This window comes from Mytilus edulis, chromosome 1 (genome assembly GCF_963676685.1).
Source record: "Mytilus edulis chromosome 1, xbMytEdul2.2, whole genome shotgun sequence".
Classification (NCBI taxonomy): domain Eukaryota; kingdom Metazoa; phylum Mollusca; class Bivalvia; order Mytilida; family Mytilidae; genus Mytilus; species Mytilus edulis.
Window position 1 is genome coordinate 60,036,297 of NC_092344.1, and position 61,035 is coordinate 60,097,331.

Below are 61,035 nucleotides of genomic sequence, written 5' to 3' on the forward strand. Positions count from 1 at the left end.
GCCATATTCTGTGAGATGTCGATAATTTGAAAGAATATTTCGTTTGTCTACATGATTTATTTTCTTATGCTTAATTTGTTCAGTACGGCATATATTTTGTCTTATATCTTACAGTATATCCTATTTTATTTTAGAAAATGAACAATGTCGATCTCTTGCAAGAAATTTAAGCGTGCGTGACTTTGCAACATATAGACTCTTATAAATAATATCACATAACTCTTTCAAATCCTGCAATCAAAATTCTCTAAAGAAATTATAAGATATATTTCATTAAGAAAAATTTATCTTTCACCTTTCTTTTTTTAAAAGATAATAGATTAAAAATGTTTAGATGGAAATTAATGCATAATATTTTAGCTATTAACCATAATTTGTATCGCTGGAAGGTAGTTAATAGTGAAAACTGTGAACTATGTTCTAAATCTGATAGCTATAATCATTTTTTCTTTGAATGCACATGGGTAAAAAATTATTGGACATTTCTACACAAAATATTTATGTATCTTAATATTGGGCAACATGTTTTTTGTCTACAAAATCTTGTAGTAGGGTACAAAATTGAAGATGTGGATTATCATGTACTTAATCATATTATAACAATTGTTTGCTTTGTGATTTATAAATGTTTTTATTTATCCGAAAAGAGAACCAAATATGTGAATATGATGTCAGTCCTAAAAAACGAAATTGATACACAAATTTTATATCATCCGGAAAATTCCTTTTTGAGAAAATTTCAAAGAAAAATTTTAGAAAATTGATTCTTTGGCTGTCATATTTATAGTTGATTGACCTACATTTTTGAGAATCACAAAAATGTCATTGAAATAAAAAGAAGACAAATTTCTAACGAAATTGCCTTTTACTTTTTTTGTTTGATTATCATATATAGTATATCATTCAATGTTTAGCGTACTTGAAAGATAAGACACTATCTAAAAACTACCATAATTCAATTATACTGACCTCTTAATCCGATCGAAACCATGCTCTTTCACTTTCGATTAATCCAAAACTAAAAGCTAAACAAAAGACGGTCAAAGTTCCGTTTTTCTTTTCATTGTGAAGTAAAGTACATGTTGTAGACAGCTATTACTCTGTTAATTGTAACTAACACGCAATACTACATGTATGTAAAATTATAAAAAGTTTACCAATAAAATCCCCTGGTTTTATTGGTAATTAACCATACAGGGCAGAACCTTAATGCCATTGTTGTAACATTAAGGAGATTTGTTAACAACTATTATTATAGTAAAATAAAGTATCTGAAGTTGTAAAAAAAAAAAAAAAAAAAAGAAATTAGAGAAACATAATATTTTTGTAACTTGCAACTCCTCCTTCAACTCAACTCGACTTTCGTAACTCGCAACTCGACTTTCATAACTCGCAACTCGACTTTCGTAACTCGACTTTCTTAACCTGCAACTCGACTTTTGTAACTCGCATCTCGGGTCTTTTTAACTCGCAACTTGCAACTCGACACTAAGAAACACTCCGATTTTTTAACTATTCCCCCTAAAATTTTTACATTATAGAAATCGATTTTGTTCTCACTTTTACATCAAATTGAAGAATTTTAAGATTAATATCAGCAATATCATGAATGAGTTCGAAAATCAGTACCGATTGATTATTCTTGAAGTGTTGTCCTTCGGAAATGTCGCTAAAAGATAATCAAAGATACCAGGTTTATAATTTGATACGTCAGATGCGCGTTACTGGTTAAAACGGGAATTCAATAGTTTAGTGCTCTGAAGCCTACATTAATTATCGGAGTGTGATGGCATTTATCAGAAGACATCGAAAATCAGCACCAATGTAATTTGTTCGGGGAATAACATCATTAGAAAATGAAATGCATTCGTGACTAAATTTCTCTTAAAAGAATAATAGTATTTATGTTAAAGTTTTAGTACATTTTTTTTACATTAACAATACTCAGATGAGTTAGAAAATTAGGACAGAATGTCATTTGGACATGGAAATAATATACAAAATCAACATTGTAGGTGCTTTTCAATCCATATCAGCGCTGACTCAATATTTATGTGGGAGTTACATCCCTTTAAAGTGTCCAATTTTGGTTTGTCTGTCTCACGCTTTACTGCTTTCATCGTTTTCTGGAACAGTCTCCCAACTGCTTCCATTAGTATTCTGAAGTTGTTCTTCCTGTTGATAGACAGTGAAATTCGATATTTTGGGCCTTTCGATAACATCTTCCTGAGTTGTTTTTTGTTTATCCAGCCATGTTGGATCTATATGACCATTCCGGATTTTAAGATGTTACAGAATTTGGAGTTGAAGACATTTTATGAAACTATAAATGATGTGTTTTATGAATTGCAGTAAGTTTTTATAACATTTAATTCATCTACTACCAATTTGTGACAAGTTCTTAAATTAAGAAAAGAGCGATCGAACAGCAACTACATTTTAGATATACATATTCAAGTAGTACCTTTGTTAATCAAAATTTCTGATATATTACTATTTATGAATAAATGTGAAAAGGTAATACATAAAATTTAAGCAGTTGATAATTTTTATCAATGGTGAATTTTCATTTAAGATAGCACTATAAATTCATCTTCAGTGTGTTTCCTAGACAATTATAACTCGCAGAATAACACAACAACAAATAACTTTACACACATAAATGTAGTTTAAAAATAAACTTAGTGTCCAATGCTTTAAGTGATACTCTTGGAAATGGCATGTAGCAAAGTACTCAAAAACGTTCTAGCGATTTTACAGCGCCCTCAAAAGTCTAAGGAATAACAGTCATCCATCCACCGATTTTTACTAGTATTAAATTTCGACTTGGCAGCACTTTTAAACATTAATCACATAAGACACCGTACAATTCATCTATGCTAATGCTTGTTTATGTTTTAACAAATTCGCACACGTAAGGTTGATTTGCGTTACAAGTACCATCACCCCAAGCATATCCAAAGTCCCTCCAGTATATAAGACAAAGCTCTGTAGTCGGCTTGTTTGGTTGAGATGAGTCCATGTCACTATATGTCATAGGTTGCGCAGGATTACTGATCCATTGAAAACTTCCATTCTTGTTGAAATTGTAACCTCCTAGCCAGTAGCCATTGACTGAAACAAAATATATAAGGAATAAAAGTTTATAAAACCACTGATTCATAGCCCAATTGCTTTCTATTAGATATCGTGTCTTAAGTTCAAATAAAGTGACAGTCATTTCTTGTCAAAACTATACCTTACCCTGAAATTGTGCATAACAATTCAACATACCTTTAATTGCAAATTAGGCGCACTGGTCCCCGGAAGTTTAGTAGTAAACAAACAGGTACTTTTGATCTGAATAACAGGGCAAAAATACCCTTCTATCTTAACTTCAAATAGGTTTTTACGTTACATAAAAAAATGAAAAGCGTAGAAAAGATAAAGTTCCTTGTATTTTCTACTTTATTTCGATACAAAAGTGATAGTTAAATCCTGCTCTACGCGCATTCGTGATTTAATGATTTGTTCGGTTGAACGTTGAATATTTTTCTGTATTTTGATTCTTGCAGTCATTTTTCTATAATTAATGTAACATTTCTAGAATTATATAAAACATATTCAGCAATATTGTTAATTTTTCTGTTGTTTATCACATATCAAGATAGCACGTTTAAAAGTATCTGATTTTCACAATATGAAAGTGCCAATAAACCAAGTGTGCAAGGATTTCTAATGGCTAACGGCTTTTTTATTAAGTTGCTGAGGCCGTGGGACAACCGAGCAATCTGGGATAACTGCAAATTGTATTTGTCAATTTAAAAATTGAATTGCTTGGGAGGATGAAACTAATATAAAAGTAATGTTGAGAATATGAATTCATTGTACAATGGCATTAAACTTATTATTTTAAAGTTTGAGATTTACCAATATTTGGCTTGGAGCATCACTAAAGAGGCATAAATTGACAAAACTAAGGCGGATTTGGTGCGGTACAAATGTGTACGTTAATGCTTTTATTAGCGTAATGGTTTAACTTTTACTACAGCAGAAATATTTCAAAGTTATAAAATTACGTATATATGTTGCATAGGATTCAATACACTTTTGATACAATAGACTGTTTTTATCCTGTAGTACCGGTTATTAGATATGCTTGTATTTCTTAAAAATCTTTTATGTGATTTGATTGTATTTACAAACACAACAGTAAACAGATTTATATCACAATAAATATTTGGTATCATACATCATTTGATGTAAACACAATGAATATGAAATCGTTGTTAAACTTAATATGTGCTGGTGTTATGAATTATTGTTGGGAAAAAGACAGACATTTCATAAAACTATATGTTTGGTAAAAAACCCAGACATTATTATGTTGCATTTACTAACAAGCCCAAATACAAACGGTGTGATGAGTTGGATAGCAGGTCGCGGTTTGAAACACATCTTATGTCTAACGCAAAAATTCAATAAAACTTCTGTAGAGAAAAACAATGACAAATATCAGCTTTGTCATTATATACCACCATCATTACGATAACTTTATGCTAGAAATTATAAATCTACATATGTTGTTCACTCGTCAAATTTGCATATCGAATGATAACCCGTATTGCCTGATTTTATCGCCAAATGTGAAGTTTGTCTTGAATTTGTCAAGTCTTATGATTATGCCCGCGTCACACTGTCCCGATTTTTACGCCGATGGCAACACGATTATGGAAATTTTCAAAATCGGGACTGATCGTATCCAGATCGGGTTATTCGTAGTGCCATCTTTAACCATCTTTAATCATCGGCCACTCTTTCTAGTCTTCGGAACAACTTCGGGAAGGGTTTTACATTTTTTAACATGTTAAAAAATTCCCGAAGGTGCGTCCGATGTTGAGGGTGCGTATTGAGTTCGTATCACCGTACTCACCATCGTAATGTCACCGATAATGCATCTTTGAACATCGTATTGCATTCGTTTTTCCATCGTTTTCATCGGGCAGTTTTGACATTACGATGTCTACACGAATGAATCACGAAGCTACCCTAAGGTCTTACGATGGCAACACGACTTCGTGAAGACCTCGTAATCCCGTCGTGTTGCCATCGAATAAAAGTACGGGCGGCAACAAGATGGAACTAAGACGGCAATAAATCCAGCTATAGCTAAATGTAAGTTAATTTTCGAGCTAAAATTCATTTAAAGTGCCATGCGCGATATGCACTGGTCAGTCTAATACGACAGTTAAGAAAGACGTTCACAAAACATGGAGCTCCTGCTCGACTCATTCTCCTCCCTCTTCCTCTTCCTCTCCCTGATTTTGGTGGCATTATATGCAGAGACTCAGAGTCAATTTTTACCCTTCAAGCCCACGGTCTTCCGTCTTATGATTAAACCAGAAATTAAATGTACAATATAATATATATTCAATATTGATTAAACAAATTAAAACGCGTGATGCCTTCGGCATATAATTTAAATGCATCGTAAGCTGTACACGACGTGTTTTAGACATCGTATGGCCATCGCGCCATCATCGTAATCCAACGTGCAGCCTTCGTAATCCATCGTGTAGCCTTCGTGATCCATCGTGTAGGCTTCGGCTGAGATATGAAGCTTAAATACCCGTCTTCGGTTAACCTTCGTATGTCCATCTTTTGCTATCGTATATAATTTCGGCACCATCGTATAGACTTCGTTATTCATCGTACTTGCTTCGGTCACTTTTGGGTATTTTAACGAGATCTGGATCAACTTCGTACGAACTTACAGTTTTCGCATTCGGGTGTCCATCGTATATGCCCGCGTCACACTGTCCCGATTTTTATATACGATGGACACCCGAATACGAAAATTGTAAGTTCGTACGAAGTTGGTCCCGATCTCGTTAAAATACCCAAAAGTGACCGAAGCAAGTACGATGAATAACGAAGTCTATACGAAGGTGCCGTAAGTATATACGATAACAAAAGATGGACATACGAAGGTTAACCGAAGACGGTATTTAAGCTTCATATCTCAGCCGAAGCCTACAAGATGGATCACGAAGGCTACACGATGGATTACGATGATGGCGCGATGGCCATACGATGTCTAAAAGACGTCCGTGTACAGCTTACGATGCATTTAAATTATTTGCCGAAGGCATCACGCGTTTTAAATTATTTGATCAGTATTGAATATATATCATATTGTACATTTAATTTTTTGTTTAATCATAAGACGGAAGATCGTGGGTATTTCCAGTTACTGAATAATTTGGTTGATTTCTAAAAAATAGTTTATGTATCAAATATGCGTATTCAATGTACCATTTTCTGCATATGTCATATACAAATATAGTGTCCATATTTGTCCCCAATATGTTACATACGAGGGGATGCCACGCTCGGCATTGCCTTGTTCAGGAACATATATATTAAATATTAGTATTAGATATACTGTTCCCAGCCTTGTTTGAACTGTAAAATGTGTGCACTAGTCTGAATAATCACCCATAATTATGCCCATGTTTACTGATCTATCTTAAAGGTAAGGTAATGGGTTCGTTGATCCCTTTTATTCAAAAAGAGCTCTTTCCAGGAGAATATCATAATAATATAGACTAAAGGAAGGATGTGGGGAAAGCAACTAATGCGGCAAAATATGACATATAGAAATAAAACAAAATGTTTATGGAGTTAACAACTCAGACGATACATAAAAAATCAGAATAATGAAGAAAAAGTTGGTTTCCCTATATACGTGTACCTGCAGTGTTGGTATACGAGGCGCGTTTATGATTTTTATTATGTTATTTGAAATGAAAAATTGACAAAAAACAATATTTTATTTGTAAAAGTAAATCCTGAGCCTGTAATACCTGCTCTTCTTGTTCCATTTGAATTAATAGAAACAACGCTGTCGCCTTTCTTATTCTTATAAAATCATATGATATGAGGTCCATGTTTTGTGAACGTCTTTCTTAACTGTCGTATTAGACTGACCAGTGCATATCGCGCATGGCACTTTTAATGTATTTAAGCGCGAAAATTAACTTGCATTTAGCTGGATTTATTGCCGCCGTAGTTCCATCTTGTCACCTTCGTACTTTTATTCGATGGCATCACGACGGGATTACGAGGTCTTAACGAAGTCGTGTTGCCATCGTAAGACCTTCGGTTAGCTTCGTGATTCATTCGTGTAGACATCGTAATGTCAAAACTGCCCGATGGAAACGATGGAAACACGAATGCAATACGATGTTCAAAGATGCATTCACGGTGACATTACGATGGTGAGGATGGTGATACGAACTCAATACGAACCCTAAACATCGGAAGCACCTTCGGGGATTTTTTAACATGTTAAAAAATTTAGAACCCTTCCCGAAGTTGTCCCCGAAGGCTAGAAAAAGTGGCCGATGGTTCTACGATGGTTAAAGATGGCACTACGAATAGCCCGATCTGGATACGATCAGTCTCGATTTTGAAAATTTCCATAATCGTGTTGCCATCGGCGTAAAAATCGGGACAGTGTGACGCGGGCAATATAAAAATCGGGTCAGTGTGACGCGGGCATTACACAATCTTTTTTTTTCGAGGGAATTAAAAATGATGGACTATAATTTAATTCAATGAAGTACTCAATATGTATATAGTAGAACAATATTCATCCCCAAGTGTGTTGGATTTGCAAACTTTAACTTGTACGTACTGAACGCATAGCGGTGTTATTTTACATGTATGCAATGGGACATCTTCGCTATAGAAGAAGCTTAGACAATATCGTAGCCGTAGCCTGATGAAAATAACAACGGGGTTATTTCTCCTCATATCTTAGTCACAAATAAAAATGTACTTAAATCATTAAAGTCGGGGTTCTTTTACAAAAAAAAACAAGAAAAGAGAATTGAAGTTAAATTTATAACCATGGAATTTAAAAACGACCGCGATCAGTACAACCCATTTTAGAGAAAGTTACAGGACTATTACATTTTTATTCATTTGAGACAGACTTCATACAGGACCGTCTTCTGAAGAATGAAAGAAAAATATCATTTTCCTTTAACTTTAAGTTCCGCCATGAAGATGATGTTTTCTCACTGAACAATTGAAAGTTTGATGACTGTGTTGAACGCATTTATCCAATTGAACTTGACAACAAGGGTCAATTGAAAACAAAACTTTGCAAAAAAATGAGATGATCTCAATTTCCGAATTGTAAACTTTCCATTTCTGTGTAACAAAATTCGAGCAGCACCTGCATATCTATACTACTAAAATAACGAGATTCAATTTGTAAGCCGGTATGACGTAAAAACGACGAAGTAAAGAATTCAACCTTATATATACCTAAATTAGGACAATGTGGTAAAAATACACCATTTCAGGTCCTTTTGTTTTCCACCTAATTAATATTACCGATAATTAACAAGTTCCTGGTCGAATCCAATACCGATAGCAATAGTACTTTTTACTTGTTACATAATCTGTACGTTTCGCCTCTGTCAGGTGCACCACCAAACGGTGTATTTGGGATTCGCACCCCGGTCATAATCACACCTGAACTTCGTCATTATAAAGGGATTGACACTACTAAATTCAATCATTGATCAACAAATGTATCTACAAGTAGTTTCCGGTTGTAGTAGGAAAATCAGGACGGATTCGAACAGAAAGATTTTGAAAGCAGATAAAACTGTGCACCTTATAATCAACATCACTTTATCAAATAACAATACGAATACTAAAATTCCAGGCTGAAATAAGGCGTAGTTATATATTTTAATTTAGTCACGGACCTGCGATGTCGCAGTGTGTTCTAGTATAGTATATATCCCAGTTGATATGTTTTTTCCAGAGCTTTTGTGTCATACCACAATGTACTTGAAAGAGGGTTGCTGCTTTTAAGGAAGCTATTAAACCAAGTTTTCTAAGTGGTAAATATAAGATCATTCCTATTAAATAGATACCGATTTATACGTTCCAGTTGTCGTAATCACAATCCCATCCTCTATTCCCCGAAAATGACATCACTGAATGAGACTTATTACCGAACTAGTCGTTTTTCATTTATATTATGACGTTGTCAGCCTATCTTTGGTCCATGAGTTGGAATGTCACTTTAGTATCTTCCGCCTTACTTTTATAAGATAGTGCCTGGAATTTTAAACTGGAACCCACAGCCCACAGTATGACATTGGTGCAAGTTTTTTTTTCAGATTTCTTATGGCAATCCATGGTTGAACTTTTCTAATCAGCTGTGGAGGCTCATACGGTCTCTGAGCTTAAAGACAACAATGGTGGAAAACAATCGCTAAAAGGAAAATTTGTATTTCATTTCTTTCTACAGATTTGTGGTAGCTCATACTGTTTCAGAGATATAAATGGATAGGAAAGGGCGAGTTTCAAATACCCGTCAATTTAAAAAGATTTAGATGCAGATTTCCCACATTCAATTCATTTTGAGGAAATAATGCTATATTTTATTATCAACGAATATGTAGCTCTTACGTTCTTTTCAAAACAACGCTGCAGTATTGACGTACTATTTCAAGCAACCGTTGTATTTTTAAAACACAAAATTAAAATAAAACGGATTGAATATAATACAGGTAACAATTTATCAATGAATTAAGCATTCAATCATTTGACTGAACACTTATCAATAAAGAATAATTTTAAGTATCAATCAATCATCAATTAATAATGGAATACACTTCTATGATCTTAACTTACTTCCTGTATTCACAACTATGATCTCTACTTACTTCCTGTATTCACAACTATGATCTTTACTTACTTCCTGTATTCACATTTATGATCTTTACTAATTTCTTGTATTCACAACTATGGTCTTTACTTACTTCCTGTATTCACCACTATGGTATTTACATACTTCCTGTATTCACAACGATGATCTCTACTTACTTCCTGTATTCACAACTATGATCTTTACTTACTTCCTGTATTCACAACTATGATCTTCACTTAATTCCTGTATTCACAACTACGATCTTTACTTACTTCCTGTATTCACAACTATAATCTTTACTAAATTTCTGTATTCACAACTATGATCTTTATTTACTTCCTGTATTCACAATTATCATCTTTACTTACTTCTTGTATTCACATCTATGATCTTTACTTAATTCCTGTATTCACAACTATGATCTTTACTAACTTCCAGTATCCACAACTATGCTCTTTACCTAATTCCAGTATTGACAACTATGATCTTTACTTACTTTTTGTATTCACAACTATCATCTTTACTTACTTTCTGTATTCCCATCTATGATCTTTACTTACTTCCTGTATTCACAACGATGATCTTTACTTACGTCCTGTATTCATCGTATTGAGTTCAGCTTTAATGAAATTGTTTTCCTCGGTCGTTTCAGCCTCAAGGAATTTACCTCCCAAGCACACACAGCTTATCTGTTGTAAAAAAAAAATATTTTCCCCATTATAACGATTAAACGGACATAAAATAGTCTGCCTTACTGATAATCTCTAAACGGGTCTAGACTGGGGGTGAGTGAGAATTAGACATATTGTTTACACAGTTGTGAATACATAGAGACCTGGCATATGTTCACCGCAATATGTCTTTCAAAACAATACCATTGGCGTCCGAACACGGAGCCTTGTTCTCAATACGGACTCATATATATCTTCTAGAAGAAGGGATGCACCGCTTCACGTTCCCTACCTCACGAGTCAATTTAGTATAATGACGATAGCCAACTCAAACCTGTTTAAGTCATGTAATCTCTATTATTCGTCTTGGATTTTTCCTTTGACAAATTAACTTTTGGGCATGATTTGTTCCAAAAATGACACTACAATATCTAGGATTCAAACCTCGGACCAATGTCCCAGCCAGCCACCGCTCTACAAACTGAGGTAAAGTAACACTAGTCCAGCGGGGCCAACGGAGGGAAGTTCTTTATCTACGATGACAATGGAAGCATCGCTACACTTCCTCAATCTCAAGAGTCATTATAACCCTAACCAATGCTAAACTCATATATTTTTTCAGTAAGAGCGCAAAATGTAACCGTACCAGCCGGAAAAAGAACCAACGATACTGGAACAGATGGATAAACATTTTATCGTAGGTAACGGAAGGCAGTTATAAATATATACCAAGTCAAAGGGAGAACTAATACTCTGGATTTCCTTAAGTTTTAACAAGCGATTTTTGTTAATAAAACCTTGCATCTAGTTGCAGTATATTTTTCAAATTTCGCAACACCTTTCGGAATTTTGGACCTTTTATGCTATGCAGCTTAAAACTTTATATGGCCTTCTAAGTTTTTTTATTCGAGTGTCAATGATGAGTCTTTCATAGACGAAACGCTCGTGTTCAAAATAATACGCCTTTTTACGAATTATGTAATACCGTCCTTAATTTAAAACACTGCTCTCGATTTACGATGACTTTGTCTTGACCTTTCGATGGCAATGTCACCCAGAAGGCGGGTTCATCCAAACTGTGCACATATACCCCATTTGATATTTTCTGTCAATTTTCCTCCGTTACATTGGTTTTTTGTATTGTTATTTTTCAATAAGTGTTCGAGTGCAGTTCTATAACTACTGACACATCAACCATCCCTATACATAAAACTGAGGTGTAAAACATACAGACTCATATTTTTTCAGAACATTTATGCTGTTCTTTTCTTAATCTATACACACTTGAGATTATGTTACGGGAGATTGTTCATGTTGTTGAATTGAAGTCATGCATGCAGTTGTACTAATTTTTGTGTCAGTATTTGTGATCAAGAGAGAAGACTAAACTTTTTGTATAAATTGCAATTATTTCAAGAAATGTAATGCGATAAATACAGATGTTTTCACTGTCAAGATAATCCTAAACATTGATATCAGGTCTGCGATAATATATTGATACAAAAGAACTAGGAAACAGGTTAAATATCCCAGGAATATCATTTGTTATAAAAGTAGATTCCTTAAAAAAATCCGTCTAATTTTATGTTTGTGTAAAATATTTATGTGATTATTTCGCTAAACCATAAAAGTGATTTTTACATGGTATTGAAAAAATTAAACTTCTTTTAAGTTACCTTTCAACAAATAAGTTGTTGAAGTATACAAATAAAGGCAACAGTAGTATACCGCTGTTCAAAACTCATAAATCCAGGGACAAAAAACAAAATCGGGGTAACAAACTAAAACCGAGGGAAACGCATTAAATATAAGAGGAGAACAACGACATAACACCGAAACGTAACACACACAGAAACGGACCAAGCATCAGACAAAACACCACGAGAATAACAAATATAACATGAAAACCAAATACATGAATTTGGGATAGACAAGTACCGTGCCACGTCTGATCTCAATATCTCAAGATAAGAGAAAACACAAACGACTCAACGTTAAAATGCAACACACACAGAAACGAACAATAATATAACAATGGCCATCTTCCTGACTTGGTACAGGACACTTTTAAAGGGGAATAAAAGTGGTGGGTTGAACCTTGTTTTGTGGCATGCCAAACCTCGCACTTTAATGGCAAAGTTAAATATAACATTGAAATGACAACATAATATTACAGGACTACATTACAAATAAATAGGAGAACATATTAGACAAAGAAAAACATGATTAATAGATAACAAAAAGCATCAGGTTTAAAATTCAATACGCCAAAAACGCGCCTTGTCCACACAGGACTTACAAGTGACGCCCAGATATCAAAGATCGAAAGTGAAAAAAGTACAAAGTTGTACAGCACAGGAGATAAAAAGTTGAAAAGGTTTCGCCAAATACGGCATTGTTTTTATGCCCGGGATAAGAACATTCTTATTATATAGAACAATTCATGCTATTGCAAGCAGTAAATTTTATCAAATGAATATGAAAGAGATATACATAAAGAAACTGAAGTATTAACTAATTACAGAAAACTAAACCCGAATACATAACGCCCAGATATAAAAGATCGAAAGTGAAAAAGGTACAAAGTTGTACAGCACTGAAGATCAAAAGTTGAAAAGGTTTTGCCAAATACGGCATTGTTTTTATGCCCGGGATAAGAACATCCTTATTATATAGAACAATTCATGCTATTGCAAACAGTAAATTTTAACAAATGAATATGAAAGAGATATACATAATGAAACTGAAGTATTAACTAATTACAGAAAACTAAACCCGAATACATAATGCTATTAAAGTTTAACACAGAATAGACACACCCGAATCAGTCCAGGCGTCAACGTAATTACAAAAATGTGACGTCACATACGATGGCGAAAAGGTACAAACGTTATGCCACATTTGAATTTATGAAATTTAGAAACAGCATGACGTCACATATGAAAAACTATCAAAGTGAGATAGAATTAGGATTGATTTAAGATTATATCAGAACTAAATACTGATAATTAATTTAAACAAAATGCATATTGCAATACTTATTAATAGCAATTAACTGTAATATATATATGTCCAGTTTGTTATGAATCCAACTTCAAACGTAAATAATCGTACAAAATTTAATATAATTAATAAAGGCGGTGATTAATTTTTCTATCCGTAACACCTAAATATAATAAAAAGACGTCAACACATTTGACAAAATCCGATGAGAATTACAAATATAACATTAAACATGTAAACTAAATACATGAATTTGGGATAAACAAGTACAGAAACACGTCTTATAGTAATGCGAATTCACATTCAGCAAAACAGTCACAATCGGGAATAAGTCACGTTTGGTAATTAAAAGATTAGACGACATAATGACAAACCACAACAGTTATCAAGGCTTAGGATTAGGGACTCGAATTGCATATTTCAAAATAGTATAAACTTTTGGTTCATTTTGTGTTTTTTATGCTTTATTTTTCACAATTCAAATTATACACCTAACAATAAAGTATTTGATATTGTTTCATTGTAACTAAGGACAAACATATCTAAATATATGATAACCTGTAATATATTATTTAAAGTATAATGGCGAGACTTACCTTAGCGCCATTCCAGGGTTTATAATCCTCAGAGAATTTGTAAGATGACGTCCCATAGCTTATGCAACCAGTGCATGGTGCTTCTGAAATTAAATGAACATTTTGTATGATTGCTGAGACAGGGACATAAAAGTCTTGGATTTGCGGGATAAGACTATTATGACCATTTTCACGCAGTCGTGTACCCTTTCCACAAAATCAAAGTATCACAGCATCACATATGTTTTGAGATTTCAAAGACTATTGTGATGTAGTTATCTTAAAACATGTTATCTGGTTAACAATATTGCAATGTGACCCAAAACTGCAATTTTTATTTATTATTGAAAATATTGAGCGTTGTAACATTGTGTATTCTGACGGATCTACAAAACTATAAAATAACAAAAGGAAAATTCAAAATGGAAAGTACTTTGGCGAAATCAAAAGCTCAAATACATCACACGAATGAAAAACAACTGTCATATACCTGACGTGGTACAGGCATTTCCTTATGTAGAAAATGGTGGATTAAACCTGATTTTACAGCTAGCTAAACCTCTCACTTGTATAACAGACGCATAAAATTCCATCATATTGACAACAATGTGTGCACAATCCAAAAAGATATAATAGGTAAAAATGTCAAAAATAGGGGTACAGCAGTCAACATTGTGTTATAATCATAATCACTATAAAACAAACAGATATGTCAACAAAGAAAAACAAAAAGGCATACATTATTGTAAAATGCTTTATTCATACAATGTCCACTAGGTTTCATTATCTTTTCTATATTACACTCTGATAGAAACAAAAAGAGAGGAAATTGGATATACATATTTGGTATATGAAAATACATTTTTTGTGGGGTTGCAAAAATGCAAAACCGACTTATAGATTGGTGTTATCGGTCAGTCAGGCGACAGAGGAAATGTTGATACATATAGATTCGTACATTGATACCAGTGGGTTATCGAATTTATCCAATCGAGATCGTTAAATTATCAATTTTAATGTTCGAGCCTCGGCGATAAATCCAATAATCCACGAGTAATTATGTAAGAATCTGTTTCTCTAATGGTTAAACAATAAATTTCCTTTGTTAAACGAGAAAAACCTGCGAGTGCTTTTCACATTCCACGAAGTTGTCAATTTCATTAACAACTAATAGCATATTTTGATGTATCCAGTTAGCTAAAAAGGTTATGACCCTTAAAATCATCAAATCATCTTTTCACCGGCAACCACATGTTGATTAAATTTTTTTATACAATGGGTTCGGAAAGGGATAAAATTCCATAGAATTAGAGAAATATATTTTCTAATCAGCTACTACAGTTTTCAACCTAAGTCCCCGAATCTTCACAGAAAAATACCACACTCATAGAAGTCAGATATGAAGGAACTTTTAACGATTCTCCGTCATCTCACCAATCTGTCTGTGGGAACTAATTTACATTAAATAAAATAAAATAAAAACCGATTCCAATCTTTTTATAATCACCTCTTACAGGTTCAAAAAGGATCCTTGATTTTCAAGGAAAAATGCTTGCACATCTTTTATATGCAAATCCCATTATGAAGCTGTTTAAAAATGTTTTTTTTTCGATTTTCTTGACTTAGGAACTTAGTTATTGTTAAGCAAAATTTTCAAAAGACCATAACATTCAATTCAACGTGAAGCATCTATTAAAGCCGTGTATCTTCCATTAAGGATTTGTTTTTAGATTTTAATCTTATAAACCTTTTTTCTTTTTAAATATATTGAAATGTCTATTCTCCATTATTTTAGAACATTTCTTTGCAACCACCCTGTTATGGGAAATAATTTAATACATTTTACACAGGAAAATAAAAATATTTGAAACATGCTTTTGTCTAATTTTTAATGGTATAGTTAGAAATAAAAGTCCCGTTTATAAACGGCTATATTCGAGAGCTTGCGTTACATATCATGATTTCTTTGATAGAAGATCGAAGCTTTCGTGAAGCAATGAGTCTTATTGGTTAAGTTGGGGTCATCTCTTCGAAAGATTAACAGACGTCATCATAAATGCGGTTTTATACGATATTTGTTCTTGACATGAGCAAAATGACAGGTGTCTCTAGTGGAGCAGAATATACCTACCCTTCCGGAGTACCTGCTATATTCGCCTGTATTTTTATTTCGGGTTCGTGTTGCTCATTCCTTAGTTTTCTGTGTAGTTTGTAGATTGTTGTTTGTCTATATATCAGGGTTTTTTTTGACGTGGTATTGTGTTTTTCTTTGGCTTATATATTTAATTGTCCCCTTAGTATATTCTTCCTATTTTATGGTAGGATATATAAAATAATGACATTTTCGTTTTTTTAATTCAAACTTTATCAGCAAGAATATCAAACAAGCACGGCAGGGCGAGCTGATATTCGACCTGATGAAGTCAGTATCAAAATATAAAATGCTATTATTCTATTTATCGGCAATTTGTCTTAACTGTATGTTTGTTTTTGTTGAGAATATGGAGTAAAATAAAATAGTTAGTAAAACAACTACTACGCGTTATAAACGTTGGATTAGTTGTTCGATTGTATGAATGAAGTCGTGTGTATTTCATTGATAAATTGACTCAGATGAACTTAGGCACGTGACATTGCTGCACTGATACATGACGTCATTGCCTAATATTTTCGATTATTTTTAAAGTTATGTACATGATCTTAAGAATATTATCCAGTAAGATCGAAGGGAAAATGGAAACATTGCTGATAATTAATATCATTTACATTTCTTGAATATAAACTTGATTTTTTTGTTTGATAATTCTTACTAAAAAATAAAAAATATTTTTGCTGAACACAAAATACATGAATTTTGTTTGCTCAACTGTATTTCTGCAAATTAAGTCACTTAGGTGAATTTACTCATAACTAGAACTTCATCCTCAGTATCTGTTTACATCAACATCATTTGAACTTTGGTAGAAAGTTGTATCATTGGAAATCATACCATATCTCATTATTATTAAAATGATAATCGTGCTTTTATTATAAATATTGATATGCCAAAATATTTAAATGGTACAAGAAGAGGGACGAAAGATACCAAAGGGACAGTCAAACTCATAAATCTAAAACAAACTGACAACGCCATGGCTAAAAATGAAAAAGACAAACAGAAAAACAATAGTACACATGACACAACATAGAAAACTAAAGAATAAACAACACGAACCCCACCAAAAACTAGGGGTGATCTCAGGTGCTCCGGAAGGGTAAGCAGATCCTGCTCCACATGTGGCACAAATTAGTCTTGTTTGCCTTGTGACAGTTGTTTATTGTTCTGTTAAAATGAAAAATTTGAATGAGCAACCCATGTAGACATAATTGGTTAAAGTGACAATACTTAGGTCTCAGCTGCCAAAACGGTTTAATCATATATCACAGACATACAACATGTACACGATTGACAAAAATACTAATAGATATGATACAAAACTGTGAACATTTCATAATATTCTATACAAAAACTAAAAAAAGGAACTTTATCTGTCAGTGAACGATGCTAAATTTTACCTGCTTAAAACCTAGTTTACATAGTTTATAGTTTTTATTTACTAACGTTAGGTTAACAACTATGTTTACAGTAGGGATGGCAACGAGTACTCGAGTCCTCGCTCGGAAGGATGGGTACTCGAGGAAAATTTTAGTAATCAAATACTCGTTTGCCTTTTATAAACCTTAAGATATTTCTCCTTACATTTCCCCTCACGTTAGTTCCCTTCGAAATATCGTTCGTAATACTAATAAAAAACTAATATTTATTCACAACATAGAACAAGAACAACATCAAAGTGCCCTGTGTTGAACACTACGCAACTGATTAGAGACATTTGTAACGGTGTTTGTACACGGATTAACACTTTCATGAATTAATAACTCACAAGCCGTTAACTTACTTTTGTTTGTTAGTCATGACGTCCTTGTAGAAGTAATTTGAGGTCAAATGTTTTGTTGACAAATTATGAGACAAGTCGTTATATATAGAATACTAACTCCACGGGAACAGATGGTACAGATTGTCTATCAAGTCGAACTTAATGTACATATTGATGGTTTTACTGACACTTTTCTGATTTGGTTCATGAACACACAAACAATAATTGCTATTATGATAGGGTATTTTTTAGAAACGGTGGTCCGTTATTCATTGTTCTCTTTAAACGAAAATGGACTAGCGATACACATAACCAAGGATCAAGTTATATTTTGTAGTCACACAGTTTGAGTTCTGCAACAATATGCATGTCTTTAGCTAAGATGTCAAGCGATTTCATCTTATCAAAAATAGGTTTATGAAAGGTAATAACAAAAATACAGATCCAAACAAAAAGGCAAACTTTTCACTAAACGTTAAAGATTTATCCGAGTACTCGAGTACTCGCGAGTATCATGATCGAGAACTCGAGTATTAAATTTCAGATATCTTGACATCCCTAGTTTACAGGGAAAAATAGTTTTCCACCCAATCTTTGAAGAGTGAGGTCTGAGAAAATACTTCCCAAGCAAATTTACCCTTTTCTTCTACAAATTTCAGGAATATTTATATAATTGATCTTACCATACTTATCTGTTTTGAAAGTTTCCCATCCGTCAACAATCTCAATGTCAACACAACAGTTCTCAGACGTATCAAGACGACAAGTAGAAGTTGAGGGATCATAACTTGCTGTACAGCATTTCTCCTCTGAAAAACATCTGATGGCACACATCATTTTCGTGGTAACAACCTGGTCTGTAGTGAATTCACTATCTACGATCCTTTTTTTGTTTACTACGGAGAATGATCCTTCATTTATAACAATTCTCTCTGTCTTAACTAACAAGAAACAAATAGTTATGAAAAGACAAAAATGGACTTTCATATTCGAATTCTAAATTGGACCAAGTAAGGATACACAAATGAACAGAATAAAATAAAAACCTTGCTACTGTCTTCCGTCTCTTTATTAATGCATTTTCCAGTTTTCAAGCTTTTCATTAATTCCCTTATATTCTATATAAATACTTTCAATATGTGCGTGCTTCGTAATAACAAAACACGTGATACTTAAAATAAAATCTCATTTTCTAGTGTTCAAGAAATCATTGATTCTTTTTTTTTATCAATAAGTTCGCACCGGGAATTTGCATAAATGTTGCTGATAACTAAACCTATCCTTAGACAGTGATATTTTAAAAAGCATTACATGATGCATTATCTCGTGATATGTCTCGTCGTATATAAATATAATCACAGGGATGTTCTTGGTGAGAATCCATCAGTTTAAACATGCGTTACATTAATATTATATATACTAGAACGCCATTTATTTATGACGTAATACTAAATATACTCATAAACAAGAATATAAATAAGAACGTTACATTTGGCGCGTTACCATGAGAGTAAATATAAACACAAACATGTTGAACATCTTCACTCATAAATAGAGTCGATACGTAGATTAAACGAAGTCATTTAATCATAACATGTCAAAATAAGCTATTCCGTCTTTAAAATACAAACAGAACGCAAAACGAACATATGTATGTATCAAGTTTTGAACGAAGACCACAGTGATGTTACAAACACAAAAATGAAATTACACAAGTTATTACCACAGTAGCAAAAAGTAAATTAACAAAAATACCAAACTCCAAGGAAGATTCAAAACGGAATGTCTTTTATCAAATGGCAAAATCAGAAGCTCAAACACATCAAACGGGTAGAACAACAGACATATTCCTGACTTGGTATATTCAATACAAGCGTCCAAACCACAGGGCAGTCACAATATAACATCTAAACTATTATGATGAAGGCCGTTTAAGACCGGTATAATGAAAGGTCTGAAAAGGACATTTTGATGTAGATTGTTTGCAAACTACATCCCAAACTTTTCATATCAGAATGTAAATGCTGGAACCGTAAAAAAATCCAGAATTTATGGAAAATAAACATATGATACAAAAGTCCCTATTACAACATTTGAATGTCTGTCTCTACCAAGAACGTCGTTACTAATCGAGTACGCATTAATCAAGTTGTTTGGTTTCACAAAGGTTATCAAGCTTTGCTTTACAGAAGAACAATCTTCCATTCATTTTACAGTCCTAAAAAGAAAGTATACTAAATCTTTTTTATGGTCAAAGAAGAAAACTCTTTGGCATCTATGAATATCGCCAATCGCATTACTAAATACCAAACAAATACTCTACGATAATTTAGGTTCTTCAATCAGGGCAAATTTCCGTAGTTCATCCATTTCATCGAGATAATGAAAAGATACCACGCAGTTATTGCATGTAAATAAGGGGCTTGTTGAAGTCACAAAACTAAAACGTTCACTAAAATAATCCGAATGGTATCAAAAAGCAGAACAAATTAACAAGATAAAAAAAGACATTTAAATTAGGAAAACCGAAATGAATCGTCGATAAAAAGAAAAAAAAAGATGCTTTGAACAACAACGGATAAAAAAACAATAAACGACAATTAAAGATTAAACATAACGAATTGCACCAAACAAATGCTGCACTAGTCGAGTTGGTGGTTCCTTTTCAATTGATGGAACACATCGTGTTGCTTATGTAGGAATCCCGTATTTGATGATAGTCATAAACGAGGATAGGATGACTAAAAATGTACCTACGACAAATTGAACATACCGATGGTAAATGTTACGCAAATTCGTAAAGGTTAAACACTTGGTAATAATGACTTTTCAATATAGCTTTGACATCACATTACTATTAAGAGTTTTATGCTGACAAGGACAATTTGTGGCTAACTGTTGTGAACTTTTATTTCGATAATGTACGCCTATTGAATAAAGTTTATCCAATAATAAGAATTTCATATTTGAATCGCTGTCTTTAGAACTTCTATTAAGGTCGTTGTTTGTACTTGCGGGAGCATGGAGCAGGGATCATGTTATTACCATTTTCTACATTTGAAAATGTCTGTACCAAGTCAGGAATATGACAGTTCTTGTCCATTCGTTTTTGATGCGTTTTGTTATTTGATTTTGCCATGTGATTATGGACTTTCCGAACTGATTTTCCTCTAAGTTCAGTATTTTTGTGATTTTACTTTTTACATGTAAAGGAAATTTCACAAGTTTTTAGACAAAGGAAATTACTACAGTTTCAATATTTTGAAGATCCAATGTATCAAATTTGGCTAATTATTATTGTTTAAGCATAAGAACTCTTTGACATCCATAAGATAAGAATGTTTTATTATTGTCCATCATCAACTTTATATAAAAAGACAGCATAGGTATGTCAACTTGAGGTAATAGATTATATTCTTTAATAGAAGAGTTGAAATGAGTGTTAATATAAACAGTGCAAATATATCAAAAACAGTGAATTTTACTACCTTTATGTAGAGGTAAACTTTTATGTGTTTCGTTCCTAGGCATCAAGAATAAGGGGGGGGGGGTATGCTAGTAGTATTGATGATAAAGGCTAACAATTTTTAAAATACCAGGTCTGTAATGATCTACTTCAGACAGGCGAAACTCTACATAACACGCATTAATAGCTGTCACATTAAGAAAGTTAAAAATCTAAATACATTGAAAAGCTGTCAAGCAATTCCAAAAAGTTATGCTTATTCAGTTTATATTTTGATAAAGCGTTTCTGTTGATGTTTTCGTTTAACATCAATAATCAATTAATCAAGCTTCATAAAACTCAACAATTGAACAATTTTAAGGCCAAATTAATGAACATGAATTTTATATTCTTTAAATTGATATAGTTGCTTGTTAAAATATAAGTTATAAATAGAAAATAAAAGAATGAATTAGTGGGAAGTTTGAATAAGTTAGTTTTATTATGTTCAGGAAAAACAAATATTAAGTCCAGGAAACATATAACCGACTTTTGACTCCAGATTATATTATTTTCCGACAGGTAACCCAATCTGTGGAAGGACATCCAAGTATTCGATTAAGTGAAAGCAACCAAAAGCAGTATAGTCAAACATATAATAGATGCAGTATTTGGGTAAAATTTAATATTTTCAGTTGATTTTGACGTGTATGAAAAACATAAAAAAAATTAATTTCCCCCTAAATTGTACCGATCGTAAGCTTGATTTTACTTCTATAAGTTGCTCTTAGTGACCAAGTTACAGGATGTCCAACCACAGAGAAGGTAACCTGTCGAAAAAATATAAACTCCGGAATCAAAAGTCGGTTATATGAAAAAGTATATAAAACATGTTAAACAGCAAGCAGTCCTTTTAAGTTTAGAAATTACTACGATGACCCTCCTTTTCCTGATAGTTTGAACAAGCTAGAAACATTTTTTGAAAGTGAAAATCCACCAACAACATCTCCATCAAATGATCCATGGGGATGTTCCACATCCACATCCACAACTGATGGGGTACCCACATCAACATCCTCTGACCTTCAAGATATCGACTTGTTTTGTACAAAACCAGCTTCTCCAGTTGATAAAAATGCTATATTAGGACTTTTTGGAAATCAACCTACAATGCCACCTAGTAAATGCTGGTTATGCAGCTCAGCCAGGGTTTGGTGCTCAACCTCAGCAAGGATTTGGTGGTCATCCTCATTAAGGATTTGGTGCACAAAGTCAGGCAGGGCTTGGTGCTCAACCAGGGGCACCACTTACAGTTCAAACTGGATTTGGACAACAAGGATTTGGAGGATCACCAGCTCAACAAAGATTTGGAGTTCCAACATCTCAGCCAGGCTTTGGAGTACCAACTTTTCAGCCAGGCTATGGATCATCTGCTGAAAATCCATTTAGACAGTCTATGGTAATGATTCTTTATGCCAATATGTTTAGATAATTAATGAAAAGCAGTAAGGTAGGATATGAAATTTCAAGGATGCTATGAAGGATACATGCCAACTACCCCTGAATTTATTTTATACCAGGTCTAGAAGTCCTTCATTCTTTATTTAAATTCATAGAATGACAGCCAAATATGTGTACTTTAAGGTTACAACATTGTTCTTGCTTATTTCTAACAGGTCATCAAATTATACTACACATGAAGAATGCAGAAAACCTCAATTTTAATGTGCAAAGGTGTAAAATACCATTTCTTAAAATAGTTGGGAAATACAGTGAAATACATTTGTAAGACTAAAGTTTCAAAGTCACAAAAGCAACGTGGTGAAACCTCTAACTGTAAAAGAATAGCCTATAGTTCAGTGGTTGTCGTTTGTTTATGTTTGTCATATTTGTTTTTCATAAATTTTTTTGTTATAAATTGTTGAAGGCCGTACGGTTGCCTTTAATTGCCTACATCCACTTCATTTGAACATTGGTGGATAGTTGTCTCATTGGCAATCATAGCACGTCTCCATATGTTTATATTGCTATTTCAAATGAATTTAATGCTATACACAAGGACTAAGTCTAGAAGATGAGAAATTCCAAGGAAAAAAATAACCAAAAAATACATCAACATCTGTTCAGCCCTGATTCTTTTGATGAAACGCACGTCTGGTTTACAAATTTATAAGCCTGGTATCTCTGGTGATTTTTTTCCCACTTATATACCGGTATATGCAATTGAAAAAAAAACCCACATAGATTTTATAATTCTACATAAACAGATTAATTCATAAAGATCAGAGAGATTAAAAGAAAATAACCGTAATTGATATCTAAGATGGAATGAATGCCTCAGACGTATAAACCAATAAATGTTCAGATAGTCAAATGCTTTAATCTTTTCTTAAAACATATCCCTTTAAAAAAATTAATGTATCATATAACAATTTCAAAGAAGTAATTTTCTGTGATTAAGACTCTATGACAAGTTATATCTTTTTAAGGAATGACTGTGATACTGTTTCTGTCAATGAAGAAATAACATCGAATGTGGTGTACATTGAATAACTCGCGTAGCAGGTTATTCAAAAGTGTACATTTATCCTTTTAAAATATGTATTTAGTTGGTTTTATATTAAAAAAGTATGAAAAATAGATGACAAAAATTTACTGGTTTACTTTTAAACTCTATTTAATTTGAATTTGACATTGTACTGCATAAAAAATACATGATGACAAGGGAACAGTCGAAACTTTCTGAGCTATTAACATGATTAAAATTATTTATATGATAGATTTGATAAAAAAAAGATTTGTCCATCAAACCTATCGATATGAACTTAATTTGTAATAGCAATGTTTAAAAGATTTATTCGTGATGGAAGGTTTTGAAATATTTAAGGGTAATAGTATACTGTAGAATTTTGGGTTATGATAGTAAATATTTTTCTTAGGATTTTAGCTTCTTTTTATGCCTTCGCCGTAGCGGAGGGGGCATTAAGTTTTTCCCTTGTCCGTCTGTATACGTACGTACGTACGTCCGTTTCCTTTCTCTAACTTTAGTTTGCCTCAACCAAATGTTTTGAAACTTATACGCAATGCTTATTACCACAAAACAGATCAAGTTTGAATTTTGGTGGCGTCACTTTAACCGTTCTAGAGTTATGCCCCTTTACAAATGAAAATATTGCTGAATTTTTCCTTTCTGTTCTCTAACTTAAGTTAACTTCAATCAAATTTTATGAAACTTACCCACAATGCTTATTACCACAAAGTACAGATCAGGTTTGAATTTTAGGGTTCTCACTTTTATTGTTCTAGTGTTATGCCCCTTTACAAATGGAAAAATTGCTGAATTTTTCATTTCCGTACTCGAACTTTAGTTTTCCACAACCAAATGCTATGACACTTATACACAATGCTTTTTACCACAAAATACAGATCAAGTTTGAATTTTAGGGGTGTCACTATTATTATTCTAGAGTTATGCCTCTTTACAAAAAGAAAAATTGCTGAATTTTTCGTTTCCGTACTCTAACTTTAGTTTGCCTCAACCAAATATGCTATTATACCTATACATAATGCTTATTATCATAAAATACAGATCAAGATGGAATTTTGATGGTATCACTATTATTGTTCTAGAGTTATGCTACTTTACAAATGAAAAAAAATGCTGAATTTTTCGTTTCCGTACTCTAACTTTATGAAACTTATACACAATACTTATTACTAGTACCACAAAACTCAGATCAAGTAAAAATTACGGTAGTGTCACTTTTACCGTTCTTAAGTTATGTTCCTTTATAACTTTATATAATATGCAAGTGGGGGCATCCCATGGACACATTCCCCGTTTATTTAAACATAAAACATTACAAACAGTTTGTCATTTGATTATGTTATGTTTTCCTCTTTAGGGAGGTTTTCCACCTGAGACCTGGCTTTGGAGGTCCAGCACCCAATCAAACTAATCCGGCTAAACCATGGGGAGCCGCAAATTCAGGAATGCCAGCACCTACCAAAGATCCATTTGAGGAGCCAGTCTTAGCTCCGACAAAGATACAAGGTAAAGGAGGACGAGACTCTCCTAAACCTCCAGCAGATGCTTTTGGAGATCTTTGTCAAATTAAAACCAAGAGTGCAGACAAGACATTAAAACAGCTGTTGGCCCAACAAACTGCTGCTACTAAAAAACCAATTAACGAATTAGCAAAAGCTAATCAACCACAAGTACAGGCAAGTTCAGAAGATCCTTTTGGCACTTTCGATTCCTTTTCTCTACCAGACGCTGCAAACTTCAAGACAAAATAAGCAAGCCATGATCCTTTTGATACATCCTTTATAAACAATCCTTTCAAAGCAATGCAACATGCTGCATTTCCTGCTTGCAACAAAAATGCCAATAATGATAATAAACCAAAACATCTGCAGGTGTCGTCTGCAAACAATGAAGATAGTGACAGTGACAATTTTGATATGCCTTACCTGGAAGGGCCTCCTACGCCACTGCCACCAGAAAGGAAAATTGATAAAATTGCTGCATTACCCCCTGCGCCCCCACCACGCCCCTTATCAGTCACATCCCACCAACAGCACTCCTATGATAAACCTGTACCAGCATTACCACCTAGAAAAAAGTCATCAGAATCTCAAAAGACAAGTATAATACCCGTTCCGCGACCCCGACCTCAGAGCAGAAGTCGGAGTGAAAAATCTCACGGAGAATCTCAGTCTAGTCAAAATAACTAAGGTGCAAATACTCAAAAGAAAGTTGAAGAAAATAATACTCTAAATGCCTCATCTCAAGATGGTGATAAATTGAGTTTGAATTCTTCAAATTCATCCGGTTCAAGTTGTCGTTTTGTGATTGAAGATCCGTTTCAGAGCAATGATTCAGACATTTAATTCATCAGATGGATTTTCTAAAGTTTTTGACAATAATTTCAATGATCCATTTTCTTCGCCATTTAGTATTCAAACAAAAGGACAGAACAGTGAGCATTTCGATTCATCCCAGGATCCATTTGCTGCCTTCGATTTTAAGAGTAATGGCGTTCAAAAAAAATATTAACAAACCAAAAGTAAGTATACTTAGAGTACAAGCATTGGAATTTGAAGTGTTCTTAGTAACATTTAACAATTGTAGATTTGATATAACTGATAGATCCATTAGAGTAAGAAACCATCAATTTTTGAAATTTGATTTAAGTAGAATGTCACATATATAAAAATGATTTGCATGTATTGTATATTTTTAACATAACATGCTTTCCCATCCCTATTGCCTTTTGCTGTATATAATGTTTGCAACTGACCAAATGTATAATCATTCCATATCCTCCGCCATATATTATTTTCATACAATATTTTTATGCCCCGCCCAAAGTAGTAGGGGGTGGGGCATTGCATTTTTCTGGTCAATGTATCTGTCATTCCCATATCAGGTAAGACTTATGGTTTAAGGTAGGTTAAAGTTTTGGTTTAAGTTTTATTTAAGATGTGTTTTAAGAGAGTTAATATGGTCATATCAACTAGAAACCTAGAACACTTTTGTTCCTTATTAAATAAACTTTTAAAAATATATGCTAAATTAGGGACTTTATCCAGATTTGATAATCACTGAAAACGGACATGTGATAGTGAGAAAGCGGTCATCTATCCTATGGTCACATATTCTTGTTTTAATATTAGCTCAGTTTCTTTTCATTATTAAAATAAATTATTGTATAAAGCAACTACGTCATTATAAAATTGATAATGGAAATGGGGAATGTGTTAAAGAGACAACAACCCAACCAAAGAGCAGAAAACAGCCGAAGGCTACCAATGGGTCTGCAACACAGCTAGAAAATCCCTCACCCAGAGGTGTGCTTCACCTGGCCCCTAAACAAAAATGTGTACTAGTTCAGTGATAATTGACGTCATACTAAACTGCGAAATATATAAATGAACTAAAATAAAAAAAAATCATACAAGACTAACAAAGGCTAGAGGCTCCTGACTTCGGACAGGCGCAACAATGCGGCGGGGTTAAACATGTTTTGTTAGATCGCAACCCTTCCCCTATACCTCTAGCAATACCGACAGTAAAACTCAGTTAAAAAGTAGTCTGAGACCGATGTCAGAATAGGTAACAAAAGAAACTCAGCAGAATGACAATGATACATGAATTAACAAAGACCTACTAGCAGTTACTGATATGCCAGCTCCAGACCTCAATTTAACTGATCGAAAGATTATGTCTTCATCATATGAATATCAAGCACATTATAACATATTTTTCTATTTCGGAGACTTGCATTAATTAATGGAAAACAACTGCCAACTGAGTCGAGAAATAAAAGTTTCAGAAATTTCACATTTTGCTTTGGAGTATGATCTTTTATAAAATGTATTTGTTGTGACTATACATTCTTATTGCACAATGTTCTGTTCTGTACATGTATGATCCTCCCATATATATCGGAGCACTCTCACTTGGGATATAGGTTTAACACTTAACAAATATTAAAAGGATATTTAAATAGTGTAAAGGGGTGCTAAAATTTAATAGTTTAATATACAATGTTAATTTTATTATGATTTGTAACACTGGAAACTTTGAAGAAAAAAAAAACATGACAAAAAAAAAACGAAGAAAAGTTGACCATAAAATAGAACATCTAGATAAACAATTAACATATTTGTCATAATCATCATAGAACTTTTTAATTTCAGTCTAGTGGTAAGCAAAAGATTTTAAGAATTTAATGGGAATATTATGTTGCTAATGAATTTCATATAAATGTAAAGTACTTCCCTTTGGATCAATAAATTCATTGTTAAGGGGACTAAAAAGTTTTCATATACCAAAGGGTACTTATGACTAACGAGGTTTGTATGTATATCTTTTGTATGGTAAATTACTAACATTGATTAAAAAAAGGGGGATGATAGGTAATAAGGGTCAATAAAAAACAATCATGACAGAAGGGAGACAGAAGATGAGCAAGAGAAAAATGACAAACAAATAACACTTCTCTAAAAAATTAAAAATTCAGCAATGCAAACCCCACAGAATCAACGGTGAACTCACTTGCTGACGAGCATCACTGAAGAGACATGTTTTGTCGAAATGCGCACCTGGTGCAGGAAAATTGGTATCGTTAATGTTATTACTACCACTGGGTCGATGCCTCTGCTGGTGGACTGTTAGTCCCCGAGTGTATCACCAGCCCAGTAGCCAGTACTTCGGTACTGGCATGAAAATACGGATTTTTGTGTTATTTAAATTTGCTGTTACAATATGTTAGAAACTATTATAAATTAAGGTATGTATCTCCCTCATGCAAAGCTCTGATTCCTTTCACGGATTTGGCTATACTTTTTAGACCTTATGGATTATAGCTCTTCATCTTTTATATAAGCATTGGATTTCAAATATTTTGTTTATAATCCTGGTACCTTTGATAAATATTGGCCATGAGCATCACTGAAGAGACATGTTTTGTCGAAATGCGCATTTGGTGCAGAAAAATTGGTACCGTTAATGTTATTGCTCCTGATGAGTAGTTATATATATAAGCAGTTCCTTCTCCTAAAATGAAGTTTGAGCAAAACTTACCCCACCAAAAACCGGATATGATATCAGGTGCTCCGGAAAGGTAATCAGATTGTGTTCCAAATGTGGCACCTGTCGTGAGAACACTTGAAAACAGAAAGTAAACTAATAATGACATTAAATATAGAACAACTGAGTCCACTCTATTATTTACTATTTATACTATATTGTTAACCTATCTATGCCTTTTTACAGCAGCCACCACCCTCCAACGACCCATTTGATACCTTTTTTAAATAAGTAAGTACATCATACCATTTAGGATAAAAGAAAGAACGAGTTTGAAAGAGTATAAACCAAAAATTTGAGATTTTGTCATAATCTAGAAACAAGTTTTTATTTTTAAACCCAATAAGAAAGTGTTCAGAAAATGGATACACTCTTGTTTGTCGCTAGGTTCACCTTAATTTGGTTTAGTAATACGTTGAGATGAACATTGTTCAATCATATTTTAATCTAATTTATGAAATAATGATGTTAAAAATGCACATTGTTTGCCACCTTTGTTGTTTACTTGTTGGATTATTTGTGCCTACTGTAATAATGTTCCCTTGTCTAATCATGATTCATATACTTTTTTTCCAGAACATTAATAAAGATCGATACCAGTCGACAGTCAGCTTTAAAAGATATTGAAACTAGTGTTCAAAGAAATTTTATTAAACCCTTCACTTTGTTTATTATATATGCAATATAATATTACATACAAAACCTCTTTGTTCATCATTATGAATTTAATTTTGAATTTTAAATTGTATATTACAATTGTTCATTCATTTATTTATATACATTATAGTGATTAAAGCAAAACAATAAGTTTATAATTACACAAGTAAATGGAATGGTCACTGTTGTGTTGTCAATAATTATTTATAGTTTGTTGAACTTTTTCTTTGATTTTTTTTCAAAGTTCAGAAAATGTTAACAAAATCTAAATTAAAATATTACGATTTTACATGTAAAATCATATTATAAATAATTATTGACAACACAACAGTGACCATTCCTTTTACTTGTGTAATTGTAAACTTATTTTTTTGCTTTAATTATTATAATGTTTATAATTTTAAATGAATAAACAATTGTAATATGCAATTTGAATTCAAAACTAAATTCATAATGATGAACAAAGAGGTTTTGTATGTAATATTATATTGCATATATAATAAACAAAGTGAAGGGTTTAATAAAAATTCTTTGAACACTAGTTTCAATATCTTTTAAAGCTGACTGTCGACTGGTATCGATCTTTATTAATGTTCTGGAAAAAAAGTATATGAATCATGATTAGACAAGGGAACATTATTACAGTAGGCACAAATAATCCAACAAGTAAACAACAAATGTGGCAAACAATGTGCATTTTTAACATCATTATATCATAAATAAGATTAAAATATGATTGAACAATGTTCACCTCAACGTATTACTAAACCAAATTAAGGTGAACCTAGCGACAAACAAGAGTTTATCCATTTTCTGAACACTTTCTTATTGGGTTTAAAAATAAAAACTTGTTTCTAGATTATGACAAAATCTCAAATTTTTTGTTTATACTCTTTCAAACTCGTTCTTTCTTTTATCCTGAATGGTATGATGTACTTACTTATTTAAAGAAGGTATCAAATGGGTCGTTGGTAGGTGGTGGCTGCTGTAAAAAGGCATAGATAGGTTAACAATATAGTATAAATAGTAAATAATAAAGTGGACTCAGTTGTTCTATATTTAATGTCATTATTAGTTTACTTTCTGTTTTCAAGTGTTCTCACGACAGGTGCCACATGTGGAACACAATCTGATTACCTTTCCGGATCACCTGATATCATATCCGGTTTTTGGTGGGGTAAGTTTTGCTCAAACTTCATTTTAGGAGAAGGAACTGCTTATATATAACTACTCATCAGGAGCAATAACATTAACGGTACCAATTTTTCTGCACCAAATGCGCATTTCGACAAAACATGTCTCTTCAGTGATGCTCGTGGCCAATAGTTATCAAAGGTACCAGGATTATAAACAGAATATTTGAAATCCAAAGCTTATATAAAAGATGAAGAGCTATAATCCAAAAGGTCTAAAAGTATAGCCAAATCCGTGAAAGGAATCAGAGCTTTGCATGAGGGAGATACATACCTTAATCTATAATAGATTCTAACATATTGTAACAGCAAATTTAAATAACACAAAAATCCGTATTTTCATATATAAGTTTCATAATATTTGGTTGAGGCTAACATAAGTTAGAGAACGGAAACAAAAAATTCAGCATTTTTTTTCCATTTGTAAAGTGACATAACTCTAGAACAATAATAGTGACACCCCTAAAATTCAGACTTGATCTGTATTTTATGGTAATAAGCATTATGTATAAGTTTCATAGCATTTGGTTGAGACAAACTAAAGTTAGAGTACGGAAATGAAAAATTCAGCAACTTTTCTTTTTGTAAAGAGGCATAACTCTAGAACAATAAAAGTGACACCCTAAAATTCAAAATTGATCTGAGATTTGTGGTGATAAGCATTGTGTATAAGTTTCATAATATTTGGTTGAGGCTAACTTAAGTTAGAGAACGGAAACGAAAAATTCAGCATTTTTTTTTCATTTGTAAAGGGGCATAACTCTAGAACAGTAATAGTGACACCTCTAAAATTCAAACTTGATCTGTATTTTGTGGTAAAAGGCATTGTGTATAAGTGTCATAGCATTTGATTGAGGAAAACTAAAGTTCGAGTACGGAAATGAAAAATTCAGCAACTTTTCTTTTTGTAAAGAGGCATAACTCTAGAACAATAAAAGTGACACCCTAAAATTCAAAATTGATCTGAGATTTGTGGTGATAAGCATTGTGTATAAGTTTCATAATATTTGGTTGAGGCTAACTTAAGTTAGAGAACGGAAACGAAAAATTCAGCATTTTTTTTCATTTGTAAAGGGGCATAACTCTAGAAGGATAATAGTGACAACACTAAAATTCAAACTTGATCTGTATTTTGTGGTAAAAAGCATTGTGTATAATTGTCATAGCATTTGGTTGAGGAAAACTAAAGTTCGAGTACGGAAATAAAAAATTCAGCAATTTTTCCATTTGTAAAGGGGCATAACACTAGAACATTAAAAGTGAGAACCCTAAAATTCAAACCTGATCTGTACTTTGTGGTAATAAGCATTGTGTGTAAGTTTCATAAAATTTGATTGAAGTTAACTTAAGTTAGAGAACAGAAAGGAAAAATTCAGCAATTTTTCCATTTGTAAAGGGGATAACTCTAGAACGGTTAAAGTGACACCACCAACATTCAAACTTGATCTGTTTTGTGGTAAGAAGCATTTCGTATAAGTTTAAAAACATTTGGTTGAGGCAAACCAAAGTTAGAGAAAGGAAACCAACTTTTGGACGGACGTACAGACTGACAAGGGTAAAACTTAATGCCCTCTCCGCTACGGCGAAGGCATAAAAAGAAGCTAAAATTTATATAAACTGTCGAAATTTTGGGCATATGCTTTCAACTGTTTTGCCATTTTCAGTCTCACTGCAAAACTAGTTATTTCAACCAAATTTAAATTCCCTGCTACCTTATAATCTGACTGCATATTTAGCTTATTTAACTATATCGAGGTTTACCCTTTTTGACAGTTAATCAAGTTTTATTTAAGAATATAAAACTTTTTGACTGTAAATCAAACTTTATTTTATATTTATAAAACAATATCTTATTTCTCGTCGATATAGTGTTCACAATTCTTCATAATCAAAATCTTTTGTTTTTTATTTGGTCATTGATACCTATAATAATGCATGATCAAGATTCTTTTATTTTTGGTTTTTAGAAGATATCCTATGAAAAATATTTACTATCATAACCCAAAATTCTACATTATACTATTACCCTTAAATATTTCAAAACCTTCCATCACGAATAAAACTTTTATACATTGCTATTACAAATTAAGTTCATATCCATAGGTTTGATGGACATATCTTTTTTTTTTATCAAATCTATCATATAAATACTTTTAATCAAGTTAATAGCTCAGAAAGTTTCGACTGTTCCCTTTTCATCCTTTATTGTTATGCAGTACAATGTCACATTCAAATAAAATAAAGTTTAAAAGTAAACCAGTAAATTTTTATCATCTATTTTTCATACTTTTTTAATATAAAACCAACTAAATACATATTTCAAAAGGATAAATGTACACTTTTGAATAACCTGCTACGGCAGTTATTCAATGTACACCACATTTGATGTTATTTCTTCATTGACAGAAACAGTGTTACAGTCATTCCTTAAAAGGTTATAACTTGCCATAGAAACTTAACCACAGAAAATTACTCCTTTGAAATTGTTTATATGATACATTAAACATTTTAAAGGGATATGTTTTTAGAAAAGATTTAAGCATTTGACTATCTGAAAATTTATTGGTTTGTATGTCTGAGGCATTCATTCCATCTTAGATATCAATTAAGGTTATTTTCTTTTAATCTCTCTGGTCTTCATAAATTAATCTGTTTATGTAGAATTATAAAATCTATGTGTTTTGTTCAAGTACATATACCGGTATATAAGTGGAAAAAAAGTCATCAAAAATTTGTAAACCAGACGTGCGTTTCATCAAAAGAATCAGGGCTGAACAGATGTTGATGTATTTTTTTGTTATTTTTTTCCTTGGAATTTCTCATCTTCTGGACTTAGTACTTGTGTACAGCATTAAATTCATTTTAAATAGCAATATAAAAATAAGGAGACGTGGTATGATTGCCAATGAGACAACTATCCACCAAAGTTCAAATGAACTGGATGTAGGCAATTATAGGCAACCGTACGGCCTTCAACAATTTATAACAAAACAATTTATGAAAAACAAATATGACAGACATAAACAAACGACAACCACTGAACTAAAGGCTTTCGACATCACAATTCCGTCGTATAATCGTATTGAAAAAAACACCAACATATATTTTAGGTTTATGGACAATAGAAAATAATATTAGCTTCTAAACTTTATTTGCAAATAGATGAATTGAAATTAATGTAAATATAAACAGTAGAAGCATATCATCAACATTGTTTTTCCTGCCATTTCGTAGATGTCAAAAGGCATACTTTGTTAAAAGTGAACCAAAAGGTTTTGATTTTTTTTTCTATTTATAACACGTTTGCACAGTCCCAATTTCCATTCTAAATCTATTTTACAGTTCTACAATTTGTCGATGCTTATAGTTTGACATTGCACAAGGTTTATTATTTTTCTGACTGTTAATGGCCTCCCTAAACTAAACCCATTATGTGGGATCTTTCCTGATTGATTTTTTTGCCTTTTGCAACTGATTTTTATCGTTTGTTCTCATGTTGTATTGTTACAACACTCTCAAGTTATGGGAATGTTGAACTCTCAAAAACATATTTGATTCCGCCATATTCTTTATGTGGAGGGGTTAAAATGTTTAACAAATATGGCATTTTGAAACAACGTCATGTCATTATAGATTCTCATACTTAGCTTTATCAATAATTAGATATATTTCGACGTTATGCACATACGTGATTTCTGAAACATACATACTTATTATATGTTAATTTCTAAAAAATATCTCATCACAGTTCAAGAAAACTCATGTAGCATACTTACCTTTTCATTACATGAGTTGCAGTTTCATGCCAATTTAAAGAACAATGAAAATTCCAAAAATAGTTTACTGTTTTGATTCGAGCGTAACTTGCGAGTCCTTGGTAGACGAAAATCACGTCTGACGTAGCAAAACGTAGCCTGGTATCTGCCTTGAGTTTTTACAACCGCTGCTGCTGGAAATTTTATATGAGAGTGTATCACCAGTCAAGAAGTCAGGTCTTTTTATACGACATTACATTGATACGTTCATATTCCGTAAACATACTTTTAAACGATGTAAAAATATTTAAAACACTTTTTCTACCCCAGACATTCATTGCCTTATTTGTATTTTGCACAACTTTTTGGAATTATCGGGTAGCTTAATTCTTGAACTTTGCATTTTTGTGGGCTTTTCTATTAGTATGATTAAAACGCCACGGGTTAATGTAGACACATTTCGTATCTGGAGTACCAAACTATAAGCCTTTCACGAGTTTAACACTAAAAAAATGTAGCAGTTCGGATCAAATAAATATATGTTAAGAGAGGTATATAATTGGGTCGTTTTAAAAAAATGTCGAATTTTCAGTACACCCATGCTAACTTTTTTTTTATTTCTAATGGAAATTTCAGTTGTAATGGTTTAAATGAAAGCTTGTCGGATTTGTGATTCAGAACATTAAAATAAACACACCTTGCATCTATTTTGATAAGATTAAACTGCATTTAAGACCCATTTTGGGGGTATTTGTCTGCGTACAGTGTCAGAAAAACACATTTCAAATGATTTTTTTGCGATTTTCTGATCGCCTTGATATCTACAAAAGGGACTTTTTAAGAACGTTAAATATTACTCTAACGAAAATTCGTAGCTTCTATATCATTGTATGTAACATATTATCTACAAACTAAATTGAATCTGCGTACAGGAGGTTCATGTCTTTCCTGTTACCGCTACTTAAATCAGCCGTGAAATTATTCTCCCTATGAATATTGAATCAGTCAGTGTTGATTTCAAAAGTGCAAAGTAATCTTTACATTTAAAACGCCTCGTTTCTTGAACGACAGTGTAGAGAAAAGAAATTTCAAGACATTTAGTGAAAAAAATAGAGCGTACTTTTTTTTATGTCTATGCTGTTACCATCAATTTTGATTAAATACACCAACAGTATATTTGTAAAAAGTGCAATAACGTGTTGGAAACCAAATTCACAATAGAAAAACATAATCACTTCACCAAAGGGAGTAGTTATTTCACAACAGCAATCAAAAACGAAGAAATTTGTCTATCCTGTTATGTCTATCCTGTTACTATGGTTGCTATGGTTACAGTAACAGCATAGACAATTGTAGACAAAAACGTCGTTAATTTTTTTATCTTAACATATAGGTGCAAAACGAATGAAATATTTCGTTGTTTGAAGTCATCTTAAGGTTATAACGTCTTAATCTTCCCAATTCAAGCATTCGCAGGTGCAATACTGATATCGGTAACAGGATAGACAAAAAGGTAACAGGATAGACTTTTATATAGTAATATATCAGAAACGTACGTTCCTGTTACCAATGAAATATAGAGAAAAGTAAACTAACTTATGAGGGATTTACTTGATGTTGGGTTTATTTGAAAGGGTGAAAAAATGCCAAACAATATAAATTGCTATCTTAGACTTGCATTACTGGTGGTAATTTTTACAACCTTTGAAAACCAATTTTTAGAGGCATTTTTCAGTACAACCTGGAAAATTGGCAAATAATCTATTATATTACAGAATGAATATATATAGAAGTTTATTCTCTTGAAAACCATCTAATTGTCTACGTAAAACAAGCTTAACATTTTATCTAAACCTTTTCTTAATAACCCAAAATTTCTTTTGAAAATGGTAACAGGATAGACAAAATAATGTACCACCGATCAAAAAATGTTTCAACATATTCTTGTATGACATCATTAAGATTGCATCTTTTAATATGTTGTTCTTAAAGTACTGTTTGTTATGATTTGCTTATGTAGAGGATTGTTTGAATAAGTAACTTTTAATAATTTTTTCAATTTCAAAATTCGACATTTTTTGAAAATGACCCAATTTATAAAGTATCTTTTATTCGTCAAATAAATTATTTGGAGTCATATACAATGGTCGCTTACAATCAATTCTCTACAATTAAAAGATAATAACACATTTAACATTCATCGAAAAACAATGTAATCTAAATACACACACTAATAATCAATGATAGCCACTTTCTTGTATGTTTACACAATCAGACGTGGCTATATTGAGATGATGTACTATTATAATAGAGAGCTGCATCCTGTTGTTGTTTACCTCATCCAAACAGTTTAATAGTATGATTTATTGTCATCCTAGTATGTCACTTGTCATTGGCCATGTCTGCTATGTTTTAACTCCTAGTCAACTGTTCTAAAATTATAATGCCATATCATTTAATAAAATTCAGAATGAAAATGGGGAATATGCCAAAGAGACAACACTGGTCGGGCTGACAAAAGAGCAGATAACCGCCGAAAACCATCAATGCAGCAAGAAAATCTTGCACTCAGAGGTGGGCCTCAGCTAGCTCCTAAATAAGAATGTGTATAAGTTTATATCCTTTTATTGGAACCCAACTATTTCAAAATATCAAGTTGCTTATAAAACAAATCAAAATTTTAAAATAATTCAAAGTATTATTGCAATAATTTTGATACTTCTACATGTATTTAGAGATCAAAGTTGGCTTTAAAAGCATTTCTCCAAGTCAGAAATATGACAGTTGCTTTCCATTCAAGTTTGATGTGTTTTGTGTTAAAGCTTTTGATTTTGCGATTTAATATAAGGGACTTTCTGTTTCGAATTTTCTTGGAGTTCAGTGTTTTTGTTATTTGACTTTTTTCTCTTTAAAAGAAACTAGTGTTTTTGTTATTTTACTTTTTCTCCTTAAAAAAAACTTTAATGCTTATGGAATGTAAAATGAATTTTGTCATATTATGCTACAAGGCTAAAACATTTGAGTTATTATGTTTGAATAAATTAACATACCAACAAATGTCATATGTGTTATAAATTTTGTTATCATGGTTATGAAACTGTTTTTTTAGGATAAATGAATTGCATAACGGTCCTTCAGCTACACGTCATACATGGACATTAAAATACATAAAATGTACTTTAAATGTTTCAATTTTATGAATCTGTTAAATAGTTGGATATGATGTCAATTTTAGTTTTTGTTGATTTCTGTCTTATCAGGAAATAAAACAGCATTTAGCCTGCGGGATGTTGAACAGTAATTGTAATACTCCCATAACTATATATCTATTCTGTTTCACATCTTCCCTGCAAAACAAGTATGAAAGACTTTATAACAATTGTTCTTGAAGTTTAATATATGGTAAAAGTATATAAATATATACATCTTTACCAAGAAATTTGTTTTGCATACACACATATAGAAATTGCATTTTTTATCCAACACAATCATAGGTTTGAACGTTGTTTTCAAATTAGACTTGTTAATATATACTTATATAAAATTGAGAATGGAAATGGGGAATGTGTCAAAGAGACAACAACCCGACCATAGAGCAGAAAATAGCTGAAGGTCACCAATAGGTCTTCAATGCAGCGAGAAACTCCAGTACCCGGAAGCGTCCTTCATCTGGCCCCTAAAAAAATATATATACTATTTCAGTGAAAATGGACGTCATACTTAATTCTGAGTTATACACTATATATATATCCATGACGCTTTCAATAGTTTTCAGTGTTAAAGGTTCATTCCTTCACTGACGGAAGATGCCAAATATTTGGAGTTTTGCAATAAAAAAAAATCACATTATCATGATTATAATCCCAAATTTTAAATTGTACATTATGAAAATGTTTTAATTCTTTAAATCATTTATATATAAATATGTCTGATGTTAAAAATTACTTGTAAAAGTAGAAATGTGCAAAAATATATGTATTGTAATACATTATTTCTGATTGGAATGTACGGAAACAACTATTTTGATACCCCTGTGGCTATAAATGTTATGTTCTGTGTAAATTGGATTAATTATTGATTGTGTTATTATTGACCTGATTAAATAATAAACATGTGTCAAATTAATAGTATGTTAAAATATGTTTTCATATTTAATGGTATACTAGAAGACGTCAGTAGTAAAAGATTTTGTTTTTGAAATTTTTGGAAATGCAAAGAGTTGTTTGAACTTAGAGACCCTTCTTCAATTTTACAGCACCTGGAGGACAAAAAAATGTTTAAAAGATGAAAAATATCATATGAAAAACAATTGCATATATCTTTATATGGATAGAAAAAACAAAGTAACTTTGCCCTTATATCTTACCCTATACATGTATATACTAGAAGAGCTTTACCTAGCTGTGTTACCAACAGTCAATTGTGACTATTATAATTCCTTTATTTTCTATATTTCATAAGTAATAATCGATTACGGTAAAACTGTATGGTTTTGTCAAGCTGAACATCAATTAGCTATATAGAGACAAAGATATGTTGAACTTTATCATCAGAAATAGCCGCAATATGAGCATAAAAAAATAAAAATTGAGAATTTGTGAAATTTATGAAATCAATATTTGTGCATGTTACACAGGTAAAATAGCTACGGACGTTTTACGTCCGTAAAAAATCCGTAAAACGTCCGTATTATACGGCACGTCTACGGACGAATAGTACCACGGACGTAAAACGTCCGTTGCTTCCCATCCGTAAAACGTCCGTAAAACGTCCGTAATACGGATATTTAGTACCACGTCCGTATTACGGATGTTTAGTACCACGGACGTAATACGGATGTTTTGTACCACGGACGTATAACGTCTATTATAATTATGCATTATAATATATATATATATTATAGTATATAACACACTTATTGTAGTATATATAACACACTTATTATAGTGTATAGTATAGTTTGATTTTTATGTAACAGTTGCATTGTATTGCTGAAACTTTTGATGGAACTGTCAATGATGAAATGCTATACTTTTTTTTAAGGTGATGATACTTTTTATTTGCATTTCCTTATATCATGTATATAGTCTCCTAGTGTTCTATCTAAAAAAAATATTCTGATGCAAAACACATACAAGGATTTTGTCAAAGAACTTTCTGTCATACAGTGACTTGTTGTTTAACAAGTTGAATATTGATGATATCTTTTTAAACATTTTACATGATATTTCAAGAGTAAATCAACAATAATCAGAAGTATTTCAGTGGTGGTCTTTGGTTCATATTTTGCTTTCATGTATTAACTTGATAAAATAAGGCTCTTAGTTTTCTCTATTTGTCATGTCCAAACCCTTTCACAACACACTATATAGTTCATTTTTTTCATTGTTGGAGGACATATGGATACCTATAATAGCTCACTATCACATCATGTGAACTCTGGTGGATATTTTTCTCATTGGCAATTCAACCAAATGTCCTTACTTTTATAAGTCCTTTTAATTATATATCAAGCGTAATTGATCTCAAGAGTATAAATTGAGAATACTGTAATGTTTCCTTTTTACAGTTTTGAATGTATCCTTTTTCTTCAAACTTTCTTAGAACAAACATAATCTTCAATCCTCTTCAAAGTTCAAAATTTTATTTTCCAAGGATTTATATTCACATTATAATTTCTCTACTTTCCAAGTCTATGAATGTCAAAATAAATGTCTTCTTTGTAAATTTAAACGTTCTATTTTTTGTAAAATTCCCAAGTTTGTGAGGTAGTCTTCTGTGTCCTGTATTCATGGTATTGGTTATTCTTCACCATGTTCACTGTGATGGTAACTGAAATAAAATATTCATAAAGAATATAAATCTAACTTCCATGAATTACATAAGCTAATTGTTATATGTTTGCAAATTCATTCTGTTAATGCAAAATCATTAACTGGTCGGTTTTTTTTTTGCTTATTTGAATGTCCAGTGGCAAATATTTTATGTTTTCTAAATAACAACGTTAACTTATCAAAACATAATATTGTCCAGTCTGACTAGGTAAGTTTGTAATGTAAATGCTATGATAGTCTGAATTTCTGACATCTCAAGTGTGTGTGTATGGAGCAGAAGGAGGCGAGCAGAGTAAGGCTTAATGCATGCATTGAATCAGAAAGTGAGAAAAATAAGCAACACTGTACATGTACAATTAAACTTGAAACAGTTTTAGGTAGATAACATAAAATTATTTAAATTAACTGCAATTCTACAGATGAACTTACTTTGATATCAGGTCTGTTTTGCAGGGCATTCACACCTACATGACATACATGTTCACCAGTAATATCAATCCTTGCCAATAACGTCCTTTCCTTTCATTTGGTAACAAGCTAAAATTGTATATATATATATATAAATTAATCAAGAAGTCCAGACAAAAACTATATGTAGTATGAACCGATGCTCACTAATTTATACCTTTCCTATATACTTTTACTTTTAAGTAAATTGAAACAAAATGTAAGCTAACAACAGAAAGAAGATCAAGTTTAAGCTTATAAAAAAATCCTATATACATGCATGTGCAGATTTTAATAAAAGAACAACCTTTCAATGTACCTTGGCAATTGATAAACTTCAATTGAATCATAATTTCCTGTCAATATGCACATCTGCATAGTATGTCCTTATTATCTACTAAGTTTCATGAAATTTTGTTGTGTGGATTCAGAGGAGTTGCAATGACAAACTGTTGAAGTAGTAATAAAGCAAATAAGTTCAAAGGGGCATAACTCCTAGAAAAAAAAAATGAATTGTAATTTCCTGTTGATATGCACATCTACATAGTATGTCCTTATTATCTACAAAGTTTCATGAAATTCTGTTGTGTGGATTCAGGAGAGTTGCAATAACAAACTGATGAAGTAGTACATTAAAGCAAATAAGTTCAAAGGGGCTTAACTCCTAAAAAAAAAAATTGAATCTTAATTTCCTGTCGATATGCACATCTACATTGTATGTCCTTATTATCTAAAAAGATTTCATGAAATTCTGTTGTGTGGTTTGAGAACAGTTGTGATGACAAGAAACAGGACTTGACGTCAGACAGACAGGTCAAAAACATTATACCCCCAAAACTTCGTTGAGTGGGACATAAAAATGCTGAATATCATGAAACTTAGTTAAATTGTTCATATTTTTTGTTGTAAGCTCCCATTTGATTTTTATAAATTTAAGTTTGTCAGTTTCTGAGTTATAAGATTTTCTTCATACATGTCATAAGAAAAGGGGTGACTTTAAGTTTTGGGAAATACATGTATCCTTAAAATTTCGTTAAACTTTGATGACCGATTTATAGCTATTAAGAAAACCTCCTTTTAGTTTTCTTTTTATAAATTTCTGATATATACATGTGACATTGAAAAGTTATTGTTTGTTTGCAGTCTGACAACAGATTAACCAATTATTGCGCAACAGCCCAGTGTATTGCACAACAGCAAGAAATCTTTAATTGAATATACATGTAGATTCAATTCTTGAATTCATATAAACTGCTACTTTTGCATAGGTAATGTTTCTGTATTTAAAATCTGTAGTACTGGACATTTACTTTTGATATTTAGTATCATAACTTTCTTTACTTAAAAATTATTGTAACATTTAGGTACGGTACATGTATAAGTCGTTCCCAAACCTAATTACAAACATTAATGTGTAAACTATGTAAAAGTTTCACAGTCAATGAACCATGATGAGGGGGTGGGGCTATATAATCTCCATGGAAACAATACTTGCAAATGCCAATAAATTTGCATACCAAATATTATTGACTAAACATAAGCAGTTTATTTTATCTTAAACTGATCTAATCACAAACTAATACATGTAAACTAAGATAAGTTTCAAAGTCATTAGACTGTGACTGAGGGGGCGAGGCCAAATATTCTCCATGGAAATGAGATGTGCCAATGCTTATACAACTGAATACCAATTAACATTGCCCAACCACTAATGGTTCCCCTTGAACTGACCTAATCACAAACTAATACATGATAAGGCCGTAGTTTTTTTATTTTTAGTTTTACGAACCCTCCTACCCTAATTTTTGCCAAATAGGAAAAAAAATAAAATTAAAAATGTTGATTTTTATTTTTTTTTTCTCCTCCGACCCAGTGTTTTTCATGCAAAAAAAAATAATTTTTAGTTCATAACTGCATGAAAGAATCTAAATTTATGCTCTTGGTGATTTAGTAAGTTGTTGCACATTGATTTTCAATTCAAACCTTGTCAAGAAAAAAAAAATAGTTGTTACACTAGTAGAAAATCTCCTGGTGAAATAAAAAAAATAATTTTGATATTGACGGTTGGTATTAAAAAAAAAATCAGCAGCAGCAGTTTTTTTTTTTTTTTTTTCGTCCTCCTACCCATTGGTTTTGTCAAAAAAATTCGTAAAACTAAAAATATAATAACTATGGCCTAACTTAGAAAAAATTTCAAAGTCAATAAACCATGACTAAGGGTGCGGAGCCAAATTATCTCCATGGAAATGAGATATACCAATGCTTATACAACTGCATACCAAATATCATTGACTTACCACTTGTGGTTCCCCATAAACTGACCTAATCACAAACTAATACATGTACAAAAAATGTATGAGCAAAAGTTTCGAAGTCAATAGACCATGACTGAGAAGGCAGGGCCAAATAATCTCCATGGAAATGAGATGTGCCAATGCTTATACAACTGCATACCAAATATGATTATCCTATCACATGTGGTTCACCATAAACTAGACCTAATCACAAACTAATACATTGTTGATGCCGTCGCCTCCGAAGCTACAGTACTACATATTTTTTGGTTCAGAAATAGTACATAGATGCATAAGTAGCTGTGTAACCAATTTCAAGTTCTTTGACTACATTTATTCAGAAACATATAATATGTCAAATATTTATTTACAATCCAAATTAGGACCTGTATCAAGGAGTAAGAAACTTGTCAACATTTAAGTGAAGCACTAATTATAAGAATTTTTGCATACATGTAGCAATATAATATTTCCTACAGAAAGTAACCAAAAGTTAGTGTGCAATAAGTATAGATTATAACATGCCCTTTTCCATATTGGCCCTGGTATCATCCCGAGACTCCCATATCGGCCTCGAGGCTTTAGCCGAGGGCCGATATGGGTCGAGGGATGATACCAGGGCCAATATGGAAAAGACATGTTATAATCTTTTTATCACATATTTAATTTCTGCAGAAAAGAGAATCAAAGGTCAATTATAACAATTTAATGAAAGATAAAAGGTAAAATCTTAAACATTTTATCACAAACGTGTCGTTAAGGACACAGTGACGTCACGTCATTTACAATCAGGGCACAATATCAATATGGATTTTTTGCCCCGGGCAATTTTGAGGTTATTGCATATGCAAAACCAGACGTATTCGTAACAAATATGTGATAAATTCTATTATTAACCAACTTACTACAATATGTATAGAAATGCCCATGCTTTATAAAAGGAAAATTTCAACATCTGGTCATTATGAACGGAAAAATTGCTACAGCCAGTCATTACGAAATCTCAGTCATGCATTACGAAATATCAGTCATGCATTACGAAATCACACCCGTGAATTACGAAATCACAGTCATGCATTATGAACAGATGAAACGGAACATCGATTAAATCAAAATGTCGTTTATTTCTTTAAATAAGTGTGACATTTTTTTGTTTTTTTTTAAACTTAATATCATAAAAACAAGTTTAAATGATGTTCATTCACATTGTTTTGTAACGACTTGAAACGGAAATATTTCACAGCCTTTTTCGAGTACGACTTTCGATTAGTATCACTGTTTCATTTCCGTTGTTCAATCCTCAGATTGCAGACTAAAGAATAGTTAAACTGTCTGATTTATTCTTCCCAGCTACTTTTTATTTGCTAGATGAAATGAATTTTAATAGCATAAAATTAAGTACTTGGATGAGAAATCAGAAATTACATCTGACAGTCACAATGTTGACCAAAATTCCATGCGAAATTGAATGCGAAAAGACAAGTAGAAGTTCAGCTATGAAAAAAATTTCCTGTATCTTCTTCACGGTAAGTTTCCTACTCTTTGTTTAATCGAAGAATTAAAACAATTTAATAAAAATGTTATGAAACGGGCTTTTCTGTATTGGTCCTGTTGTAGTTTGTGGATAGCTGTATAATATTTTGGATCCGAGACTCGAAGACTGTTCTTGAATGAACATGATGAAGATCTATGCCTTTATAGTTGGTTAATAAAAGTATCAATATATGGACTTTTTCATATTGGCCCTGTAACATGCCCTTGATATTAATAATGGCCTCGGACAGTTGTAATGGCCCTCGGCGTTGCCTCAGGGCCATTACAACCATCCTTGGCCATTATTAACACCTCGGGCATGTTACAGGGCCAATATGAAAAAGTCCATACATTAATACTATATTATTGCATAGCAATATAATATTTCCCACAGAAAATAACTAAAAGTTAGCGTGCAATAAATTCTATTATCATATACTTAGACTTAATAACATATGATTTTTACCGTATGATAATAGCATTAAATTAAAGTATTTTCTATATTTTTCGAATTGGTGCTTAGCAGGCTGATATGAAAAGTTTATCACATGCTTCGATTGTTATCACATGCCTTTCCGTAACGTTATCACATGGCATTCCGGTGATACTCGGCAAATTCCGGAAAATACACCTTAATGCTACGTTTTCAGTGAAAAACATTACAAAGTAGTGTACAAAACAATTATATGAATACTGGAAAGTATATTGTGTAAAATAATTAAATTAAATTAAAAAAAAATATTAAATAAATGCATTTTTTAAGTTTTTCTGAAACATAATTTAGAATTAACAAATTAAACAAAACTTACCTAAGTTGAAGTTTGATGTTAATTTGGTAAGGTCCAATCTCCCAGAATAACATGAGTGAACAATCGATCACGTGACACAAATCAGACTTCAGAGGAAAAGTCAGGAAACTGAAATTCACATCCACTGGGAGGGCATAAACACAATCACGGGCGGGCATGTTATTCTGGGAGATTGGACCTTACCAAATTAACATCAAACTTCAACTTAGGTAAGTTTTGTTTAATTTGTTAATTTAATAAGTCCAATCTACCCAGAATCACATGAGTCTTTAGAGTTCAGTTTTCTGTACTTTTATCATATTCTGTTATAACAAATTGAACTCCAATTCACAAGGTGTAAAGCATGGTAAAATTTTTGAATTTCCACCGTTTTGATATATATGTACAACTGTATCTTTCCAATAGTATTTGTAAAATATATATCCTTTATATACACATGATATTTACAACATTTATTTTCCATTTGAATTTAAGACTTCATTACTAAATGTACTGTCATTAGTAGTGGGTCGTTTGTAATGTTTTCTAAAAACACTATCTTTTCTCCATCCTGCTGTTCTTAGAATAGTATCTATAGGTATCTTACCACTCACGTAAGAAGTACAAGCTCCTCTTGTGCTATGAGGCGAGAAAATAGTCATATCGATGCCTGCTAAAACAAGAACTTTTTTAATCCAGCTAGCTATAGTACACTTTTTGACAGCTTTGTGCGGTTTTTGATGACTTACAAATAATTGTGTTACATCATTTCTAAGTGCTGCTGTTCTTTCTAAATATTCATTTAAGGTATACACAACACATATTCTATAATCTGGTTTATATGCCTCAATAAACAATTCTGACAACTGATATCCTGGTCTTGTTTGTTTGAGCAAATCTCCATATCTAATTTTACATATGTTTCTCCTAATTCAAGGTTCCGAATGTCAATAAGAAACAAACTTTGGATTCTTTGTCCTGTTGTCAAAGCCAACAACATTACCAATTTTAATGTTAACTTCTTTAATGAAATATCTTTCACTGGTTTCAAACTTTTTAAGAACTTTAAAACAATTTCAATGTTCCAAGTGACATTATATTTTGGAAGAGAAGGTCTTTTGTTAAAAATTCCCTTCATAAACTGTTTTACTTGGACATGTTTTCCAATTTGAACATTAGTTATCAAATACACAAAACTTGACACAGCAGATTTAGCAGTATTTAAAGCACTGTAACCCAATCCATTTTCAAATAAATTGAAAAGAAATTTTAGAACATTGTTTATAGATGGATTAAATTGATTAATCTTTTCTTCGTTACAAAAAAGCATCCACTTTTGGATATATGACCCATATTGTTTTTGTGTACTTTCTCTCCATGATCCAATGATGATATTGGCAGCGTCTTTTGAAAGGCCTCTTTCACACAATTTTTCCCTGAGACCATGAAAACTCCCAGTCTCATATTTTTTAACTGATGATTTTGACTTGTTTTTGGATTTTGTAAGATATTTTGAACTTTTGGTAGAATGTAGGGTTGTTTGCATACTAATTTCAACATCACAGGAAACCAAGGTTGTGTCGAAAATAACGGAGCTATCACCACTGCTGTTGCTCTTTCTAGACAAATTTTCTGTAATACAGCACTCAATACACTGAAAGGTGGAAAAATATATGCGTAATAATCACTCCAGTTCAAAGAGAAAGCATTAACTGCAAAAGCCTTAACATCTGGTCCAAATGAAACATACTTATCTAACCTGTAATTATATTTTGAGGCAAAAAGGTCAATGTCACAAGGTCCAAACTTGTCCATGATTTGAGCAAATATATTGTCTACTATCATCCATTCCATATCAGCATTAAGCTTTTGCCTGCTAAGTGCATCTGCTTTAATGTTTAACTTTCCTTTTATGAAGAAAACACTTAACCAAATTTTCCTATGCATACACCATAACCAAATTTGTTTAGCTAGTCTATTAAGTGATGTTTTTCTTCCGCCCATTTTATTCAAATATTTTATAGCTGTAGTGTTATCCAGAAATAATTGGACATGTTCTCCGTGTGAATTTTCACAAAATTGTCTTAAGGCCAAAAAGGCTGCCTTTAGCTCAAGATAATTTATATGTTTTTGTCTCTCCTCTTTCGACCAAATACCTGACATATCCAAATTATTTGTAACATCATGTGCACCATATCCTATCATACTACTATCCGACTCAATTTTTCTGTCTGGCGATTTGAATACAATAGGTTTGAAACTATATGGTAAATTGAGAATCCACCAATTTATACAGTCTCTAGATTCCTTTGAAAGCTTCATTTTGCTTTCAAAATTTCCTTTATTTATTTTTAACTCAAAGTCTTTTTGTATTTCTAAGGTTTTGTAAAACAAAGGTGCATATAAAACACCATGTTCAGCTGCAACTAATTTCCCAATTAGCTTAGCAAACTCACGCACAGTAATAAATACTTTTCCCAACAAGTCAACACTTAAATTTACAATGTTTGCCACTTTCTTAGCAGTTAGTCTAACAGTCATATTAACTGAGTCTATTTCAAACCCTAAAAACTCAATTTTTGTAGTTGGTGTAACAACTGATTTCTTATCGTGTATAGTAAATCCTAAGCTATCAAATAACATCAAAGAGCTTTCTACATTATTACTGCATTCTTCATGTGAGTCACTGATGAGTAAAATATCATCTATATATGCACAATTTACATATCCTTCTTTCCTCAAAGAGGAGAGCACTGGTTTTAGTAGTTTTGTGAACACTCTAGGAGCGGACGATAAACCGTTAGGCATAGCAGTAAACTGAAAAAAGTTTTCTTTCCATTTAAATCTTAAATATTTCCTGTCCTCAAGACTAATTTTTAGACTATAAAAAGCATCTTTTATGTCCAGTCTAGAAAAGAGGCAGTTTTGTTTTACTAATTCTACAGCTGACTTGAAAGTTTCCATTTTAAAATGTTTATACTCCAAATGTTCATTTAAATTACTTAAATTGAGAATAAGTCTATGAGATCCATCAGGTTTAGGTCTTATAAAAATGTGAGATACAACTTCCCCAAACTGATGGTTAGTAAATTCAATGACACTTTTATTCAACAAATTTGATAGCAGGTCATCAATAATGAGTTGCTCAGTGTCATTAAATTTTATTTCTTTACGTGAACATTTATTACAAGGTTCAGTCTCAAATTCTAAGTGATAACCTTGAGACACAATGCTCAAGAGGTTAATGTCACTTGTAATGTTTTTCCATACTGGTAAACAGTTTGAAATTTTTCCTGCTACAAAATTGGCAGGTAAATTTTTAAGATGATGTAATTCATTAACCATAAAAGTACTTACATTATCTTTTGTGACTAGTGTTTCTTGTGGCCCAGATTTCCCTTGCCTTTCTTGTTTTTCTTTCCCTCTCGGTTGATCTGGGCCCGTTTGGCTAAAAAAGAACTTTTAAAACCACTGCTATAACCACTGTTAAACCCATTGCTCTTATTGTTGTCTCTGTTTGATTTCTCAGGCTCTCTTGTTTTATCTTTTCCAAAACCTTTAGTATAACCAATCTTTTTCCCCAGTTTAACACTGTCGTCAATTTCTTTCATTCTCTTTTCGAGGTCCTCCTGTTCCCCAAACAGATACTTTGAAGAAATCTTTTCCCCTTCATTGGAAAGAACATAGTACTTTTTGTCAAGTGCTGGAGTCAGTAATCTTTTCCGCTGACTAGACATGTCTCTGTGTGCATACAGTAACATATTCAAAGAATCAAGTGCCAATTCGAAATTTTCTTCAGATTCCTCAGTTGAGCTTTTCAAACTTTTGTCCATCAACAAAACCAGAGGAATCATCCCATTCACTAAATAACCTTGAGTTCTCTGAAAATTCCGATCAGAGTCTTTTAAACGTTTGTCAGTCTCTTTCGAAGTCCATAAAACTTTATTGACCTTAGGCACTTCCAAATAATCACAATTCTCGGGTCTAACGTATTTTTCTAATAGCTCTTGTACCTCTTTGCTCCTATGGTCTACCGTAGACTCGGATCCTTGGTTTACGATTTTCGCTATTTCCTCGTGTACGGAAGGCCCCAATTTAGGCTTTTTGGAAAGAACACTTTCTACTCTTTTAATCTTCTCAAACTTAGTCGGTGCAATTTCCACTTTTCTCTGTTTACTCTTTGGTTCACCTTCCTCATCTTCATTTGACGATTCAAAATCTCCTTCGGATTCTTCTTCCGATATGCTGTCGTAAAAACTATCAGCTGTGTTTACACTACTTGGTGACCTGTTGACCTTGCTACGCGCATGCGTACTGGAAGCTGTAACCGGTGCGCGTTTGTTTTGAATACACGCATTTTTTATCTCTGAAACAGATTTAGTCAGAGCGTTTATTGCTCTCTGTTGTTCCAAAATGAGTTTCTGATTATTGATCATCTGCTCCTGGTACATTCCAATTAAATCTGGCCTATTTGTTTGGTCAGATGTAGCGGTACTCGTACTCGTAGCCCCTCCTTTTTTAATTTTTCCAGAAAACATAGAAGTAGCACTATTTTTCCCCACATTATCTGATGGAGCTCCAATGATTTGAAGAGAACCATCATCATTCACAATAACTGTTTGATTTTCAAATATATTGCAATCTTCCACTTGGATATGTTCTATCGTAAATTCCTCCGCCATTCTGGGAAACACGTGCCCTCGGTTTTCGAAATCGAAAACTGAGATATAATCTTTACTTTATAATTTTGAAACGTATTTTTACGATATCTGTTTTACTATAATCACATAAATCCAATATAAAATACAATTTCCTGACAGATCATAGAATAAAATCCATAATTCGAATAATTTTTCCTCACAAAATAAGTTCCAATTTGCTTATGAAAGGATCAACCTCGTTCTGATTTGTGTCACGTGATCGATTGTTCACTCATGTGATTCTGGGTAGATTGGACTTATTAAAAGTTACTTTAAAAAAAGTTGACTTTTCCAAACAATTTTCATCATGTATATTGTTGAATTATTTTTTTGTCGATTCCTCCATATTAAAATGTTGGTTTTTTTTTTCTCTCTGTTGAGGCATATGATAGAAAGATTTCTTATTGAATGTATCAAATTTGGGGTCCGACGTCCATGAAATTTTTACTCTTTCAAGATCTTTTCGGGAACCACGTAGAAGGATCAATATATGTTATTTTTCTCTACTGTTGAAGCATATGATAAAAAGATCATAACATGTCATTTTTCATATCGCATGTATTATCAGCCCTCGGTCAATATCAGCCATGCGGCTCTTGGGCTGATATTGAACCTAGGGCTGATAATACATGTATGCGATATGAAAAATGCCATGTAATAATCTGATAATATTGCACTAGTGCAAAAATCTTCAAAAAATCATGACGTTATCAATGACAAACTCTTAGTTTAAACCAATTTTTACTTTCAAATATTATATTGCTATACAATAAAAGGGTTATTGCATGAATATTGGGGTATATTGTCCCTCGTAGAACATATATATTGCACTCGCAAGCTTATGCAATATAAAATTCAACTCAGGACAATATTATACAATTACTGACTTTTGATGAGGTAAATATGCGGTTTTATTGACTTTTGGAAAATGATATTCACTGAGGCCAACGGCCGAAGTGAATATCAGTTTTTCAAAAGTCAATAAAACCACATATTTACCGAAACAAAAGACAGTAATTGTTTTATTCCATATTCCGAGAGAAATGTATGTAATGGCAGTTATTAAACAAAACCAATTGTACATCAATCGTTTTTTTTACCAAAATAGTGCAGGTAAAAGCACGCGACGTTATGCACGGTGAATATCCTTTTCCGCAGGTGAATATGCTTATTTATTCAAAATCCCATTCATATAGAAAAACCTACTAAAGTTTTATCAATATGGAATAATCCCCAATATTCATGCAATAACCCTATAATATTGCACCAGTGCAATACATCTTCAAAATTATTGCACATGTTGCATGAATATTGGGAAATATTGTCCCTTGTAGAACTAAAATTGCACTCGAAGCTCGTGCAATATAAATTTTACTCATGACAATATTCATGCAATATCCCTATATTATAGCTACAATTGCACAATATTAATCACTTTACCATAAGTTATTATAAAAAAGAAGATGTGGTATGATTGCCAATGAGACAACTATCCACTAAAGACCAAAATGACACAGACATTAACAACTATAGGTCACTGTATGGCCTTCAACAATGAGCAAAGCCCATACCTATTGCTTGGTGTCAAGGTAATTAAGAATCTCAAATTTGATAAAAATAATTAAGCACGTATTCTTCATTTTGTGGTTTAAAGTTTCTTTAGACAAGTAAGATGCTGAAAGAATATAATATACAGATATAAACAATACCAAATATTCACATTATTTTTTCAAAATGGTCTCAAAGCTTCAAATTTGCAATTTCTTTAATGAAAAATGCACCAAAAAAAAATAATACCTGTAACATTTGGTTTTGTACATTTCATGAGCAGGAGATTATCATGATTATATAATTTAGTCAAATACAAACTTATAACTCCATAAAAGTATCGTGCTTAAGCCTTTACATAAATTTCAAGAAAATCAACCAAAAACTGACCAAAAAAGGACTCATTTTTGCGGAGTTATCTCCCCTTCCAATGTTAATTTCCAAAGGAAATATGAAATGCCACTTTTGAGTTTTCCTCAAGTTAGATTTTATGGGACTTTTTTCTGTGTATATAAAGGGCATAACGCTATAGATTAGAACTAAAACATTTTCTGTTTTAATTAGTTTGAGGTTAACCGTTTCCTCCATAATGACGCTTTTTGACCCCACCCCTTTACTCCATAATGACGCCTTTTGACGCCTGTGTAGTACCTCAGTTGAAACGCATTGACTACAAAATGTCTGCATATTAAAAAAGACTTTAAAAAAATTGTATCCAATATGAAAAGGATATTCAGGAGAATATCCGACTTGAATTTCATTGATGAAATGTTCGTTTTTACAATGCATTAATACTTTAAACCTGATGATTTTTTTTTATTGAAAAAATCCTATGCGAATCAAGTTTGTAAAAAAAAAATTCCATGGAGGAAAGGGTTAAATCTTAGTTAAATTGTTTATGGTTTTGTAAAAAAAATAATTTGTCACTTCTAACTGTTAACATGGATAATTTTCAAACTTGCCCACAACAAGAATCAAAACTTGGAACTCTATGACCTCAAATTTTAAAATAAATCTTGGAAACTACATGTCCATGATTTACCGAGTTTGACAAGAGAGCAAAATTATCAAATAAACTAGGCATCATTTTAATATAAACATACCTCTCATCACAAAATTATTCATTGACTACTGCTCCTCTGTGCTCATATGCACATAAATCAATATAATGACAATCTATGAATCCACTATATAATCTAGACAGCAATGACCCAAATGAATTCTGTTCTGTTGCTTATCTTCTCCTACTTCTCAAAGTACTTGTACTTGTACATTCTTTGAAAATGCTAAAAGAAATAATGTTTAATGAAATGAAGTTATAATATCTGCCAAAATTGCCTTGCAAAATTGGCTTAGTTTTGATCTTTTAAACTAGACCAACAAACTTTCCCTGAAAAAAAAGGATAGCTCTTCTTAACCTGGTAAACATTTTAACTCCAGGTCAAATTTGCTCTGAATGTTTCTGCTTTCAGAGATACATGTATAAGCCAAAAACTGCATTTTATCCCTATGTTCTATTTTTAGTCATGTTGGCATGTTAGTTAGCAAGAGATCCGACACATATTTCTAACTAAATAAGTGTAATTTAGTGGTTCAATTTGTCTTATCTTGCTGTTTATCATATTTTTTTTTGTTCTGTTTTTTATATTTTACATTGTATAAATCAGTCTCTTAGTTTTCTTGTTTGAATTGATTTACAAATTTGTGATTCTCATATAGGGTCCTTAAAAACTGAATATGCAGTATTGGCTTTGCTCATAGTCATTGTTGAAGGATGTAAAGTGACCTATTGTTGTACATGTTAACAGTTAACTTCGATGTCACTTGATTTCTGGTGGAGAGTTTTCTTTTCTTGTTAAGGGTGCAATCAACAGTTTTTTTCTATGACGTCATATTTTGAGGGACCATGTATAAGTGACCCTTAGTGGTGGACTGATTAATAAAGATACTTGTATAAAACTAGATATCACTGGAATCAGAATGTTCTCTAGTTTATAATGGAATAAAAAAAAGTGTACTTTTAATAGTATAAAAAAGTTTTATCCAGAGAAACTGGGAAAAACATTGCCTAATTTAAGCTTAAACAAGAGTGCACACACTGAAATGTCTCGCCTTCTATACTAATCATTGATATTATGTTGATAGTCCTAAGTATAAAGCTAAGCTTTAATACAACTGTCACATAAACTTAACATTAACCAACATAACTAAACAAAGACCAATGAACCTTAAAAATGAGGTCAAGGTCAGATGAACCATGCCAGGCAGACATGTACAGCTAACAATGCTTCTATACAACATATATAGTTGACCTATTACTTATACTTAAACTATTATAGTTTAAGAAAAATAGACCAAAACACAAAAACTTAACACTGTGCAATGAACTGTGAAAATGAGGTCACGGTCAAATAAAACCTGCGCGACTGACATAAAGATCATAAAATATTTCCATACACCAAATATAGATGACCTATGGCATATAGTATTAGATAAAAAGACCAAAACTCAAAAACTTAACTTTGACCACTGAACCATGAAAATGAGGTCAAGGTCACATGACATCTGCCTGCTAGATAGGTACACCTTACAATCATTCCATACAACAAATAAAGTAGACCTATTGCATATAGTATGAGAAAAACAGACCAAAACACAAAAATTTAACTATAACCACTGAACCATGAAAATGAGGTCAAGGTCAGATGACACCTGCCAGTTGGACATGTACACCTTACAGTCCTTCCATACACCGAATATACTAGCCCTATTGCTTGTAGTATCTGAGATATGGACTTGACCACCAAAACTTAACCTTGTTCACTGATCCATGAAATGAGGTCAAGGTCAAGTGAAAACTGTCTGACAGACATGAGGACCTTTCAAGGTACGCACATATCAAATATAGTTATCCTATTACTTATAATAAGAGAGAATTCAACATTACGAAAAATCTGAACTTTTTTTCAAGTGGTCACTGAACCATGAAAATGAGGTCAAGGACATTGGACATGTGACTGACGGAAACTTCGTAACATGAGGCATCTATATACAAAGTATGAAGCATCCAGGTCTTCCACCTTCTAAAATATAAAGCTTTTAAGAAGTGAGCTAACACCGCCGCCACCGGATCACTATCCCTATGTCGAGCTTTCTGCAACAAAAGTTGCAGGCTCGACAAAAACCTGAAATCAGGTCATGTGCACACCCCTGAAGACATGATACCTGCACATTTTTCATAATCAAAGTTGTATGAATTTCATAGATTTTTACCTGGTTTTCAAAAAATTCATGCTTCAGGGTACGTTCGCCTGCTCCATAAAGAGCTACAGTGTCTGCAAATAAGTTTTCAATTTTCACTGCCCAAAAAAAACAGACTGTTTACAGTGTTGTCTCCCCTCAAAACATGTATATTTAATCTAATTTTTTTAATTATTTTAATCATTCAACCTGCTTTAATTTATAAAGTTAATTAATATATCTTTACAACCAAATACAAAAAACATGATACTTTTTCACCAATTATGTTGATAAAAAGGGACTTCCCTCCATGTCTATTTTTAGTTGGGGAATAACCCCTAGTTTTTATACGAAACTGTTTATAGCAACCTAAACAATATTTTATTTTGAAACTAAGGGAGCTACCATTTGATTTTTATGGGGGGGCTAGGATGAAATTTGAAAAAAATAGGCAGGACAGGAGTTTTGAGTGTAAAAAAAATGCAGGATGACACTTTGCAAAAAAAATGCAGGATGACAATTTAGGTAAAAAAAAGTCGGAATAAACTAATAAAAAAAATGCAGGACCGAATAGAGTGAAAAATAAAAAGGCAGGACAGAAATTACAACTGAAAAAAAATGCAGGACAAAATTTTTCATCCTAGCCCCCCCCCCCTAAAAATCAAATGGTAGCTCCCTAATTATGTAATTTAAACATTATTATCATAATTACAATATGACAGATATATTAAAGTGGAAAAAAGTGAATTTACACTTTTAAAAATTCCTCTATTTTCTCATTCACTATCACCATGATCACCACATTTTTTGTATTTTTATATTAACATTACGTACATGTAAAGCAGACCTTTCACCTTCTCAAGGAGTCCACTTCCCATGTACAAGAGGAGGCCCAAACAGCTTGATTTTGAGTAAGCTAAAAAAAAGTTCAAATAGATTATGATACACTAAATAAATACATAAATTACATGTACATAATAATTTAATAATAAATATGAATCCACAATCATGGTTTCAGAAATGACACATCAATTTAAATCAATAGATATCATACATCTGCATTGGCTAGAGGTACATGTATAGGGGGAGGGTTAAGATCTCATAAACATGTTTAACCCCGCTTGAATTTTGCGCCTGTCCCAAGTCAGGAGCCTCTGGCCTTTGTTAGTCTTGTACTATTTTTAATTTTAGTTTCTTGTGTACAATTTGGAGTTTAGCATGTTTAGTATGGCGTTCATTATCACTGAACTAGTATATATATTTGTTTAGGGGCCAGCTGATGGACGCCTCCGGAATTTCTTGCTGCATTGAAGACATGTTGGTGACCTTCTGTTGTTGTCTGCTTTATGGTCGGGTTGTTGTCTCTATGACACATTCCCCATTTCCATTATCAATTTTATGTATATTAAATTTTTATATCAGTGTTTTCTAATTTCTGGGTAGTCTAGTAGTCCAAATTATTATGACGTCTTGAAAGGCTATTATAATATTATTTTTTGAACGCTTTACTCTAATGTACAGTAAGGCGTCAAATAAAAAAAATGTAATAGCCTTTCAAGAAGTCATAATTATTTGAACTAGGTAGTCTAGATAAGTACAAATTTATGTAAATAAGGCCTAAAAAAAAAAGATATGTGTTTCCGGTAACATCATTTTGAAAAATAGGGTCGGTAGGTCGGAATTCTTTTTTTTTTTTTTTTTTTTTTTTTTGACATCGTAAATGAAATCCGGAAAATTATCATGTTTTTTCCAAGTCCGGATCCGTAATTAGTTTCAAAAACCGGAAGTGTGCCATTTGCAATGTTTTTGAAGCACCTGCTGTGCAAATTTCTTGGATTTTAACCTATTTGGAATACCTTTTGACATTAATAAAATGTTTTACTGGCTTTCTATGCAAGAGGAAGCAAGAGAGAAAAAATATTATGTCATCTATCAGAAGCCTGTGTCAAAAACAGGGTCGGTTGATAATTTTTTTTTTTTTTTTTTTTGGAAGATCCAATAAAAAAGTTAGGGTCGGGGCTAAAAAACAGGGTCGGTCGGGTTACCGGAAACACGGATCTTTTTTTTCTCGGCCTAAGGGCAAATTTGCAGACTTTTATTTTTTATATAAATTAAATATTAATTATATTCATTTGGATTTTACCCAAGTCATGCAAGTTGGGCAAGGCCATTCTTTGCAGGAGTATATTTTACAGATTTTAACCATTTTTATATAAAGTAGGGCAATTTTTTTTTAAAGCAAAATAAAAAAAATATTAAATATGTATTGTATATTAAGGTATATAGGGAATTTTTTTTCTGAGACAAGTGCTTGTGACATGGTGACCCCCCCCCCCCCCCCACCTCCAATAAAACTCACATGGTAGCTCCCTTAACAAGAGTGGGACATTTTTAGAAAGGGAGACGTGTTGTTAAAAAAGTAGGCCGTTTTGGCAGTGGGTCGAGTTGACTTGCGTCCGTTCTTGCCAATCTTCTGATCTTTGTCAGACTGATTTTCGGGTTTGCATGCGATGACATTTATAAATTCAAATGTTTTTTCGTGAAAAGTATACCACTAGCATCTTCTTAAATATTTGCATGATAATATTTACCTTTCGGTGCGCTTTCCAAGTACAAAATAGCGGGTATGTAAATAATCCATCAAAAAGACACACAACTTTCTTGTTTAAAACCCGGTTTCTTCAAGTTAATCGACAAGCAAACCATTTCAATTTATCTGTTTATAATAACTTGTTGATCCAACAGTTTTGAAAAACCAGAGGTCCTCGTATTATCTATCAGACTAGTATACATCTTTCCATTCTTTTTAACAGTAAAACATGAATTCAGCAGCCGACGAGCGTCCATGGATGAGTTGCGTCATAGTGTAAAAAACGGCAACGGTGATTTTTCCGGGTTTTCGTATTCCATTTGTCAAGCTTTCGAGAATACACTTTACGATCATTTACGTATATGATTGAGAGTTAGTCCGGAACCCGGTCTGGAATCAAGAATGGGGATTTAAGTATTGAAAATAAATACAAAAAAGTTCAGAAGTGGTACACTGAGTATTTTGAAATAGGCCTCTGTTATAAACAAGGATTTGTCTACAAATCAGTCACGGCCGCTTTACACTGCCGCTTTATATAAAACTATGAAGAAATGAATCGGAGACATAGGCCTACATGACATTATCATACATCAGTGGCGGATCCAGGGGGGTTGGACCCCCCTTTTTGGGACGATCAATGTATTTGCAGGGGGGCATAGTTAGAACCCCCCCTACCCCCCCTTTTGTAGCCGTCCCGCCGGCTAGACCACACGACCACCTGGGCCTCACAATGAATACAGTTTTCGGTGGCCGTGTGTTACCTTTCCTCGTCAGTTTTAATCTAGCGTCGTACTACATTACATGATATATAAGCCATGGAGATGTTATTGTTCAGTACAAATTAATGCAAGATACAGTCACAGAAAGTATTATATGTATAAGAACGTCTAAGTCAGTGACAACTCTACAACAGATTTATCCATCAGATCACCAGCAATGATGGTGATACATGGTTGTGTATATATATATAGTACAATCTTTATGAATTTGGTATAATATATATGTCTGTATGTTTGTCATGATGTTTGTGTATAACCAATGTGTATTGTCTTGGTATCAATCCTATGATTTTGGATTTCAAACCAATAAAAATTACTGACTTACTTACTATACACATCCTAGCTTAAATCAGAGAAGAATTAAAGTCTTGGACACTTATTATGGGCGGGGGAGGAAGGGGGGGTCACTTATGTATTCATTTAAGTGCAATCAAAATTTTACCAATCGGACAGACCTTCAGTTAAAAATTTGTGTCAAGCTCTTTTGTAATCATGATTATTAGGAAACATCTTATAAGTTTTCCTACTGTCTCCTTGATTTACTCGATACAATTAAGATTCTAATAATAGCCAGTGCTACATTATCAGCCTGATAGATCCTTGAAATGGCTAAATTTTGGACTTGACAATATATTTTGTTTTATAATTCTCCTCCTATATTCAACGTTAAGCTCACAAGATCTTGTGGACCACATCAAAAGTTCAATGTGGAATAAACAAAACTTAATTAACATAGTTTTTTCACTGCCCCCCCCCCCGCCTTCTTTACTTAATTTTGGAAAAAAATGATTGAATATACATGTAAAATTGATGTGAGATAAGCAAAACTTGCAGCAGTGTTTACCCATCCACCACACCCCTAAACTATTTGATTTAATTTTTTTTTATCCTACATTGATCTTTTAATGTCGTCAGTGTGTCACTTATGTTATCATGTTTGTCAATATGTCGAATCAAGTCAAAATTGTACTTACTAAATTTGCAATTGAGATGTAGGTTGCCAAATTTTGAGAAGCCACGGGAAGTTCCGAACTGTTCGCTAGTACATGGCATGACTAGTGAGGCCTGTTTTTTTTAACAGTCAGTGCCCCCCCCCCCCCCATCCCTTTATACAAATTTCTGGATCAGTCAGTTTATGTTTAATGGTAAGTTTAAAGGGACTTTAAATATTGATATTTTTATCTTTTATTCTCTGTCTTATCTCGTTTGATTGTATTTTTTTGTTACAAATTAATGTAATTGGTATCCTCTTTCCAATTTCATCGTTAACAATAGACCTACAGCAAAAGGCCCTGTACTTTAATTTTCTGTCTTGCCTAAAAATACTTTAAATAGTACCCCTTTCTTCCCATAGTCCCACAATAAAATAGAAGCTTAGCAGGTAATTTGCTCTTATTCCACACCAAAGGAGGATAAATGTATGATAACATTTTATTGTTACCGGCATTATTCTACATACATTGATTCTGAGACTACTTTAACATATATACATTCTAAGGGCTTTAATATATTAAAGGGCGGGTACAAAATGTATAAGGGACGAAGGAACACCATGTGACTATTGTATTGGTTGTTGTGATTAAAACATGATAAGAGTGTTTCCTTCCCCCTGCATCTTATGATCCTCATTGAACAGTAGAAACTACTTCAGACATTAAACAATCTGAAACTTTTCAGGTACTTTCTATATGCTCATGTGCAATTTCTTGTTAGCATAGTTTTGTACTTGGACAGATAATCAGAATGATCAACAATCAAGTATATTAGACAACAGTCAGGTCTATTGCCATTGGTGAAACCTGGTATGAGGTAATTTTAATTCAGCCTTGTACAATATATACATAGACTACAGTCATTTTTGCTCAAGCATTGCAAATAAGGTTAAATGTTAGATGTTTTATATTGTTTTAACTGCTTTTATGGCAATTATTTAACCATCCATCATTAGCATGATTAGTTGGTTGTTTGAAAGACACCCAGCAGGGGCAGATCCAGCCATTTTAAAAACAGGGGGGGGGGGGGGGGTCCAACTATATGTCCCAATTCAAATGCATTGATCGGCCAAAAAAAAGGGGGGGGTTCCAACCCCCGGACCCCTTGGATCTGCCACTGCCAAGCACTCTTTGTATTTATAATTCAACTTAATTGTAATTACAACCTTTAGAAAAAAATATAGAAAGATTTTTTTCAATTTCTTTTTTTTGTAATTAGGTCAAATAAAATAATATCTGTGTTCATGCATGCTATTCAGCTATTACATCTTTGAAAAAATAGGATAGGTAGGGATTTTTTTTTATTTTACATTTTACATATTTTTCATTGACTCTTTGGGCTGATGGGAGAGAAATTCTGACATTAACAGTGCTTATTGATAATTGGTACGCTATTTCTAGGCTTAAAATATAGGGTAGTTGCGAATGGATGTTCATAATGAACAAAAGTTAATTATTTTAATAATAAAAAATTATATTAGTACATGTATGTCATTTATTTACTCATATTATGCAAATATTTAAAGTTATAGCCTTGAAGCAGAGATTCACTATACATATGTATGTCTGGCATACAGAATGTTGAAAGCAAGTTAAGAATTTTACTTTATACATGTATAAGCAGTCGTGCGTATATCATGCATGGTACTTTTACATCTTTGAATATGATACAGCCGTAATACGGATGTTGTAGAAACGTCCGTAATACGTATGTTTACGATACGTCCGTGAAACGGACAATCCGTTTTACGTCAGTTTT

At 32.5% G+C, this 61,035-nt stretch overlaps 2 protein-coding genes and 1 long non-coding RNA gene across 3 annotated transcripts; 1 reads left to right on the forward strand and 2 right to left on the reverse strand.

Moving 5' to 3' along the window:
• Positions 1-1,339: 1,339 nt before the first annotated feature.
• Positions 1,340-18,997, reverse strand: LOC139485937 (C-type lectin domain family 3 member A-like). Its single transcript, XM_071270618.1, has 4 exons — positions 18,568-18,997; positions 13,989-14,071; positions 10,311-10,407; positions 1,340-3,114 (listed from the first exon to the last, which is right to left on the reverse strand). Exons 1-4 carry the CDS (start codon positions 18,869-18,871, stop codon positions 2,891-2,893), a joined length of 708 nt encoding a protein of 235 aa, XP_071126719.1. The 5' UTR covers positions 18,872-18,997; the 3' UTR covers positions 1,340-2,890.
• A 1,634-nt stretch (positions 18,998-20,631) lies between these two features.
• LOC139524418 (uncharacterized) lies at positions 20,632-25,628 on the forward strand. The gene is made up of 4 exons (XM_071319231.1): positions 20,632-20,662; positions 22,231-22,509; positions 22,586-22,781; positions 25,235-25,628. Exons 1-4 carry the CDS (start codon positions 20,632-20,634, stop codon positions 25,626-25,628), a joined length of 900 nt encoding a protein of 299 aa, XP_071175332.1.
• Positions 25,629-39,165: 13,537 nt separating this feature from the next.
• Positions 39,166-57,867, reverse strand: LOC139485943 (uncharacterized). The gene is made up of 5 exons (XR_011655428.1): positions 57,507-57,867; positions 55,750-55,831; positions 52,779-52,961; positions 40,795-40,902; positions 39,166-40,363 (listed from the first exon to the last, which is right to left on the reverse strand). It is a non-coding gene; the product is annotated as an uncharacterized lncRNA (long non-coding RNA).
• Positions 57,868-61,035: the final 3,168 nt, after the last annotated feature.

Bases quoted from the DNA above. Each gene is read 5' to 3' on its own strand.
- LOC139485937 (XM_071270618.1), bottom strand. From the start codon at position 18,871: ATGAAAGTCCATTTTTGTCTTTTCATAACTATTTGTTTCTTGTTAGTT. The intron at 14,072-18,567 runs GTAAGATCAATT...ATTTAATTTCAG, and splicing joins TTTCAAAACAGATAAGTATG to AAGCACCATGCACTGGTTGC. The intron at 10,408-13,988 runs GTAAGTCTCGCC...TTTTTACAACAG, and splicing joins AACCCTGGAATGGCGCTAAG to ATAAGCTGTGTGTGCTTGGG.
- LOC139524418 (XM_071319231.1), top strand. From the start codon at position 20,632: ATGTACCTACGACAAATTGAACATACCGATG. The intron at 20,663-22,230 runs GTAAATGTTACG...CATGTTAAACAG, and splicing joins ACAAATTGAACATACCGATG to CAAGCAGTCCTTTTAAGTTT. The intron at 22,782-25,234 runs GTCTATGGTAAT...TTTCCTCTTTAG, and splicing joins GCTGAAAATCCATTTAGACA to GGAGGTTTTCCACCTGAGAC.